This window comes from Prosopis cineraria, unplaced genomic scaffold (assembly GCF_029017545.1).
Source record: "Prosopis cineraria cultivar Desert tree isolate PC_DT_omini unplaced genomic scaffold, ASM2901754v1 PC10, whole genome shotgun sequence".
In the NCBI taxonomy this organism is placed as follows: Eukaryota; Viridiplantae; Streptophyta; class Magnoliopsida; order Fabales; family Fabaceae; genus Prosopis; species Prosopis cineraria.
Window position 1 is genome coordinate 7,252,443 of NW_026555341.1, and position 57,813 is coordinate 7,310,255.

At 35.4% G+C, this 57,813-nt stretch overlaps 8 protein-coding genes and 1 pseudogene across 8 annotated transcripts in view; 5 read left to right on the top strand and 4 right to left on the bottom strand.

Annotated features, from left to right (window-relative positions):
- Positions 1-1,337: 1,337 nt before the first annotated feature.
- Positions 1,338-4,192, top strand: LOC129322162 (probable polygalacturonase). Its single transcript, XM_054968262.1, has 6 exons — positions 1,338-1,861; positions 2,008-2,343; positions 2,437-2,557; positions 2,638-2,812; positions 2,920-2,990; positions 3,223-4,192. The coding sequence occupies exons 1-6, from the start codon at positions 1,835-1,837 to the stop codon at positions 3,930-3,932; spliced, it is 1,440 nt and encodes a 479-aa protein (XP_054824237.1). The 5' UTR covers positions 1,338-1,834; the 3' UTR covers positions 3,933-4,192.
- Positions 4,193-4,339: 147 nt separating this feature from the next.
- LOC129322163 (mitogen-activated protein kinase homolog MMK2-like) lies at positions 4,340-8,720 on the bottom strand. Its single transcript, XM_054968263.1, has 6 exons — positions 8,338-8,720; positions 7,804-7,933; positions 6,798-6,935; positions 5,893-6,225; positions 5,015-5,198; positions 4,340-4,901 (listed from the first exon to the last, which is right to left on the bottom strand). The coding sequence occupies exons 1-6, from the start codon at positions 8,508-8,510 to the stop codon at positions 4,726-4,728; spliced, it is 1,134 nt and encodes a 377-aa protein (XP_054824238.1). The 5' UTR covers positions 8,511-8,720; the 3' UTR covers positions 4,340-4,725.
- Positions 8,721-11,748: 3,028 nt separating this feature from the next.
- LOC129322039 (heat shock protein 83-like) lies at positions 11,749-12,470 on the top strand (annotated as a pseudogene).
- Positions 12,471-15,894: 3,424 nt separating this feature from the next.
- LOC129322040 (transcription factor MYB60-like) lies at positions 15,895-22,290 on the bottom strand. Its single transcript, XM_054968069.1, has 8 exons — positions 22,120-22,290; positions 21,873-22,002; positions 20,356-21,091; positions 17,763-17,864; positions 17,585-17,633; positions 17,214-17,493; positions 16,869-16,998; positions 15,895-16,126 (listed from the first exon to the last, which is right to left on the bottom strand). The coding sequence occupies exons 1-8, from the start codon at positions 22,250-22,252 to the stop codon at positions 16,052-16,054; spliced, it is 1,635 nt and encodes a 544-aa protein (XP_054824044.1). The 5' UTR covers positions 22,253-22,290; the 3' UTR covers positions 15,895-16,051.
- A 7,916-nt stretch (positions 22,291-30,206) lies between these two features.
- Positions 30,207-32,165, top strand: LOC129322021 (protein ROH1). Its single transcript, XM_054968051.1, has one exon. It carries the CDS (start codon positions 30,556-30,558, stop codon positions 31,738-31,740), a length of 1,185 nt encoding a protein of 394 aa, XP_054824026.1. The 5' UTR covers positions 30,207-30,555; the 3' UTR covers positions 31,741-32,165.
- A 1,593-nt stretch (positions 32,166-33,758) lies between these two features.
- On the top strand, positions 33,759-38,939 carry LOC129322020 (monodehydroascorbate reductase, chloroplastic/mitochondrial). Its single transcript, XM_054968049.1, has 17 exons — positions 33,759-33,994; positions 34,100-34,265; positions 34,375-34,474; positions 34,625-34,702; positions 34,937-35,008; positions 35,273-35,391; positions 35,478-35,562; positions 35,866-35,955; positions 36,178-36,279; positions 36,423-36,512; positions 36,669-36,749; positions 37,304-37,375; positions 37,455-37,549; positions 37,657-37,745; positions 37,884-37,946; positions 38,179-38,219; positions 38,485-38,939. Exons 1-17 carry the CDS (start codon positions 33,985-33,987, stop codon positions 38,599-38,601), a joined length of 1,470 nt encoding a protein of 489 aa, XP_054824024.1. The 5' UTR covers positions 33,759-33,984; the 3' UTR covers positions 38,602-38,939.
- A 1,451-nt stretch (positions 38,940-40,390) lies between these two features.
- LOC129323112 (heavy metal-associated isoprenylated plant protein 39-like) lies at positions 40,391-41,772 on the top strand. Its single transcript, XM_054969680.1, has 3 exons — positions 40,391-40,719; positions 40,964-41,039; positions 41,205-41,772. Exons 1-3 carry the CDS (start codon positions 40,714-40,716, stop codon positions 41,525-41,527), a joined length of 405 nt encoding a protein of 134 aa, XP_054825655.1. The 5' UTR covers positions 40,391-40,713; the 3' UTR covers positions 41,528-41,772.
- Positions 41,773-50,319: 8,547 nt separating this feature from the next.
- Positions 50,320-52,633, bottom strand: LOC129322672 (1-aminocyclopropane-1-carboxylate synthase). The gene is made up of 4 exons (XM_054969000.1): positions 52,344-52,633; positions 52,135-52,266; positions 51,865-52,025; positions 50,320-51,660 (listed from the first exon to the last, which is right to left on the bottom strand). Exons 1-4 carry the CDS (start codon positions 52,482-52,484, stop codon positions 50,661-50,663), a joined length of 1,434 nt encoding a protein of 477 aa, XP_054824975.1. The 5' UTR covers positions 52,485-52,633; the 3' UTR covers positions 50,320-50,660.
- A 3,246-nt stretch (positions 52,634-55,879) lies between these two features.
- Positions 55,880-57,813, bottom strand: part of LOC129322759 (2-C-methyl-D-erythritol 2,4-cyclodiphosphate synthase, chloroplastic) — a 2,081-nt gene continuing 147 nt past the window's right edge. The window contains exons 1-3 of the mRNA XM_054969129.1: positions 57,412-57,813; positions 57,050-57,180; positions 55,880-56,269 (exon numbers count right to left, since the gene is read on the bottom strand). The exon at positions 57,412-57,813 is cut by the window's right edge and continues 147 nt beyond it. Of these exons, the coding sequence (XP_054825104.1) occupies positions 56,036-56,269; positions 57,050-57,180; positions 57,412-57,754 (708 nt within the window). The 5' untranslated portion in view covers positions 57,755-57,813 and the 3' untranslated portion in view covers positions 55,880-56,035. The remainder of the gene's footprint in view (positions 56,270-57,049; positions 57,181-57,411) is intronic.

The following is a 57,813-nucleotide window of genomic DNA, read 5'->3' on the forward strand; positions in this document are numbered from 1 at the left end:
GAGTTTAAAACCATTGAGTTAATTGAGGACTTGTTAAAATTAGATATTTTCTTACTAAATTTGAATGAAGCTCTACTTGAATGATTAGATTCCCTACTGCATGTAATCTTGAGGAAATTGAAATGTTCATTAGACTCCTTGATGACCTGCAAAACATAACACTTGGCAAATAAATATGAAATAGAGTGAAGGTTCTCTCGAAGCTGATTAAATCTTATTATGAAAGAGCGTCTTGGAATCCAGTTTATTAAACCATATTCTGATATAGTTGTCTCGCACGGATAGATAAAGCTTCAAACCAAATAGCCTGAAAAAGGGGTAGCAAACAAAAAACTTGACTTAAAGGTTTTAGGATAGTCACAGCCAAAAGCACAAAGAATAGAATAAAAGAAACAACTATATATATATAAAGCACAAAACTCATTGTCTATGCTTTAGAAACAGTGTTAGGGATTCTAATGTTGTTATTTGAATGTGAAAGCTTGAGATAACAGGACTGCCTACAAGCAAAACATTGGATTATTTCCTCCGTATAATTCTATGTCGTTTAATTTTAGCTTTTTTGACCTGATACGTCGTTTAAATTGGAACCATACTTCCATGTCGCTTTTGATCAATGACTTTTAACTCCCACTCTTCCATTCCGGTAAACTGATAGTTTATTTTCCCATATAAGCACATAAGTTTTTCTTCAAAACAGAAAGGACAATCAAATTAGCCACTGAGGGAAGAAGCTTGTGAACACAGGTATAGTATTTTTGTCTATTTCTCCTAAACTCTAACATTCACGAGAAATCATTGATAAAAAATCTTTTGTTTGGTAATTAAACTTATTTACTTAATATATATATATATATTCTGTAAGCACTAGGTATGCTATAATCTTAACAAGTTCTTGATCCAATTCATCTGAATTTTTTTTACAAAAAAATAAAAAATATGTCACGTGAACTGTATTATTATATCCCCAGACAAAATCCCACCGGCTGGTTTAGTTTTACCTCCATCATCATTATTATTATAATTGAAATATGGGCCGTGTGTGTGGTGATGTCATATTTGTGTGAAAATAAAATGGTCACGGGTTCACAAGTCTGAGAAGCAATCCGAGACATTGTGGACCTTCCTTTCCTACTTCTCCATGGCTAGATTTGGACCATTCATTCATGTTAGAAACTTAGAATAGAATGCACGCTCCGTCTCATCTCTCATCTCTATTCAGTAAAATAATTGGTGCCTTGTATGGTCCACCATTGGAGGATAGTGCACCACTTCACAGAACCATTTCATAGAGGGCAATTAATTGGCTATGAACATCCAGCGAAGCACAAGCACTGAAACTGAAATTAAAATGGTGAAAATGCATCTGAAGCTCTTGCTCATCCTTTCACCACTACGGCGCCTAACCGCCCAATCATCTTCCGCTGTCCTCTCCCTACCTCACAATCTCACTCATCCATCTCACTTCTTGCTCACTAGTTACCCTGCCCCTTTCCTTCATCAGGCCTTCCCCGTTTTATTTCAATGAATACCTTATGATTTGTGCCTATCCTTGAAAAAACACATACCATACAACAGCATGGATAAGGATCCAAGTGTAGCACACAAAATAATAGTTTCCAAGTAATTAAAGTGTAATACACATTAACTCTTCATTTCACAATATCAAGGCCCCAAGAAAATTACGAGACTTAGAATCGAACTTGTTAACTTGCCTCTTATCGCTCACCTTCCTGATATGAATCACATGTCGAGCAAATATTGATTATCTAGACTCTAGACCAATATAAATACCTACACATTCTTCCACAATACCTCCACTTCCATCCCAGCAATGAATCCCAACCGTACAAAATCTCAGGTACGTCCCCTTCTTCCCTACCAATAGCCTTTTAGTGGTCTGTTGTCTCTTTTAGCTGTGTAATATATCGTGGAAGAACTGACTTTTCTCTTGTCTGAGTCTATACCATTGGACACGAGAGATAACTGAAATTTGAAAATATGCAGGTTATGGGTTTATTATCGCTATTGGTTCTTGTGGTTGCTTTGCCAAGCCTTACTGTGGTGGAGAGCCGTAGAGCTCGGGAACTGCACTATTTCCAGTACGGTGCCATGAGCTGCAGAGCTTACAGTGCATCTCTGACTGAATTTGGAGGAGTGGGCGATGGAACAACTTTGAACACTAAAGCGTTTCAAGCGGCCATAGATCATCTGAGCCAGTGTGCGTCAAATGGTGGGTCTCAGCTCTTTGTTCCTCCGGGAAAATGGTTGACTGGGAGTTTCAATCTCACTAGCCGCTTCACCTTATTCCTCCATAAGGATGCAGTGCTCCTTGCTTCTCAGGTTCAGTTTGTTGCCCCATATGCAAGTGCTCAGTTTAAAAGCATATAATCTCAAGCGCTTGAATGTGTTTTTGGGATTGAAATTTCGTATTAGGATGAAATTGACTGGCCAGTGATTGATCCCTTGCCATCCTATGGTCGAGGGAGGGATGCCCAAGGCGGAAGGTTTGGCAGTCTAATATTTGGAACCAACCTCACTGATGTGATCATAACTGGTGATTAATGAACTTATGTTCCCATGACTCCAACAGAGAATTAGCTTCTTCTGATTTATTGAGTAAGAATTTGTTTTCAGGGGACAATGGCACAATTGACGGACAGGGTGACCTGTGGTGGCAAAAATTCCACAAGAATCAGCTCAAATATACCAGGCCTTACTTGATTGAGATCATGTATTCAAGTAACATCCAGATATCCAATCTCACTCTGGTTAATTCTCCATCATGGAATGTCCATCCTGTGTACAGCAGGTACTACACCTCTTTGTCTCGGCTAGATCTGTTTTTAAACATTTCAGTCTTTTCCACTCCAAACCTGAACAGTTTCAAAGTTTTCTGATCTAAAATAATGAATGCAGCAACGTTGTCGTCCAAGGCATCACTATTCTTGCGCCCGTGACATCTCCAAATACTGATGGGATCAACCCCGGTAAGTTTGCACATCAATAGAAGTGTCAGTTGTTGGATTCTGATTGAAGAGAGCTATAAGCATAAAGTTTTTGTCTAATGACCTACTCACTGGACCAAATAGAAGAAAAATCCATTCTTTATGTGACAGATTTGTTTTTCCACTTGTTATATCACTCAATAAGAACACGTGCCGTCATGGGTCAGGATTATTTAAGGGTGCAAACTGACAAAGATTCATGCCTTTGATGCAGATTCGTGCACAAACACCCGTATAGAGGACTGTTATATAGTGTCTGGGGATGATTGTGTGGCTGTGAAGAGTGGTTGGGATGAATATGGTATAGCTTTTGGAATGCCAACGAAGCAGGTGGTGATCAGACGACTCACTTGTATTTCCCCGACAAGTGCTGTGATTGCATTAGGGAGCGAGATGTCAGGGGGGATCCAAGATGTGAGGGCTGAGGACATAGTAGCCGTTAATTCAGAGTCAGGCGTGAGGATCAAAACTGCTGTAGGAAGGGGCGGGTACGTCAAGGACATATATGTGAGAAGGATGATCATGAACACCATGAAATGGGCATTTTGGATGACCGGAAATTATGGCTCTCATGCTGATGATAAGTTTGATCCTAATGCACTGCCTATGATTCAGAATATTAACTATCGTGATGTGATAGCACTTAATGTAACCATGGCTGCAAGATTGGAGGGTATATCTGGAGACCCTTTTACTGGAATCTGCATATCCAATGTAACAATTGAACTAGCAAAGAAGGCTAAAAAAGTTCCATGGACTTGCACTGATGTTTCTGGCATTTCAAGTGAAGTGATTCCTGCACCATGCTATCTGTTACAAGACCAGGGACCAGACAACGTTGGGGCATGTACCTTCCCAGAAGACCACTTGCCCGTCGATAATTTCCAGGTTCAAACATGTACTTACGGAAGAAGGTATTTGTGAATTGTGACAGTATAAGAGGAATGATTCAGTTCAGGTACATGGTGTAATATAACTGGCACCAACGGAGCAAAATTCTGAACAAGCAACTTAGACAATGAAAAAAGTCTGTCAATGATTATATGAATTTTTATTTTGTTTCACCGTGTGTAAAATTCATTTTTTTTCCTTTTTTATTTTATAAGTGTAGAATGAAAACAAATATGGAAAAATAAGCAGCAATCTTTGTCATCAGAACGCTATATTACTATTTGATAGTCTTATCAAGGAGTGCAAGAAAAATTTCTCCATGAAACAATGATAGTTGCTCTTAGTCCAGCCATGGAGTTCTACTGGCAGTCGAACTTCGCATCAGTGAACAAATTTAGCCTTGAAGGCTTGAAACAAGGAAAATAGAAAAGTCTTCGGTGTGAGAAAAAAAATGGAGCTTCTAAACGATGAGATCGCAAAACAGCTTCCAAGATTATTGTCAGGAAACAGGAAGAAGATTCCATGATCAATCCAGAGTTTTTGCTATCCTATAATGCTCCCCGAAGGCCTTTCCTACTTAAGCAAACTCAGTATAATACAATAGCTTATATAACTTGTATAGATGCCTATCACATCCAATGGGATTTGCAGTGTTTGCCCATTTTTCCGGAGAATCTTCCCTTCATGTCCAAGTTGGTTTATGACTACATTACAAGGAAAAGAGGTTGAATGCTATTCCTAGCAATACATCTGGATGCTGAGGAGAAGCACTGTATCCAAGGTGAAAAGTTTATCTCTTTATATTTATACAGATATGTAAGAATTTCTAATGATGCGCTGGATCAGGATTGAACTTCACTGATTCCCTCCAGATGAGCTCCTTGATGTGCTCTTCAGTACATGTTGGCTGCTCAAAATCGAAACTGAATGGCCTTGGACAGACTGGCTCATCATTCATGTCATGAAGTGATGAAAGATATGGGTGACTTAGTGCTTCATCAACTGCAAATAAGTAAGAGTACCTCTTAAAAATAAAATAATTTAAGGAAATAACATTTACCAAGAAAAGAATAAAGATGTGCTTGAAAGTTGAAGCTCCAATTCTTCCGGCATACCTGTAATGCGTTTGTTGGGATCAAAGATGAGCATCTTTTCTAGAACATCCAATGCCTCGGAAGACATATTAGGGAATCTAGCCGAGAATTTTTGCTTCCTGCATTGTGGAAGTTGTCTGACATATCTTCTGGCATTTTCACTTCGAAGAAATCCAAGGCTGGCATCGTCAGGAGAACCTATTAACTTTTAAGCAAAAGGTAAACAGAATGCGTGAGGTGTTACAGGTAGCAGACATGGAATTATAAAAATCAGACGTTATACATTCCTTGCATTCTCTTAACAGTAACATCATTCAAGATGAGCGTGTAGGTAGCCTAATACTAGTTTGAATTCATCAATCATAACGAATGGGGCAGGAAGGTAAACAGCAAACAGGAAGAATCCCGGAATGGCCTGACCTTTTGTTTCAATACGGTGACGAGTGCCAGTTCTAGACAAATATATATAAAAGCTTTTCCAGCCAATGTTAGTGTAAAATACTTTTGAAAACCAGCAACTGTGATAATCGAATTTTCATAATAAGCCGTGTTAAAGTTCAGGATTCCAAAGCAAGAATAGGCAGAAAAAGGAAACATGAGAAATGCAATGGTTTCTTGTTTCTTGTAGCTTCAACAAGGAGACCTTGAGCGCATGTTGCAAGGTCGAAGAGACTGAAGGCTTACTAGGGCAGTATTTCAAAACAAATTCAGCCTCAAAGATTTATCCTTCTTTCCCAAGAAAATTCCCTTGGCAAGGAAGCTTTGCAGGTGTTGACCAGCTCCATAAGCAAGATGAGGATGTTATTGGTTAACTACCACTTGACCATGTCACGCAGAGATATGTAATTCAATCTAGTAAGTATCAAACTACAACTTCATAAGGAAGCGCTGAACTATACCTCTGTTATAAGCCTTAGTTGATGAACATAATCCTTTCCAGGAAACAAAGGTTCTCTGGTCATAATTTCACCAAAGATGCAACCAACAGACCAAACATCAATAGCAGATGTGTACTCTGAACAATTGAGGAGCAGTTCTGGGGCTCGGTACCACCGAGTGACTACATATTCTGTCATGAAATCAGTTTCAGTTGTTGTCCTTGCCAAACCGAAGTCCCCAATTTTAAGGTCACAGTTTGAATTCAGAAGTAAATTGCTGGGTTTAAGATCACGGTGCAAGACATTAGCTGAATGCACATATTTCAGGCCCCGTAACAGCTGGTATAGAAAGTACTGCAGAACTTACAAAAATCAATTCCTTGCATAACTTCAAACTCAAGAAAAAGCATAAGTCAAGATTTAATACTTCTGAAGTGGATCAATAGTGAGGCAGGGACTGCTGCTGACTTATTTGTCATAAAACTAATCCTCTACTTTTTTTCAGAAAAAAAAGGGAGATTTTACATTCAATACAACCTATTTATCTCAGCCACGTTCTGTTATTTTAAAACTTCCGAATAAAGGAATATTATCTCTCAACATGAGATTCACCAAGTCAGAATATTTCAAGTTAAAATCTATCACTTTCTAATTTAATCTAAACAAAATATTTACATAGTCCACAATATCCTAATAATACCATCACTTTCATAGATTCTCTATATGATTTATAAAGAATGCATCATACTCTATTCCAATTTTATGGAGATATACAAGCATTAACCCATTCTTAGTTGAGTGCCCTAACCAACTGCAAACATGCAAGAGTAGAATTATTTCATTAATCCTGTTGAGCAACACAAGTTAGATGCCAGTAGAAGTTAAAGACGTGCAATTAAAATTTTAAAACATCATTGGAGCCTAACCTGACAATGGTCATCAGTAAGAGTTTGGTCAGAACGAATTATCTGATGAAGATCAGTGTCCATCAATTCATAAACTATGTATACATCATTGAAGGTTTCCTTCTTGGGCGGTCTTATTATATCCTTGATGGCAATGATCTGCAAAAGATGGTAGAAATTTCAAGAACCTAATCCAAAAGGAGAGTAATGGGCAATAGTTCAAGAGAAACACAAGAATACACAGTGATCAAAATCCAAGCTTAGAGAAACTGATAAAACATATGACTCTTTCATGTTCAGGTCTGAGGAAATCTAACATGATACACTAGATGATTCAAATTTTATATGACTGTATGAAGTGATAGTTTTTCCAACAATACTGAGTCAGTTTCAGGGTCTTTTCAATAAAATATGAAATTATTCCGTCCAAAGAGCAGCCTAATTTATTTGTACTCTACATCAGGTAAACTTGAAACAGAACTTTGCTAAATTTCTCGTGGCAAAGATAGTAAAGAGAAGAGTTTGACAGTTTGTATACCATAAAGTGCAAAACCAGTAAAGAAATTTTAAGGGAAGAGCGATAAGGAAAAATAATGGGAAGAGTGAAAAGACAGAAAAAATTATTCTATTACACTCACTATTTAGGTCTCTCTCTCTCTCTCTCTCACACACACACACAAACTCTTTGAAAAAGGCACTTTATTAGACTTTACACCTTGAAAGATCCATACTCGTTAAGACAATTACAGGAAGTTAGGAACTTGGTGAGGTCATCCTTTCTTTTCTTTTTTTTTTTTTGTTTTTGTCTTTTTTTTTTTATTTTTGCCGCTCAACCTTTGAAATACTAAAATGTGGCGTCTGATTGATGATTTTTTTGAATAGATTCAGCAAGCATCGGAGAAAGAAAATATTCAATAATAAATATAAACTAATAAAACAATTGCGTCAAAATAACTACTCACATTATCAGGAACAACCATACTATCGGTTCAGCCAATGAGGATAGATAGAAGGAAAGAATACTAACATTTTCATGATCCATGTAGCGAAGGAGCTTAATTTCTCTCAATGTCCTTTTAGCATCAATTATGTTGTCAAATGCGTTACCAATCTTCTTGATGGCAACTTCCTCGTGCGTATCTGAGTTGACAGCGGCACTAAAAAGAAAGGACTTTTGTTATGCAAAGAAATGGTCAACCACGTATGGCTATAGCTCCTTAATTCTAAGTCTGATATGACCATGAAAGGCGAAAAATAAACCTTGAAAACTGACTTAAAAATCCACACTTGATTGACCTCCGTTTCATTCATTAAGTAGCCAGATTCTACCAACTATTTCTGAGATGTTCAAGCATTTTTGTTTTCATTATGTGCAAGTTTCTTATGTTTCGCAAAAATCCATATCGATATATGAGCAACAACTTCCAATACAAATATCAAAGCTATACATCTCGACTCCTATCATCGCCTGTATAATAGCTTAATAGTAATCAGAAGCCAGAAATTTAGAGCTTGTGATCAGGACGAAGCTAGAGGAACCTCTGAAGGGCCAAAAACTCACCAAACGATACCATAAGCGCCTCTACCGATTGGGCGAATGGGAGGGACGTACTTGGACGAGACCTCGAACAAATTCCCGTAGACGTTGTACTGTACGTATCTACCCCCATGAGTAAGAACTCTTTTGATTTTACTATCGGTTGAAGCAGCAGAACTTGATTCTTTGGAGGTCATGTTCGAAGCTGGAATCGAACCCAAAATGGGACTTCCACCGGGGGGCAGAATGCTTGGAGCTCGAGCGTGAGCCTGTGGATACAAGAGCCAAGAGAAATGGTGATTATCAGAGCTCGGGAGGAGCAGCGAGCATTTTCAATTGAAGTAGTTGAAACGATCTCTGCAATGTCGACAAGTTTCCCTCTCTTGCACCGTTGCTTTTTTGGGGGCTTGTGATCTCAAATGATGTGAAAATCCGTGACGTGAAGGAGACGGTTTAAATAAAGGACCCAATTACTTTAATTTATTTTTATTTAGAAAATATATGCATGAATCTTTTGAGTTTGTCGATCAAATTCAGTTTCCACCTCGGATTAATTTGATAAATAGACAATTTTTTTTATATTACATATTCAGACATAAGTCATAATATTGTAATGCATGAGAATTTATGAACAAGAGGACAATGTACTGTAGATCAGTATTCAATTGCGGCGGAAAAATGTATTCAATATTTTGGCAAAAGAATTTGACTGGTTGTTCTAATATGATTATTTAGATCTTCAAATTCGTTGACATAAAATGCGCAGACCCTTTGGGCGTGGCTGAGCCAACTAATATTGACGAAGTGGCTGTAGACGTAGTTTTAGAAAAGATGTCATGTGCATATAATTGTTAATAAATCCACAATCCAAGTCTTAAAGAGGTTTAATTATTGGCATGCGTTGGATGCCAAAATGAATGAGATAATCTGGCTGCAGCGAACAGGTAGGGATTGGGTGATATTAGATAGTATGAAAATTCAGGTTAATCCATTTAATTGAATTAATAAATAGTTAAATTAATTTTTCAATCAATTTAATAAAATATTTTATTTATGCTCAATTTAATTATTATTTAACTACGACCTTGATCATTAATCCTTAACCTAGTACATTGACTGATTTCTAGTTTCATTACTAGGTCACATATGACGAAAATATAGAAATTGAGATGTTTACAGGTTCAACTGTAAAAGGGGAAGAATGGAACGTGAGCGAGGAGATAAAAGTGAGGAAAGAACGACGCGCAACATATTGAGAGTGGCTTTGGCTTTAAGGATTGTGTCACGGGATATTTGCTCTGCCTCAAAGCCTCAAGTTTTTCTTCTCTCCAATCTCCAATCTTCTACTTCACGACCTCCACGTGACCTTCATGCCGTGCTTGCTCTCTCTCTCTCTCTCTCTTTTTGGCTTGCTCATTAACTATTTGGCTTTAAAACTCTATTTTTGGATCATATTACTCCTTCCATTTTAAATTATAGAATATTTTTAAATAAATTTCTCTATTTCAAAATAAGATACTTTGAATAGATTAATGTTTCATTAAATGCATTAATTTTAATATTACATTTTTTTTCTCTATAATTAATTTTCATTACTTCTCTTTTCAATATATTAGGTGATGAGTAGTTTGAGAAGTTTATATTTTTTTAAAAGAAAAATTTATTAAATATATTTAATAAAATTTATTATTATATAAAATTTTATTAAAAAATATCTTATAATTTAAAATGAAGGGAGTATTTTGCTTTTCATTTTTCACTAGTAAACGAATCCAACTCTATGTTTGGGCCTATTTCACCGTCCAATTACCATGTTAGAAGGCCTTTATGGCCCAACATAAATGGGCTTTTAGTCACATATTGTTGACATGAGGAGACTCACCTTGCGAGTTCGAGCCCAGGGTGCCGTGGAGATCATAAGAAAATTCTGGATTCCCGATTCAGCCAACAGAGAACCGTAATTGAAACTGAAGCTAATAAGTCGGGCGAAACTTGACAAATCAGTCCAATCCCACTTAAAAAAACTATTTTTTTAATATTAAAGCTTATTTGAATTTAAATATAAAAATAATAATATTTTTTTATAAAAATATATAAAATATTAATTAATTCTTTAAATTTTATATCATTTTATATTAAAATATCATATATTTAAATGTATTACTATAGTTATTTTTTAAAAAATTAAAAATATTTATATTTTTATATTTTTATTATTTTTAGTTAATAAAATATCTCAAAATAATATTTAAAATAAATTTTAATATTAATTTTTATATTTTAAGACTCAAATTTTTTAAAAAAAATTTTGAGTCCTATACATAATTTGTGTTTTTTAAAAAATATATTTTATATTTTTTAAAAATAAAAATAATTAATTTTAAAGTAAAAATAAAATTAGAAATAATTTTAAAAATAAAATTTGGGCACATGCACAATTCCTAACTCGACTACTAGATAAATATAATAAATAGAACAATATTTTTAAATAACTATTTAATTATTATTCATGTTAGACTTAGTTAAAAATTAAGAATAAATTAACAAAAAATAGTTCAAAAAAATAGTATTTTATTCATAATTAAATAATTTTATTTTATATAATATAATAATGACTATTTTTCTCATATTCTTAAAAATAAAAAATACAGTTTATCTAAAAATTATTAAAAATTTTGAACTAATTGAGGCAATGATTTTAAATTAGTGATCTAACTATTATTGAATTAAAATCAACTTGTTCATAATTAAAATAATATAATTTATTTAAAATATATAAATATTTATATATGACCTTAATAAAAGTAATATTGAAACAAATAAGACATTAAATTATAAATAAATGAAATATTTATGAATAAATTACACATAATATAACAAAATAATAGCAGAGTTACTTAAGTATAAATGTGATAAGTTATTATTTTTTATTTTATTCTTTTAAAGTTAAAATAATATTTTATACATAATATAATTATTTAAAGATTAAAATTGATTCAAGAAATAAATAACAAAAAAGTTTAAAAAGTTTTGAATATTTGAGCCAGCCTAAATAAGGTTGAAGGTGTTAGGGCAGAATTTAGCTAATAGGTTTTTTAAAAAAGATAAAATACTTTAAAATCGATTTAAATAAGCTTGATTTGAATTAAGTTTGATTCGAATAAGTTTGACTCACCTAAATTACTAGTCCTAGTTGAAAGCTTTAGAACCCGCCAAATTTGGTTCGGTTACTTGCTGCGTCTGGAAAGTGGAAAATCCATAAATCATGAAGAAGCCACCAGAACCTTCATCCCATTTATACCCCACTCTCTCACGAAGCATAAATTGATCCTTCTGCTAACTGCACTACTTAAGAAGACGATCTTGTTGTGTTGTTTTGATTCCCTGCTAATCAAGTGCTTCACCTCTAAATTCGATTTTGTGTATTGCATTGCGATGGCTGACGTGCATATTGGAGAGTCTGAGACCTTCGCATTCCAGGTTGAGATCAACCAACTTCTTAGCTTCATCGTTAACACTTTCTACAGTAACAAGGAGATTTTCCTCCGTGAGCTCATCAGCAAAGCTTCTGATGTAAGCCCTATTTCTTTCTTCTATATTCAATCAGATCATGATTTCTTTATCTTCTTAGTGGAAGAAAAGTGATTTTGAAATGGCTGAAGTCACTGATTTTGACATTGTTTACTTGCGCAGGCACTGGACAAAATTTGATTCGAGAGCCTCACCTATAAGAGCAAGCTTGACGCTCAGCCTGAACTTTTCATCAGGATTGTTCCGGACAAAACCAACAAGACCCTCTCCATCGTAGACAGTGGAGTCGGCATGACTAAAGCAGGTATAGATGTTATTTCGCTTCATTTATTCTTTTATTTTTTTTCCTTCCTTCCTTTCTTTCATTTTTTTTTTCTCATGGTCATCACCTTTAATAAGCTTAATCACTTATTCGTCTGCTATATTGTGCGCTAGATTTAGTGAATAATCTAGGGACTATTGCGAGATCTGGGACTAAAGAATTTATGGAGGCACCATAGGCCGGGACGGATGTGAGCATGATTGGCCAATTTGGTGTTGGTTTTTACTCTGATTATCTTGTAGCCGAGAAGGTGATCGTCACAACCAAACACAACGATGATGAACAATGTATTTGGGAGTCCTAATCTTTAACATTCCAAAAATTTAATTCAAAATTAATTAAGTTAGTTTAGGAAAAAGGAATAATTTTGAAAGAATATTTAAAAATAAATAATTTTAACTGAACATTATTGTTGGATTTAATTTAAAATAAATCTAAATTTTAAGTTATAATTTTTTAAAAAATAAAAATTATTTTTACATAAAAGAAAAGAAAAGAAGAAGAAGAAGAAAAGTAGATGGGAAATGGACTGTGTGTACGTATATATAAAACATAAAAAAAAAAAGAAAGAAAGAAAGAAAGAAAGAAACAGAGAGAGAGAGAGAGAGAACAGATTTGCTAACTCCGTGCGTGGGAGTACTTGATTTAAGGAATAGGGAGAAAACAAAATTGTACGTGGGATCCGCACCTTTAAAAAAAAAAAAAAAACAACACACCCACCCTTCTCATCTCATTTTCTCTTCCCTTCCCTCATTTCTCTTCATCCGCGATAGAGAGAGCGGAAACATAGGTGTGCGAGTCACCGATGGCTGCTAGTTTAAAAAGTAGAGCTTTATAATAGAATATTTCAGATAAAATTTTACGTGTTCTAAAATTAGGTAAATATTTTAAATATTTTTTTAATTATATTTTCTTTTGAGTTTTAGATTTAATGATTATGAAAGATTTAGGATTTGAAAGACGGATGAATATTTGATGAAAAATTTGATTATTAAGATTGTCGGTAGTATAATAAATATTTTACAGTATTATTTTATTAATAGAATTTGAAACTTTTGGGTTAAACCCTAGAACTCTTTGAGTAAATTTTTAGTTAAATCTAAAGATATAAATTAATTTATTGATGTTTAAATGATTATTTAGGATAAAAATTAGATTATTATGACCATAGAATAATGATCTTAGACTTAAGACTTAGTTGGCAATTTTTAGGTGTGTATGTTTGGAATAAAAAGGAAAAATTTTAATATTAAAAAATTATTTGGATGATGATTTTAGCCAAACTTTAATGAAATTATTGTGAAGGAAACTATTGGACCAAATAGATAGGTTCAAATATATAAAATTAAATTTTAAACCCAAAAAGTTAAGACTAATGTTTTAAAAAATGAAATAAAATAAAATAAATAAGTAAGTGTTGGAATATGAGTGAAACTTGTGTTAATAATGTTATTGACACATTAGAATATGATTAAATGTAGATTAATTTTCTTTTAGCACCATTCAAGCTTTGAAAGTGTTGTAACTTGGGAGGTAACTTTTGATATCTTAAAGTTGAGGTAACGGGGAGAAATCTGTTTTATGTATTTGTGTGTTAATTAATTGTTTGTGTTTGTGAGACAAATATATATATATATATATATATTCAAATTTTGAAATTGTTGTTTGTAATACATATGTAGCTTTATTGAGATACTATAGTTGTGACAAAGTTAATTGTGGCACATGTAAAGAAATGAATATGAAAGATTGCTTGTAATGTCGAATATTAATATTAGTTTATGCTTTCATGAGATAATATGACATGATTTGAATAATGAGACTGAGGGTTGATGATGATGTGCATGCTCTTAATTATGAATTATGGATTATACATGGTGATGAATTGTGTATGAGCATGTTGAGTTTTCATATAATGTTAATGTGATTTATGTGGTAACATGAAAATTAATACATGAGGCATGATTGAGATATGATAATTCTTGATACTTGTTGAGCATAAAAATTGAGGAACATGTTGGTAATTGTGAATTACACATAAGAGTTAGTGAAATGCATTTTCTCATAAGCATGATTATATGGCGGGAGTTCACCTTTGTGAAGGAGCTAGTAGTTGTATAAAATTCATTTGATACTTGGCTATTAACTGTTAATTCTAGGGGTTATAACCGCTACTTACCTTGTAGGGTATTGTAGCATTGTTTCTATTAAGGGATTTAACCCTACTAGTCTATCTGAAATTTTGGGTAGAGCTAGTCTTGGGTATGACACCCCATAGTGTGTGATTTGAGAAAACTATGTTCATAAGTGAGTAAGATAATCTTAATCTGGTAGCCCCTCACGATATGATTAAGGTCTTAGGTAGTCTCATCACATGGATGATCCCTTTCGATTGTTGACCCACAGATTTCATGTAAAAGAAAATAAGGAGGGATATAAGAAAGAGATTGATCATGCATTTTATCATTATAAAAACATTAATGTCAAACTAAAATTTTTTAACATTGACATTCTCAAATTTCAATACTCCTTCTATCATGTTTTAATATTAAAATTTTTAATTTGACATTAATGTACAAGGTGCTTACTTGTCATTCTCCCTATTTTTAAACCTCATACCTATCTTCATTTTTCATTTTCATCAAAACCACTTCCATTGTTCCAAATAAGGTATAAGGACTTAACAGTGACATCAAGATCTTCAGGCTACAGCTACACAAGGTCTGCTTCGTTTCTCCTTCTTATGATGCAAATCAAGTTACTTGCCTATAGTTCAGTAAAACCGAAAAGATGCTCTCGACAAATATTTCTAAATTCTAGTAGTAACACCAATGCAATTACATCGCCTTGTGAGTGGGTATGTTTGACTGCTCTCCCTCTTTTAAAAGAGCTGATGTTGCTAAAAGGAGGTTGGATTCTTCGTTATTGATGGTTTTTACCGAGCGGAAACAGATTATTTCAGTAAAGAAAAGATTGCAATGATTCGATGGCAAATTTAGAAGGCACAGTGCAAATTGCATGTATGAACAATGTTGGATGGGAGCCCAATAATGATGTTCAGAATGCTGAGTTGGCTATTATCAAATTCTGGATGGCTATCAAGTGGTTAAAGCCAGAATTGGGTATTGCTTCTGCTGTTAATCCATCTCTACCGCTTGCCAAACGATAAGGTGATTAAAACTGACTCTGATTGTGCGAATGCCATTGGCACTGTGCTTAGGGACTCTTTTGGGAAGCCAATCTGGGGGCATTGCACTTAAATTGGGGTTCAACGATAGGTTGGGACAGGGGCTTCCCTTGCTGATCACTGCTTCCACCGGATTCAAGACGTTGCTTCTAATCCCATGTCCAGAATGAAATTTTAGCTCTGGTTGATGGGTTTCTATTTGGGCAGTTGGGTCTCTCCAACTCTCTGCCAACATTATGTTTCTAATTTTGCCCTCTTCAGTTTGATGAGGATCCCTTGGGAACTTTAGGATCCTGCCCTCTGCCGTTGCTCTGAACGTTGAAGCTCCTGGAAAAGATTGAAAAATTTGCTAATTTCACACGACATATTTATAATCTACTAATTTTATATCCAATCTATTAACCTAGTGTTCAATATTCCCAGCGTTCTCCTCATGCATTTGGTTCTCCATTTCAAGTAATGCCTAGTGGACCTCAGTTCTTTCAAGAGGAATAAACTGAACCGGAGCAGATTGATACTTGAATCACAGACACGCAGACCGTTTATCAAAAACACTCAAAATCCAAAAACTTCATTGCACCGCTAAATATAAAGATGAAAAGGAATGGAGGGGTATCTAGTGTAGTGCCTTGACTAAAACGACATACATATTTGTCTTGACATTTAACTGCAAAAACGGTAAACAAAAATCACTACACTTAAGAAAGATTTGAGTTTGTTGGTGCTCCAAAGCCACCAGCACCGCGACCAAATCCAGACCTTCCTCCAGAACCCTGCAGAAAGATTCAAATGAATAAATGGCTCAGGATATTTCAAGAAAATATCATAACATAGGAACCGTCAACTAGCAGAATGTTCTACAAATGTTTACACATAATCGTGAAGGTTTACAAATTTATGAAAGGAATGCCCAAATTTTCTACTCCACATTGAAATTGATCCAGATTTACAAATTTCACTCTCGGCTAAAATTTCTTTACTCATAATTAAACAGTTATCTCTTGAAAACATTTGTAGACAGTCAAGCCATTAACTAGATATACGTAGTTCCATGGGACCCATATCCCTAAATGGTTTTATATAAATTAAGATTATCGCTACAATAACCAAGAAAATGTGCCAGATCAAACAGAGATGAGATTCACATGAAAGATATATATGAGTGAGTGTATATGGATGGGTGTAGGTGTGGGAAAAGGGATGACCAAAACTTATAGCCAGTTGCAAACGCTACACTTTGAGCATAGACTTCGATGACGGAATTATTTTAATAAGAAATCGAAACATGTATACTATAAATCTCCGCATGCTCAAGCATAAATAAGACATCAGGTATCCCTGATCACACTCATATTGAATGACTCACGGCCAATATTAAGGGGTGACCCAAATTGCCGCATATTTATGTAGCGAAATTAAGAAACATGATTTCCATAAATTATAGTGTTGTCACTGCAGTAACATTAAACATGATTTCCATAACAAATTTTAGTGTTGTAATAGCAGTAACATTACCCCAAATGAAGGCCTGTAGTCAGCAGGAGCTCCACCCTTGTCTCCAAAGTCGCCACCAGGTCCTCGGGGACCTCCACGGTATCCATCACGATCACCAAACCTACGTTCTCCTTCAAAACGAGGTGGGCCCCTGTTCAAAATCATACATATCGATAATGGTGCAAACAGATCAGCAACATTCATTTCCGATCCCAAAAGAGATGCATTATATTACAATTAAATAAAAACAAGGAAAACCGAAATTGTATGGCATTGGCATGCTTAGACAAGTGACTGAATACATCCTAAATTCCAGCCCGATTAGAGGAAAGAATCAAATTGCACTCTTAGACAAATGTAACCTACCTTGGACGATCACCAGGGGGGCCACCAAATGGTCTACCAACTGGTTTAGCTTGTTTCTTCAAAGTAGCAGGCACGATTTCGGAAGGAAGATTGAGGTAAGTTCTAAGGAACTCAATGCCATCGTTAGTGAGGTACCAGTAGTAGTGCATCCAAGCAAATGTCTCACGCACGTACTCCTTGGACTTAAAGCTCTGCATCAGTTTAATGACTTGCAGATTCGGCACGTCAATCTCGGGGTGCTTAGGCATATTGAAGTCCTTCTTTGCATAGCAAACTCCCTCTGAAGGAAACACAAACAAAAATTACATGAAAAAGTATGATTCGATATGAAAGAATTCATATAGAAAATCGACCAGGGAGAGATACAGAACCTTTGAAGAGGTATTTGCAGATCTCACGACGGTTCTTCTCAGGAATAATCTGGAAAAGGAAAAAAAGAAAAAAAAAAGTAACAACTAAGACCGAATTAACAAACAATCAAATTTCACTGTTTAGACAGACATTTTTTCTCTCGAAGAATTGGAAAGGAGAACAAGAAAGACAGCACACCATGGTTGCGAGGTGGAAGAGTAGGCGGAGGCGGCAGCAACACAAGACCCTGTGAGTACTCTTCTCGCCTGCTTTATCCCTTCGCCCAGAAATGAGTAAACCCTAATCCGACTTCCTCATGTTTTTATAACATGTTTTCCCCTCTTTTCACAAATCTTTTTGGTTGGGCTTTAGGAAGCTGGGTTTCATTATCGGCCTTTCTGGAGCAAAACAAAGTAATATGGAATTTCCAAGCTACAAAAAAGCTCTTAGGCCCAAAAACATAAAACGCCCTTAAAAAACAAGAATAAAGTTTATTGGCGTCGGGCCAAAAAAAAAAAAACAATGTTCGCTGGATGGAGAAAAAAACATAAAACAAAGTTCATATTTTTTAAGGAAAAAAAATATAATCATTAATCCTTATAATTTTATTTTTATTTTTTATTTTTTTCAGCATTTTAGAATTGAAAATATTTAATTTATAAGAACTTTAGTAACTATAGGGACATTGGCCCAAAAAAAAACTATAAGGATTGAAAATATTAAAAAAATTATAGGGATTAAAAATAGAACCCAATAAAATTATAAAAATTAATGATTGTGTTTTCCTTTTCAATATTAAGCATTATTCTAAGCTTCAATTCCTTAGGTATGTATGGAAAAATATTATTTAGGAGAGAACAATCTTTTAAATAGTGCTCAGATTTTTTAGGGGATAAATCTCATAACTGTTGGTTCTAACGATATCTTGGGCAATCAAAGGAAAAAAAAGGATTATAACAGGGCAGTCATTTAATTGGGAACTAACATAATACTCCATCACTCCATCTTTATATATAAGGTGTTTTTAACTAACTTTCATGTACCAATAAAAATTGACGTTTTTTAAAATATGTTTTGAAAATAAAAAATAATAAAAACATGTATTTATCACATTCTCTCTTATTCTTAAAAATAATAATCTTAAAATACTTAAAAGATAATTTCATTTTTTATCTCTAAAATAATATTTAAATTTTTTTATTTTTTAAAAATACGTTATAAAACAATTTTGTTAACTTTTTTTTTAAGCAGAAAAGTGTCGCAGGTTGTCAAATAAGCCTCATATTTTTTTGAAAAAAGTTGCGGGAATCAACTAGCAGAGGCAGACTAGAAAACATTTTTCCCCAACGCTGAGGGAAAAAAAAAACAACCAAGGATATTACATAGACTAAAGAACAAAGAACTAGAAAGCTTGCTTGAAGTATATAAAACGTTTTACATTGTTTTTAGTTTATGAATGCATTTTCTAGTCTCGAAAAAAAAAAAAAAAGAAAACGTTTTACCATTCATTTACGTTTAGTTTTTCAGTGTTGTTCATCTCCTTCTGCTATATCAAATGTAAAAAAACTTCTATCATTTACGTATAGGTGTGAATGTAGGCACATGACAATATCAAATGGACAGTCGTCGTTTCTGTGTTGTCAACCTTTGGGACGTCTCTTCTTTTGAACTAGTGCATGACACAAAAAAGAAAACAATGGAACTGAACAACTTCAGAAATCATTCCAAAAGATCGATTTTATCAACTTAAATATCAAAGATATAGTCATATAGAAGAGGCAATGTTCAATCAAAGTAAGGTTTATTTCAGAACTTCGTCTTACGCCAGACAGTATTTTGTTTCTTCTTTTTTGGAAGAATATCACTTGCTATGGGGATCAGGTGAAAAATAAAAAAAATCCAAAATTTCCTTTCTCTTATGCGGATTAAAGATATATTAGTAAAAATTTTAAGAGAGACTTTTTTTATTCTACCATTTCGTTAGTGTTTAAAGTGGGAAGGCACCTCATTTATTTAGTTTTATGTTTAGGCACATGAAGGCTATTCTAATATGTAAGGCTCACCATGTCTCGAATATAATTGCTTTTAATTGGAGGATATTTGTAGGTAATAAAAAGAAATATAGGGTTGGATGATAAATAACTCTTGCTTCTAATTTTGGTCCTCAAATACCTCGATAAATATAGTGTTATATCTAATTATTTTTCTTATTTGGTACCAATATGTTAATTATTTTTTTGTCTCATATTTATATATCATGATCTTAACACTTTCTGGTCATTGATTTTAAAGTCATCTACATTAACAGGATGAATTCAATTGTTGGAATATCTCCTAATCGTTCGTGCTATTGTTAGCACAGGTATGGTGATCATATGCTTAGAGGATGAGGGTATTTTTACCCATTGTTACCATTCAAAACCACCACATATCCAGAAAGTAGTAATAATTAAGATTATATATATATATATATATATATAGAAGGATGCATGTGTTTCTTCTGTCTTCAAAAACCAAACGTCGCTGCTTGTTGCAGTCGCCTTTATTGATCCCCTCTCCCATGTACAAACACCCATAAACACTACTGCTCGCATGGCATTGTCATATATGTATATATAACTTGTTACTTAAGCACTCATCAATTTTCACAATCTCTCGAATCAGAATTCCAAAGTGGAAAAGAAAACAACAAATCCAAAGAAATTTAAGAAAAAGAAAGCAATCCTTCTCTTCTGCACATTCAGATTCAGAACCCTCCTAGTTAGAGAAACAGTCCTCATCTTCATAATCATAAGGACGAAGGAAAAGAAGAAAGTGTAGCTGTCCCCAAGTTTGAAGAATTCGGTGCCATGTCTTCCCCACCAAGCTGTCCTTCCACATTTTCCCAGAAAATAAAGTTAGGACAGTGTTGCTGCGTGTCCACCCACTCGTTCAACTCATGCCTCTGCAAGCACTCTAGTGCCATCTCTCCGTCGTCCATGCTGCAAGATTGCACTTCATGAATATTCTGCATCATATTGTCCACGTTCTCTATCAATGGTGGCAGATAATTGGAAGCGATCATTCCTGAAGCTGCAGTGAAAGCTGCTGACGATGGAGGAGGAAAGGCTTGAATTTGATGGTGGCTCAGATTCCATGTTTCTGTGCTTAAACCCATGCCAGCATCTTGCTGGTGGATTAACATTTCTGGTCTTGCATTATTATTGTTGTTGTCCAGTACTGTCGTCATCGTTGTTGCAGAACTATCTAAAGAGCTAATGTCAAACATAAATAAGGGGCATGTGGAGGAAAATATAGTGTCTTGAACTGGTTGGGGCTTTGCGGTTAGATTATCTTGGTTTGCAAAGTCTAATTGGCTGGGATTATTAAAGTTATATTGTGGATGCTGATGGTGATCCACGCTGCTTTGTGCAGTGGCGGTTGAAGACACCGAAGGCTTTCTTATTTTCTTTTTGATCCACGAATTCCAATAGTTCTTTATCTCGTTGTCAGTTCTTCCAGGCAAGTGGCTTGCAATGTGAGCCCACCTGCATTGATCCCAAATTTATATCAACCATTCTCATATATATAAATAGAAAGATAAGATTTGCCTAGAAGAGTTAATGTGTCTTTACGAATATATTTACAATTTTCATTTAGTCGTAATTTGGAAGCATTTGTGTCAGCAAAACCGTGGCAAGATCCTTGTGATGCAAAAAAAAGAAAAAAATCATAATAATACTTTAGTTGCTTTAAGAAGCATCAAATAAAAGGAATTAATTATAAGAATGTTACGAAGATGAAATGCGGAGAGTTAGTATAGATGCACTAAATCAATATTATCTGCGCATTCAGTTCAAGTGGACAAGTCAATTTGAACTGACGAAATTGCCTTCTTAACTTCTCTTTAACTGTAGCTGAGAGACCATAGCAAAAAAAAAAAAAAAAAACAGCTTCCTTAAATTGCTCTATATCCCGTTAGAATAGAGGCCCTTTTGTGTTACAAACATTCGAACAAATTAAACCACATGCATGGGCAATTAATTTCAAAGTATAAAACTCTCAGCTAGTTACAAAATGATGATTAAACGATTTACTGAAACTCACACGTATGTTGAATTGTTAATCAGCGGCGGGAAATTAATTTGAGCAGGAAGAAATGCAGAGGTAGAATCTGATCCAGAAACATTCCAGGCATAGCCACATTAAGGTAAATGTATATAATTACAGGAGATAGTATTAACTAATAAGACACTAATGGAATAGGTTTTACACATACAAGAATATTAGAGAGATGAGAGGGAGAGGGAGAGGGAGAGTGATTCAAACCTGTTGCCTACGACGCCATGAAGGCTTATAATTAACTTCTCCTCTTCTGGAGTGAATCTGCCTCTTCTAATATCAGGCCTCAAATAATTAATCCATCTCAGGCGACAACTCTTGCCGCACCGTTGCAGACCTGAAAGCCACACACAGATTTAATTTAGACATTTTGTCCGTACGTGCTTGACTGTTTAACTTGGTCAATAATATTAAGAAGAGAAAGAGTAAAGGACAAATATAGCTAGATGATGACCAGCTTTCTCAGGGACTTCACTCCAGCAGCCATAGCCATGTGTGGTAATGTATCTGATGAGTTTCTCATCTTCCTCAGGAGACCAAAGCCCTCTCTTAACCTTTTGTTGATTGCAGCAAGAGTGGTGACCCATTTTCCCCTATATGTTTCTCTGTGCTCTTCTCTCTATGAGTCTCTTATTGTTCGCCTTCTCGATCACTAGCTATAACTAGCTTCCCTTATATTGCCTGGATGTGTAGGAAGTGGGAATATTAATCGTTGTTGGCCAGAGAGGTGAATGCAATAGTTAGGTCTCTCTCTGCGCCTCCTTTAAAAACTGAGGGCAAGTACAAGAAGAGCTCGAGCCGACATTTACAGCCTGATGGGGTCCATATAAGGGACCCAGATCTTCATCTAACCCTAAAATGACGTTCCATCAACTTTATTCTCATATCCTAGTGGCTCGCGTTACCGTTTTCTACGTACATGCGTGGTATTACGTAACCAAACACCTCGATTCACTGATGAGAGAAGAGGCCGAAAAGGAATATACTAGCTAGGTTAATTAATTTGATTATAGGTGTGCGAGAGAAATTAATTTGCCGGTTGTTTCATATACTTTCTCCTCTCTCTCTGCAACTATTCAGCAACGTCGTGTGTATAGCCTATGATCACAGGGCAAGTGGATATTGGCCACTTTGGCGAAAGTGATGGGCACAATTTGGGAATTATCCCAATTAAGTCAGTACTTAATTATACTGTAGCAACAGCAAAAACAACACATGTGATGTAACATAATTGTCGCCTCCGTAAATTTTGGCAGCTTCCTGTGGAGGGTTGGTGCAATCATCGATAATACACAGATTTTCTTTTACGTCGCGGAATAAAACTTGTGATTATTTAATGACTAACAGCAGAGAGAATTTGTTTGATAGGATTACGGAGTTTCCATTTCAATTTTCAAGCAAATACATCCATGATCGTCGTGCAAAGCTGTTCGGCTTCCAAACCCAGTAATGAAGAAACACTTCATTCTCTCCAATAATAGTCTTTTCTTTTTCTTTTGATTTTTATTGATTGAACTGGTCATCGATCATTTATCTTTGATTTATCAAATAACTGATCATATAAAATTCACTTGGTCATCATACAATTTTCACTTCTTCAGTAATTTAATAAATATTACGTCTTTCGTCGTATAATCTACCGATTGACATCGAAGCATAACTTTGAAAACATTGTTATCATGGATGTTGGTATACTGGGGAATCCATCAAAGGGTTTTAATTTTCTTCGTCTTTCTGGGTAGACAAGACATGTATATCGATATATATGAAGCTTCATAATCAAGATACATTCAGTGTTATTATTAGGATATACACCTAGTGACAGTGAAATATATAAATAATCTAGATTTCATTCATGTTCACTTATAATATCTTTGTTTAAACAAGACATGACATCATGATCTACAATTCTGCGTTATATGATTACTAGGAAATAACAGGCTGACGGTGGCATAACGTATTTCATCACTTAATTGTCGTTTTTAGTTCTTCGGTTCTTCATTTCATGGCTTGCAAGAGAATCCTTTAAAAAATACACGTGTGAGAAAGTCAGAAAAAAAAATTGTCTGTTGCTTTATGATTCAAGCAAGCACAACCTATCAACTATTTTGACTTAATCGTGTCTCCGGTTAATTGATAAAGAAGGAATAATAATTCCACTGGTTTAATTTTCTTGGTATAACGTGTATAAGTAGCATGATTGACGACAACTAAAGATAATAGCCCTTTATAAAGACCTGTATATATCAGCAAATAGATTTCACAAATTAAGTTTGGAGACTTATAATTATACATATCCTTCTAAAAATGCTGATCACTAATGATCTCTGGCAACATTAATGTCAACTTGCTCTCGACAACACTATATATAGCTAGGTGACTTAAAAGTGGAATTGGGGATGAATCAATTAGACTGTGATTTAGATGATTAGTGGTATGATTAGATGTATAAGTTTCTTCCCTGGACCACTTAATATCACTTCATATATCCTAAAACACTCACAACGCCTCAAAAGGTACAGGGTGGTTTTCCTATATATTTTCTTTTCAACTTTTAATTCTTTTTTATTAACTGGGAATCCCTCAAACGTAACAGTTTAAATAAAACAGCATTTGATTAAGCTCAGTATATTTGAATTATTGAGCGATCGAGAAGGGGTATTACTACTCTGAATAATAACTAGCAAAAAGTTGTTTCAATTGGTTAATATACTTAAGATAACAGATACAAGTAATATAATTAATCTCGGAGTTGGGAGGAGAGATGCAGGGTCGGCCTTGGCTTAAAGCGTCGTTCTATCGTGTATCAACATAATGATGCGAACACGGAAAAGCTCCATTAGTTATGAAGGTGAGATCATGTTGCTATTACACAATGACATTGGCTCTTAAAGCAAACCATGCAATGAATTTCTGAAATGCTCGATCTCAATATCGTCATCGAGATCGCATACAGATCAGTGAATCACAAGATGGTTTTCGGATCCTTGTCTCGGGACAATGATTGGAAAGGAAGGTATAATAACAAGTGTGGAAACTTGTGTATACACAATTATGAGTTTACTAATTCAAGAAAAAACAACGCAGCTTGTGGGTGGGTGGCTCGTGTTGATTAGTTAAAGAATATAAGTAACACTGGCTAGCTCTGTTATAAGGGCATATGTTTGAAGGGGCTTGTACATAGATATACGTTATATAGTTAGATGAGAGGGTAGTGAATGGAATTGATGGGTGCGAATGAACCACCATTATTGATGTGAAGAGGAGAAAGTGACGTTTGCTTGTATGAATCGCAAGCTAAAACTTTGAAAGTAATATACAAATGATTTATTAAAGAGACACTTTTGGGATGAATTGATTATACATAGCTTTAAGGAGGAGCAATGGAGTGGCGTTTGGCCCTACCAGTTTGATTTTATTTTTTTTTTCAACTGGTGATTATTTGCGAGAGAAATTAAAAAAACAATCTTTTAATTAAGGACTGTGCCTGGTTGGTTAAGTTATTGAGTCGTGGATGAAATGTCTCTACCATTATTGCCTCTTTTACTTGGATGTGGTCCGCATGTTTCTCCCTCAATTAATGCTTTTCTCTCTCTCTCTCTCTCTCTCTCTCTCTCTCTCTCATTTCTCATCATTAATCACGCTGTTCTATTTATATAATAATAATAATAATAATAATACATATCATATTCACTATTATGTAGTACTTAGCTGCTCATTCCCAACCATTGATCTCTAGCTAGATGGGTCCTATATGATTTCCTTTATTTTTTTCTGATCAGGTGGACGCGCGAGCGCGCACTGAATCTTCTCACTACCAGGAATTAGGCCTAGTAAGAAGCAAGTCTTTCATTGTGTGATAAGTCAGTATTTAAATTTTTGTTAAAAATAGAAAAACTCACATTTAATATCCGTAACAGTACTTTGAATAAAATTATCTCTAATAAAATAATATCCAACAGAGATTTCTAACCTAATTATAGTTTTAACTCTCAAATACTGTTTGATAAAGTTATTACCTGACAGTATATTACGAAACACTATTGAAGGAAGTCAAGGTAATGAAGTTAAATTCGAACTTCCATAATGGCATACATATGATGACGACTAGAGTTTATTAACGTCCAATTTTTGTCAGAGGCATTTCGATCCATACGTACTAATTATTTTGGGATCAGCTAAAGACCAAGGTCCTTCTCTAGCTTTTTTCAATTTGTTTGATTTTTTAATAGAAGGCTACAGGATTAATTCATGCAGACAAACAATTTAAATCATATCAGTGTATAAAAAATTCATATAATTAAAAGGTGAATTATCAAAAATTTAAACATTTAAATTATCGATAAAAGCTTGATGAGCCACTTAATTTACACATTTATCAGCTTCTTTAAAAATATGGTCAAAAGCGACTGTCTAATTTTTCATAATAAATTTTTTGATATTATTGATAGTTACAGCTAATGAATGATTACTGGAGAACTCTTTGAATATAATTTGTAAGATTTTAGTGTGGATATCTTTCTTAATTTGTAGTCATGAAGTGTCGTTATCCAAACATGCAAAATATGTAAGGAGAATCCATGGGCACCTGAAGGTGAAATATAACACTGAAGGCCCAAATTAAGAAACTCTTAATCAAAAGTGGCCCAAGAAGATTGGTCTCGCAGGCAATGTGCAGGATAATATTTGTAAACGATAAACTGAATAGATCAATTGTAGCAGCTAGATGCATTACAGTATCACACATCCTAGTCAAAATAAAAAATTAATATAAAGTCGGTGCTTTCATCTCTTCTAAGTTATGCCATGCGACCAATGAGCTCTTATCCAATAATGTGCTCGACGATATATCAGGAAAATAAAAGCAAAAACTTTAATTTCTCTGGAATTTTTCAAATGAATGTAAAAAAAAATTTAAAAAAAAAAAAAAAACTCGCTGCTTGGCTTGTAACGGGATCGGGTTACACAAGACAAAAGGACAGAGGTCTTGGAGTGAAAAAGCTCAAAATATTAACTGCATTGTGAAACTAATCTGATGTGAGGTAATCATGATGAATCCCAATAAACTTAGGGTGAGAATCATGCACAATAAATATAAATGCCAACCCGATCGTATATACTACTTAAGATTTACAGACCAACATCTGCTTCTTACGCAGGGGCTAGCATCTGCAGTATCTGGGAGAATTTCAGAGAGAACATTGGTTGGAGAGTCGATCGGAGAGGGCTTATGACAAAAATTTAAAATTTTCTTTTGAAGCTGCTTTTGAGACCGCCTCCAACCCGAAGTTATCAGAATTAAAGCCGGTATGAGCCAAAAAGAGTGTGTCCTTTAGGCTACAAGTTTTTTGACTCCTCTCTTCACTTGGTTTCTGATTAGCAGCATTAGAGCCAAAGAGATTTGGTTAAAATTAATCAAGGTGTCCAGACTAATATTTTCTCTCCCTTTCTGGAGTATTGAAGTAGGTAGATCGTTACTTAGAAAAAGCTCTTTGTACGCATGTTTGCCAGTCCGGCGGTCCTTATGGAAATCTAGATGATGCTATCTTTATTATATACGAAGATGATATACTTGAGGGGATATTGTTTTCTTTTACACCCAAAAGAGTCATAGATGATCTCAAACTTGAAGCCACGGGATGAATATATTATCACGTTGAATTGAAGAGATGCACTCAAGATGGATGTCATCTTAAATATGTTGGGTCAAATTTGATATCGACAGTTATGTCAGCCATAGAGGTTTTGCCCACTTAGTTATATATATATATATATATATATTATGGAGGCGTGATTAGTGACAAGTACGTACTACAAGTGGATAAAAGATTTTTCAAAGAAACCTGGTTATCAAAAGCAGTACCACTGCCATACTTTTAGGTATCCTTAAAAAGCTTAAATTCTGTTGGGAAGAGAGGTATTGGAAATTGTTGTCTTTCGTGAAAAAAATTTGGGTGAAAAATGCATGTCTTTTGTAATTTCATGGAGGCTCATGCACAACGAAAATTAATATATTTAAATAGTCTTTAATTTGACCCCCCCAAAAAAAAGTCATGTTACAACACTTTAATAATAACCTCTAGGACTCAGACACTAGTTCAGCCAGAGATCATGCATCATACCATAATGAAAAAACTGTAGAATATCAGGTGAAAGCTTTATTTTTCAATAGAAAAAGTACTTCAACATTAACTTATTATGAAGAAAAAACTTATTTTCCTGAGAGTTGTATGGTGTTCTGAGGGTTGTATGGTGGTGTCTTTGTCACTACGTGACTTAAGTCATCATCTCTGGCTTAAAATAATGATAAAAAATTAAAATATAAAATATCATCTGTCTAATAGAAACATACTAAATTTTAAATGTGTGAAGTTGCAAGCTCAAACTGCGAGTCTAACGATAGATCAAGTTAATGTTTGACATGTGAAAGAGTCATGTGGCATAGTTGATTTTTTTTTTTTTGGTTTCCTTTTTTGGACCAAAATCATATAATTTTGTACTTATGTATTAATCAAACATTAGAAATTATGGAGGCGACTTATGGGGAGAAATATGCGGACCACACAAACAAGCAAAAGAGGCAATAATGAGAGGGAGGGAGGGAGAAAAAAAGCGACAATTGGCAAATGGTGGTTATGACAGTTAGGATCCAAATCCCGACCAATTAGAGATGCAGAACCACAATACAATACTAATCTAATTCTAGCATTACAGCCACTGATCACTAATAATCTTGCCGGCGAATCTTTGCTTGACCTCACCGATCCTTCTACGAAATTGACCAGCTTTTGAGAGCATTAAGCGCCATGCCATTTACTAATTTACTGGTACTCAAACTCTGATGGCAAGTCCACAAGTACTGATCACTAGTATTACTATGAGTGCAGCGTATGAAAAAGGAGTGTTGTGGAAAAATCAAAAAGGGTAGATTATTGGTCCCTAAAAACCGCGTTTGGATGCAGTAGGACCCCATTTCTCGAAATTCATCTTCATCTCCTACCACACGACAATGCTCAGCAGACAGCTTGTCCCTCCCTCCTCTTCTTCCTTTCCAGATTTTTATTGGCGCCATACATGTTGCTCCTTCCTTGTCTCTGTTTCATTTATTAGTTTGGTTTTTTGGGTTTTCGACGCTACACTCCACTTTTTGTTTTAAATATTTCTCAACCAATACGTGTAATAGACTCGATCACTATTGAAAGGACCTCTTGTCGATATATATCCCCAAGAATCCAAGCGTTTTTCATTTCTGTTTGCCTTCTTCATTAAAGACAACACATTTTAATTTCAGCGCGTACACAAATGAGATGGGACTATCATTTTCATCAAAATATTTCAATTTATCTTGAAATACAGCATTTTATTCATTGATCAAGTTAAAACAACATTTCTGTCAGCAGCGCAAACCACCCGATATTTGGCGATTAGTAGCTTTTATTTACTGTATAAATTTTGGAGATTAAATATGCTAAAATCATAGATTTGAAATTTCTAGATACATAACAGATCACAGATTATTTTTCAATCAACCAGAATGTAATTAAATCGAGCATTTAAATTGCATTTTAAAATTCAGCCTCAATCAACAAGGTTCACTTTTGAAAGTTGAAATAATGTCTTCGGAACAAGACAAATGCTGCCCCATCGCAAACCAGCTGGAATTGAAGCTTGGAAGAGGAAAAAATACGAGTAAAAGTAAATCCATCCGCTCCAAATGTCAACGCGTTACTATTTGAGAAATTGATAAGTAAGCATCTTACAAAAATATTAATATTAAATTAAAAATTTTAGTATTAAAATATAATAAAATAAGTATTAAAATCTCAAAACATCAGTATTAAAAAAATTAATTTAATATTAATATTTTTACAAAATTTTTATTTATCATTCTCCCTTACTGTTTGTCTAGCTTATTATAGCAGTATTATTATATTACTTTTGTCACTTTTGGCTACAAAAAGCAAATAATTAACCGTGTGGCGGAAGGTGAAGGTCGGTGCCCAAAGTTTCAAATTTACCTTTGGACCCTCATCCATTGTCGTCTCTTCATGTTGCTTCATCATGGTTAGATTCTTTGTCTGATTGTCTCTAACAAGTGAATCATTCCGGAACACAAATTCTCACTCTCTCACACACAACAACAACAACAACAACAACAACAACAACAACAACAACAACAACACCACCACGAACTCTTTTTCCAAGCCCCCTTTAGTGCCACAATCAACGCCATCATGGCCATATGGCTAATCTAAATAAAGATATAATCGTGTTCCTTTATCTTTTACCAAGAAATACAAACTACCAAAACGACCTCAACTTCCAAATCAACGACCTTCCTGACCCTATCCCCTTGAATCTCTCTTTAATCTATTCATTTAATAGCGCGTCACGCGAGTATTTCTTTTCTTCATCTGCTTATTTGGGTGGATAAGAAAGGATAGAAAAGGGAATAGAAATAATTGGGGGGGGGGCACAACGGAAAAAAAGTAGGGGATATTTGAGGAGGTGGAGGTGCCAGCACAGAGAGCAAAAAGTCAAAAAAGAAGGAGAGGGGAGGGTGTATGGAGCATCGTGCGGGCGCGCAGGAGGGAATCAAAATGAACAAGCGGAGGTGTTTGAGCTGGTCAGAGGAACTTGGACATGTTTTTCTGTCGCTTTTGCCTCTGAGCCTCTGAGATTCTACGTCTCAGGGTGTGGGCTGAGTCAGTCACAAAACTACGCGTTCCCTTACAATGCCTCCGACGAATTTGCTTCCTCTACTTCTTTTTCACTTCCTTCTCTGATTGCTTCATTCCCTTTTTCCCCTCTCTCATCTCTCTCTCTCTCTCTGTCTCTCTCTCTCTCTCTGTGAGTTGATCCAAGAAGGGGAGGAAGAAAGCAAAACAAAATGCCTGCCACAGATTATCAAGGCTCTTTTCTGGGCCGAATAAGTATCCGTCGGAATCAGGTGATGGCTATGGAAGGCAGCCATGACCAGGAAGTAGAGGACCTCGAGCTTTTCCAGAAGCACGTTAGTGACCGATTCGCCGATCTCTTTTCGCCACCGTCCGAAGATTCCACCGCCGATGCCCTCCTCTCCATCAGCTGGCTCCGGAAGCTCCTCGACACGTTTCTCTGCTGCGAAGCCGAATTCAAGGCCGTTCTCATAATGGGCCGTGACCCTTCGCATATCTCCAAGCCTCCTCTCGACCGTCTCGTCCCCGAACTCCTCGACCGTGTTGTCAAAGCTCTCGATATCTGTAATGCGCTGTGTCTCGGTGTCGAGTCCGTGCGGAACGTTCAGAAACTCGCCGAGATAGCCGTCTCTGCTCTGGAACAGAGGCCGATTGGTGATGGCCAGGCTCGACGCGCCAAGAAGGCGCTACACTCCCTGATCACGGCGATGACGGCGGAGGATAAGGACGGCAGCGCTGCCAAGTCGACGGAGAGAGCCTGGTCTTTTGGCAGGAGGGGTGCTAGCAGCGCTCCGGTGAACAAAGAGCGTGTCTCGGGGCAATTCCGATCGCTATCGTGCAGCATGGCGAGGAATTGGTCTGCTGCCAAACAAATCCACGCCATGTTGTCCAATATGGTGGCACCGCGAGGCGCGGAGTCATCTGGTTTGGCCTCTCCTATCTATGTAATGAGCACGATATTTGTGTTTGTGATGTGGACTCTGGTGGCGGCTATCCCATGTCAAGAGAGAAACGGGCTGGGGACTCATTTTCCTGTGCCGAGGCAATTGGGTTGGGCTCAACCTATGATAGGGTTGCAGGAGAAGATCGCAGAAGAGTGGAAGAAGAAGGAGAAGAAAGGGTCTGCGGGACTATTGGAGGAGATGCAGAGGTTGGAGAAGATAGGTCAATCCTTGATTGATTTTACCGATTCGTTTCAGTTTCCCGTGGAGGCAGAACGCCTTGAGGAGGTGAATTCACAGGTGGAAGAGTTAGCAGATATTTGCAGAAAGATGGAAGAAGGTCTGGTACCTCTACAGCAGCAAATCAGAGAGGTATTTCATAGGGTTGTGAGGAGCAGATCAGAGTTTCTCGACGTCTTGGAACAGGCTGGGAAATTATCTGCGCCCACTGTGTAAAGATCAAAGGCAGCTTCTTCTTCTTCTTCTTTTACTGTTCACTCTCTGCAGCTTCTCAAGGGTTCCTAACTGAAAAGACCTCCAAGGTTTGGGGCTAGTTTCAAAGTTTTTAAGAGGCTTCCAGTTACAATTAATTGCTCTTTACCTGAGCCTTCAATGTAAGTAGTTATAGGATTTTTTTTTTAATTTGGTATTTTTATTTGGGTGGAGAAGCATTACATCGTTTCACCGACCGAGTTGCGCGACTGGTAACGTTGTCGCCTAGCCTGATATGCACTCTTGTTCTGGAATCTGTATTTTTTCTCTCCTAGCTTTGATCGCCGGGTGTCTCCTCAAGCAGCGTTGTTAAATTTGGGCTCGGGAGAAAATGTATATAGCTATATATATATATATATATATATCAAGTCAGTGACTTTGGATCTTAATGTTCTGGTACGCCTCCATGGCTCTATCTAAATTCATGCTGTGCTCTTGAAGTCAAGACTTGACGCCAGCTGATTGAACAACAAATTCGATCTATTTATTCCTCTGCTTCAGCAGAGAAACAACGTTGTCATTTGTACGCTCCCCGCCGACAAAAACGTCAAGATTTCATCTCCAACTGGGTAGAAGTGAGTACCAAATCGAGGATAGGTCTATCCTCGTCATGCTCTGAGGCATGCCCTGTGGCAATCTTCTTGCTTAACTTCAGAGACTGACAAAATTACTAGGGAAAAAAAGTATACGTAGTTTTTGGTAGTTGGTATGCTAATTCTAAAATAGCTGGAAGTTGTAAAATTATTAACATAGGAAGAAACTAAAGCCTTGTATTTACACTGGATGACTACATAGCCTCTTGAACGGACAATGGAATAGATTTTATTTTTTTTTTAAATTTCAGAAGGGATGTCTTATGCCTAGGCATTAAGTATTTGGTAAATGATAGGTGTGCTGCATGCTTGTCCAAGATGTCTGATTTCTGTGTCTTATTCTGATGTCTACGCTTAGTCAGGCTCTGCCTTCAACATAAATCCATGCTGGGCTTTGCCTTCATTTGTTTCCCAGCAATTTATCGCCTCTTTCTTGTTCTCGTTCTCGTTTTTCTCGTTCCATAATGCATAGTGCCTTGTCCGTATATTCTCAGTTCAGTCTTTCTGCGCATTTAAAGCCCAAAAATTCACAAAAGCCTACAAAGCTTAAAATTCATGTTTGACGAGGTAACATCGTATCTGGGTGACTGGGTCCAAAACCCGGTTTGATATAATAGGTTGGATTGACAACATAGATGTGAGTTTAGGAGGATTCGATTCTGAACTTGCAGAATTGTAAAGACCCATTCCATTTGAGGTGTACTGCAGAAGTATAAAGTCCCAATCCATTCCGAACGCAGAAAGGCAAGCTTGTGAACCCAGCCAACATTTCAAATTTGGTTCTATCACGTCAAGTATATTTGGAAAGAATTTGTGTTAAAAGAATATTAATTAATTGCATTGTCTCTGTGTGTTTATTAAAAATGTCTAGCAACAATAGACGTAGGAACATCAACTGATATTAACAATGCTCGGTTTTAGTTGTTGATTTTTTTAAAAAATAAAGTTTGAGAGAGGACGTGGTAAATGATGGTAGGTTTAGAGGGTTTTTTTTGTTTCAATTAAATTTTTCTATCTTCATTAATTTTTAATTTGGTTGGAAAATGGATAAGAGGGAAAGGAAGGAAAACTTTTAAGAAGTTCGATTTTTTAATTAGATAAGCAGGGTTGAAATTTTTTTTGATAGAAAGATGTAAAAAGAAAGAATAAGAAAGATCAATTAAAAATTTTCAGTCATACTTTTTTCTTTTTAAAATCAAACTCATTAAAATATTTTACATAGCTAAAGTTTAATTTAATGATAGTTGCATCTTTGGTAAAATAATAATAATAATAATAACGTCTATAAATAAAAGAAGTCCAAAACGACGTCGTAAGAAAGCTTCATAGTCATCCACCTACCAGAAAAAAGGCGATGGCTTCGTTTTTTTCTTCATTGAGAGATCACTTCGACTTGAGAATTGCGCTACAAACAGTGAACTACCCGCCTAGTTTCGCTAGCTCATCTGTCCATATAGCAATTCTAAAACTCCTTGCTCCAGACACTGCCCTTTTTTAATACTCGAATCTGGATTTGACATCACGTCCCTTGGACGCCTTCTAGGGCCAAGGATCCTTCTCTTATAAAATATTATCATCGACATTTATCGGTTATTTAATCCATTACAAAGCGTCAATGTCTTCAGGTTCCATCCAGTGTTACTTCTTCACTGTTCTGCTCCTTTCCTATTTGATTCTATTCACACTTCTCATTTTTCGTGATTTCTATTTTCTGGGTGTGTGAGCAACAGTTCATAGATTCACAATGGCGGCCATTTCCAGTTCCTTGTCCCTTAAGCACGGCCTCTCACTTTGGTGTCCTCAAGCCGGCTCTCTCAATCGACCTAATCATTCTTCTTCAATCCCGTTCAGAACATTCTCGAGATGCTACGCCGCTTTCGCTAATGAGAATCGGGAGTCTGTTCCTCACCTTTACTGTTTCTACTTCCATTTCTATTTGACTTTGAATATGTTGACCTCTTCCTTTTCTTTTTCCCCCCTTTTAATTATCTCCCAATTACTGCAGGTGTGTGATCGTTGGGGGTGGAAATGCCGCGGGATACGCTGCTCGAACTTTCGTTGAGCACGGCATGGCGGATGGACGTCTATGTATTGTGACTAAAGAGGTTACATGACCTGGCTGGTCACCCACGTTGCATTTTCCTATATTCACTGGGTCCTTTGTGCTCATTTCTATAGCTATAAGTTCCATCTCTTGTGAATTGTGATTTTGATCTCTTTCTGTTTTTTTTTTTTTTTTTGAATTCACCTAACAGGCATATGCGCCTTACGAGCGTCCGGCTTTAACAAAAGGTTATCTATTCCCGCCAGATAAGAACCCTGCGCGTCTTCCTGTACGACCTTACTCTTTTAGGCGTATATGGTGAACTTATGAATTGTTTCTTTACAGGAAATTTTCGTCAGTCATAGCAAGGCTTGAAAGTATAATATTGATTGAACTATGTTCTGAACTATTGTACTTCAAATATTACTATTATGTATAAAGCGGCTGCCTTTCATGCTTTGTTGTATCTCCTTCATAGAAGTTACAATGTGAAGTCACAATTGTGCCTTTAATCTTTTAATAGGGATTTCACACTTGTGTTGGATCCGGTGGGGAGAGGCAGACTCCAGATTGGTATGAAGAGAAAGGGATAGAGGTAGTATTTGTTTTTGCTCTTGCTATCACTTTATCTGTTGTGGATGATTTTCTCGTTTTCCATGCCAGTAAAAGTTCATTTTCTATCATGCGTGGAGCAATGAATATAGGATTACTTGAAATTGAATGGCAAAATCTTGTAATCTGATTATTTAATCTAGTGTTATGGAAAGGTTTTTATGCTAGGGAAGAAGAAGAACTATGGTCTGATGCTTTCCAGTTTTCATTTTTTTAATGGTTTATTTCAAGCTGTTTTATTGTGCAGATGTTATATCAAGATCCAGTAAAGAGCATTGATATTGAACAGCAAACGTTGACAACAAATTCAGGAAAACTGCTCAAGTATGGCTCACTTATTATTGCCACAGGATCTACAGCCTCCAGGTATCTGTCTGTTTTCTTTTGGTTTTCAAGTTTTATATGCAATAACTGGTGCAGAAAATCATCTATCTTGACTATCTTGCTTTTAGGTTCCCGGAGAAAATTGGGGGAAATCTACCTGGTGTTCACTACATCCGTGATGTTGCAGATGCTGATTCACTAGTCTCATCATTGGTAATCTTATTCATTCCAATAATGTAATTCAATGTTCCTTTGATTTGAGCGGCGAATTTGATCCTGTAGCTCCTTATAATGATTTGATTATTTGATATGCAAGCCTTCAAAATTTTATTTTTTGTAGTCAGTCCTTAGAATTTTTCTGAGGATATTAATATGCCAACCCAGAATAAGCATAACTTCAGTGTGAATTGAGAGAAGTTACGACTGCTGTTTATTTCATGCAAATGATACTTCAAAATGAGTTTATTGTTTAAAATGTAATGTCGATCAAATAAATTAATCTTAACACATTTTTAGGGGAAAGCACGCAAGGTAGTTGTAGTTGGAGGTGGTTATATAGGAATGGAGGTTGCTGCTGCTGCTACTGGTTGGCAGCTTGATACAACAGTACGTATTCTGCCTCCATCAGTATTTTTATTGCTGGGTTTTTCTGGTTGACAATTTCCATGTAAAACTTCCATCGTTTTATTTTATCATTTTCAGCTGTGCCTTAGACAATATTGGTTTTACCCTCCATACATTTCTGCTATTAATTAAAGATAGCTGGCCATTTTGTATAATAGTTTTTATCTGCTAATTCAGAACTTTTTACGTGTCCTTTGAAAATAGATTATATTTCCAGAGGATCATTTATTGCAAAGACTATTCACTCCTTCTCTCGCTCGAAGATATGAAGAACTCTACCAAAAGAATGGTGTCAAAATCTTAAAGGCAATCCCTCATTCCGTTGTCCTCTCTTTCTCTTGGTCTTCATATTGTTTTAACTCCTAACCCATCTTTAATGTTGGTGCAGCCATTAATTTCTCCAAACTCTTCCCCTAATTTTTCTTTCTTTTAAATTTCATATCCACCAGGGTGCCTCTATTAAAAACTTGGAAGCTGGTTCCAATGGGCATGTAACTGCTGTGAAACTTGGAGATGGATCTACTATAGAAGCAGATACAGTAATAAAATATTTATATATTTTCATATCTGACTGTAACTTAATTCTTGTTTAATTGCACCTCTAATAATATTCAACTTACTGCACTATATAATAGAGGTGCTATCATCATAGAAGGAGGACAAATTCAATAAACCGAATCGCTTTTGGCTTGCAGGTAATTATAGGCATTGGAGCGAAACCTGCAGTTGGTCCCTTTGAGAGGGTGGGTCTGAATAAAGATGTTGGTGGTATACAGGTGAGTCTAATGAAGGATAGAATGTTGGCAACGAAATTCATGATCAATACTCTTTTTTCAAAAAAGAAAAATACTCCCGCCAGTCTTATTTATAAATAATTTCTACCAATCTCATCAATATAACTACAACAAAAGTACAAAGAATAAAATTTAGTAAAATTACAAATATAACCCTCAAAAAGTAAGTAAACTATATAATATTAATTTTTTTGTTTCTCTCTCTCTTACTTTTTAAGGATAGTTTAGACATTTCATTTAAAATAAAATATCATTATCAATCCAACGACTTATAAAGTAGATCACTTCATCCTTCTAGAAGGTGATTGATAAAGTGGACGGGGGGAGCATCTATTATAGATGTTGTAACGATGCTTTCCTTCACTTTTTTTTTCTTTTGCAAGACTGTTTTGAAATTAGCCATTTTATTGATTTTTGAAGATCATGTACAGTTTCTTCAAGTCACCCCAATTTGCAGATGGAAGTTGAGTGTTTATAAGCTCAAGCCCCAAATCAGAGTCTGAAGGACTTCATCTAAATGTATCTGCCTATTTCAGGTGGATGGTCAATTTCGGACAAGTATTCCTGGAATCTTTGCCATTGGTGACGTAGCAGCTTTCCCATTGAAGGTCTGCCATTCTTGAGTTGAGTTAAGTTGTGATCACTCATTTTCAACATGAAATCATGTATTTATGAAAAACTGAACAGATATACAATCGTATCTCCCGAGTTGAACATGTGGATCATGCTCGTCGATCTGCACATCACTGTGTGAAAGCATTACTCAGTGCACAAACTCACACGTATGTTGGATCTTCTGTTCCTCTGACTTGACTTCTCGAACGTCAGTTTTGGTGAGCTTCCCCCCCTCCTTCGGGTAATTGAACATTCTTTTTTTGATGATTTTCAGGTATGATTATCTTCCATACTTCTACTCAAGGGTGTTTGAATATGAAGGGAGCCCCAGAAAAGTTTGGTGGCAATTTTTCGGAGACAATGGTAAAGATCAATTTCAATAATATATGATTGCCACTTTACCTTAGAAAAAAAATACACACACACACATATATGATTGCCACGTCTTTTTATGAAATTTCAATCACTTATTGCTCTTACTGTTGATTTTGCTTTGTACAGTTGGGGAAACTGTTGAAGTCGGGCATTTTGATCCTAAAATTGCTACTTTCTGGATTGAATCTGGTAATTGGGTTTTTTAGTTTCTTTCCCTCATGTATTGACACTGGACCGTACATCTGTGTGAATGTATAGGAGGGTAGTTTGTGTGCGTGAATGCATTAAGTATTTCTGTGGGAAAAGAAAACACTTTTTCCCCATGATTCGCGGTTACTGCCCACCTTGTGGGATAAAGCTGCTGCTGCTGCTTCTTGTTGATTCACTGTTACTGAGAAAGTGAAAACTTGATGCATTGCAGGAAAGCTAAAAGGAGTCCTCCTTGAAAGTGGGAGCCCTGAGGTACTTAACTGCTCTATCCTCAACGATACTAATATAGTTGAAATAAGAAAACAGGATATGCACATTAATTTGTTCGTCGCAAAGGGACAGGTTTATGGAAAGTTTTTCTGGTTTTTTTGAAGTTCAAAATTTGGACCTTGAAAAAGTAGAAGAGAGTAGTGCTTGTTGAGTAGAAAGACATTGATAATCATAGAGAAGAATTCCTGCTATCTTGGTCACATAGCTAACCATACCTGGAAAACTGATAATGTGTCGTATGATTCAGGAATTTCAGCTGCTTCCCAAACTTGCCAGAAGTCAGCCTGTGGTTGATAAAGCCGAACTTGAAAAGGCATCTTCAGTGGAAGAGGCCCTAGCCCTTGTTGGGGCATCCTTGGGTTGAAGCTGCAATGTTTGTCCAAACATCCATTCTGTATTTCATCTTCTTTTACGGCTGATGCCAGTGATTATCAGCCATCACTGGAGATCACTCCTTTAAGGGAAGAGATCTTTTGATCTTTCATGTCAAATATTTCACTTGAGGGGACTTGACGCCATATGACGTCTCCGTAAATCCTTAATAATTGAGTCTTCCTACTTGCAACGTCAATTTTGTTCTTGACATCTGCTGAGCGCTTATAGGGACGCCAAATTCCAAATCATGTATAACTTGCACAGTATCTTTGCTCAGTTGGCCTCTAATATTATCTAGCTGCTTGATTAGCTGGGAACTATTAACCATTTTGCCAGACGTTGGATTTGCGTGTGCTATTTTGCAAAATCCAAGCCATTGTAGAATTAGTGATGCTAGATAATTTATTCAATTATACTGTGAAAATTAACTAATTGAGATGAAGGTAGAGAAAATTAGAACGGAGAAGTGTATTCTATATTTGTGAAAATTAACCAATTGAGATGAAGGTAGAGAAAATTAAGAACGGAGGAGTGTGTTATATTATTCTTTTGGTGCCGCATCCATGATACAAGTGCTGTTCTAGCTGCTACTTTCTTTTAGTTTGGTTAATGAAAGTATGAAACAAAAGAATCACCAATTTAGATAGTTGCTCTCATTGCAACATATAATTCTTCACCCTGGTTTGCTTTTTGTCCCTCGATGGTTTCTTTGTGCATGCTATGGGGAATTGAAAATGCAATTTAATTAAGGGCTCGTTTTTCTTATTGGCTTGACATGAGAAGTAGCGGAAAGGGATTTGCCTTGGTTTTTAACCCCCAGAAGTTTAATTTTTACAAAGAGAAATGCCAATGAGCTAAACCACCAGAGACTCGTTAGTCGTTATCCCTGGCACATCAGTTTTTTCCCTTGGCCGAAAAAGAAATTTGTTAAACAAACACGTCACAGTACATAAAGAACAAAGCAAGATTTAAAAAAAAAAAAAAAAGGCTGAGAAGTGAAAACCGATCCGAGATTCTTGTGTATAGAATATAGATGTAGCCGACGCTGAGTTCAGAGATATATATATATATATAGTTGGCAAATTAACGATCGCCGTAGAATTCTTGTGGTTGTGGGGAAGTAGACGACTTTTCGGGCCTTTTCAAGTACCGCTCAGATAACGTGTCAATTAACCAAAAACGCCTTTGGGCGAATGCACTTTCAAACTACCATTGCATGAATAGACCATAAAATTAAAGAAGAGGTGGCAATGTAGCATAGAGATTTTCATAATCAAGGGAGATTGATATACGATTTTGCTCTGGCAAATAAATAACGGCGCTGTAACAAGTTAGCCCACTGTGCCTGTTTAGTTTTGTGTCTGTAGTGTGTACATATAAACTCGATTAAGGACGGTAAGTCCCTGTCAGCGTGAGAATTACAAGGCGAATGAATTGAAGTGGGAAAAAGTTGGGCTTTTGTTTCGAAAGCGACAACGTGGAGAGGCAGCATATCGCATAGATTCAGAACTAACTGCCAAGGCCATAAACCTTAAAAAATGGAGCGCCAACGTGGATAATCCCTTCAGTATAACTTGGGAAAAGCTCTTTAACATTAAACAACATGTTTTCCCCAACCTCAAATAATTATTCTCATTTGATATAAATCAAAATCCGAATCACTGTGCGTAACTATTTATCTCCATTTTTTATGCTTTAAAAACAAATCTGCTCTACCAGTCTGTAATCTATTTTCTCCAGCAAACACCTATATTTTGTTTTATCCTGTATGGCGGCCATTTGGAGGAGTCTCCGGAAGATGGGACACTGGAACAGTGAGGCGTTGGCCTTACGTCAATGAGTGATCGTGCGATTGGTTCCTTGTTTGTTCATCTCACGCTCTCTTTAATCAAAGGGGCAATTTGTCTGACTTCGTTTTAGACTCTCATTGAGTCCCTTCTTTCTCTGCTCCTCTAAACCTCATTCCCTCTTCCTCTTCCTCTCCTCTTTATTGTCACACACACACACACACGCTCTTCCTCTCCCTCTCTTTCCGTCAGGATTACTCTAGAATAGTATTTCAACAGTCCAATTTGTTGTCAGAATTCACGATCAAAGGGAAATGAAGGTCAGACTTTTCACTCTCTGTTTTCTCTTCCTCTTTTCTTTATTGGTATGAGTTACAGTATCTTCCCTCTCCGTTTTCCTGATTTTCTGAATTTTGATGTCTTTCTATCACCTCCACTCTGTTTGCTGTGCTTCTTTCTCGAATCTTGCTCTGCTTCTTTCTTGAATCTCATGTCTCCGTCATGATCCACCTGTTTTGTTGGGTCCTTTCCCATATAAGTTCTTATTTACGGTGCTATTTGCAGAAGGTGGTGCTGAAGTTGGATTTGCACGATGACAAAGCAAAACAGAAAGCCATGAAAATGGTTTCTAGCCTTCCAGGTACTCCTGCAAGTCTGCAACCTCAGTCTTGTTGGGTCTACCCATCCGAAATTATTACCTCTTTCGTTTTTATTAGTTTATTTACGATCAAATTTTCCCAAAGAAGAGACCTTGTCCATACTGATTAATTGCCACAGAGAAGCAGAACTAATGTGAAGTGTGCAGGGATTGACTCCATAGCCATGGACATGAAGGAGAAGAAACTGACAGTAATAGGGGACATAGACCCGGTGGACGTGGTGAGCAAGCTGAGGAAAGTGTGGTACACAGAGATATTAACAGTGGGGCCGGCCAAAGAGCCGGAGAAGAAGAAGGAAGAAGGCAAGAAAGACGAAGGCAAAGCGAAGAAGGAAGATGACAAGAAGAAAGATCCAAATGAACAGGCTGCTGAGCTTGCCAGGCTTTACAGAGCTTATAATCCCTACATGACTACATACTATCAGGTTCATAGTGCTGAAGAGAATCCCAATGCTTGTGTTATTTCTTAATCTTCATGTTCATGTTTTTATTCTCTGTTTGTTTTTTGGTCTATGCTTGTTATATATATGTGATGAATATAATAGTAAGGAGTTCTTGAGAGTTGAGATGAGTCAGGGTTAGGATTGCTTCGTTCACTCGTGTATTTGCAGTGTTTCTCTGTATCTTTGGTGGATTCACTCAAACTTTATATTGTGGCCCTGAGGATTATGTCTCTCTGAAATAACAGAGGCTATAGAGATTTTGAACGAATAAATTTTGGTCTTATCCCTTGAACGAAAGAAATCTGGATTTTTTTTTTTCACAAAAAAGAAATATATAATACATCAGGAAGAGAGATGAAAAGAAATACATAATAGCTTGAAAAAAATCTGATTTTTTTTTTTTTTGGGTGGGAGGTTTAATCTCTACAAGCACATGGATACACAGAATCGGATTGGTAACAATTTATGAGTATAATCTATGGAATAATTAGTTCCTTGTATTCTCATAATTAATTGTTTTCCTTTAAAGTATCATAAACATATAATATTGACAAAAATATGATACGTGATTTAATAATTAAATATCAAAATTCTAAGAATAAGATTGAATAGGTGACAGGGTGTTGTAGGTATTGTTAACTCTTTGACGTCTAGAAAGGTCTGGTGTATTGTAAATTATGATATAGGATGATAATTATATTTGAACTGGGACTGAATGCAAATCCAATTGAGGCCATACGTTGACCTCAGTTTTAATTTTTTGTGAGGTAGCTTTGATTCCTTTGCTAGTTTTGTAAATTATTTATGAAACTTGTGGATTAGGAGGGTTGTCTCAACAACACTATCAACCTTATTGAATTTATAGCTAATAGCATCATAACTCCGTTGATTCTATAGTAATCAAGGGAATGTCATTAAATGTTATTACTTGTTAAATGACTTAATATTTTCAATTAAAAAGTGATTGTCGTATCATATTTAAAAACAATTGTAAAATGTATAATATGGCATCCCACTAATTTGGAAACCACCTCTCTTTATTCATGGGATTGGACGCTCAGCTAGTTCAAAAACAATCTTTTTTCTTAAAAAGTAAAAAAATAAAATCCATGGCATATAATTTTGGGAAATTTTCAGTAAAAGATACAATAAAAATTTAATTTAAAATCTGGATCAATAAAATATAAAATTACATTGCAGGGTTAGGAGATTACATTGAAATTATGTTTTGATGAAAAATAACCAAAATTCCTGTTATTTATTTTAGAAAAAATTAATCATTTGATCATTATGATTTTGACTCAGTCATAACTCAGTCCTTAAAGTTTTGATTCGATTGTAACTCAATTTCTAAACTTTAATTCTTACAATTTAATTCTTATGATTTTAATTATTTAAGATATTGGTTCCTATATTTTAAAAAAATAAAATTATAAAGATTAAAATTATTTTAAAATTTAGGGCTAGTATTTTGAATTACTAAACTATTTTAATATTTATAAATATTAAAATTTTAAAATAATTTTAATATTTATAATTTTATTTTTTAAAAAATGTATGGACAAATATTTAAATGGTTAAAATTATAGGGAAGTTACAAGAGGCAAAATTTAAAAATAAGTTTTAGTTAAGTTAAAACTATAAAGATTAAGTTATAATGAGTTAAAATTTAAAGTTGAATTACAATTGAGTCAAAAATACATAAACTAAATGAGTAATTTTCTCATTATTTAAAAAAAAAAACTCAACCATCGTCCTTCACATATGTTGCATCAAAACATAAAGAGCATTTTAATAAATTTTTACCAAAACATAGTTTTAATTTAATTCCTTGATCCTGAGATGTAATTTGAGATTTTATTGATCTTCATTTTAAATTAAGTTGCTAGATCGTTTATTAAAATTCGACCGTACGTTAGACATCGTCAAAGAAAACTTAAATAGGTAAAGTAGGTAATAGTAGTGGACCAGAAAGACACGGACTCACTGCCGCAGTGTTTTGCATAGCTGAAAAAAAATATATATATTAGAAAAGTGAAATTCCAATACCGTAAAGTCTCAACCAACTACTGTATTATTATTTACCTTTACTGTATTCTTTGACCCTTTCAATTGAAACGGCCCAGTTTTTTTGACCACACCAAAATTGTTAATCTCTCAATTTCAAGTCCCAGCAGTGAAAAATAGGAAGTAAAACATCCTTTCATTTATTTTTTAATTTTAAGTTATTTTTCGCGTGTCAGGAAGTTGAAGTTGGCAAACTACTTATGCTAAAACAAATTGGTTAGTTTTGGAGCCAAAATAAGAAATCTGTTGGAGGGGTCCAACCATTTAACATTCGTTGCTTTTACTTTTAATTTAAGTGTTATATTTCCTCTAATCTTATATACAGGTCAGTTTTTTTAAAAAAAAATTCATGGTTCTTTTTATAAAGTATTTTTGCATAAAAATATAGATCATTGTTTACTTCTTCTTTTTTACTCTTTCACAATTTTTTATAAGTAGAGAGTAAAGACTTACATGAAAAATAAAGTGTATTATTAAATATGATATATTTAATAAAAATAAATTTAATTTTTCTTAGATAACATCAATAATTTAATTATATTTTCTAAACTTTAGTGAGGTAATTAACAATGATTTATATATATGACGAGAGGTAGTACTGCAGAAGCAGATTATCACAACCGAATTCTGCTTGCTTAGTGCTTAACAGATGCATGTTGCAACTTATAATACGCTTCTTCTTTTTTGCTAGTTTTTTTTTAAATAAATAAATAAACATGTCGCCATCTACTATATATTACGATGAGATGATTTCTTGAATAACATGACAGTATCTTATATATTCAATCGCCTAAAAGGTGATATTATTATGTGACTGGTGATGTCAGATATGACATCCTAAGTTTGTTTTCTTTCATTGGTTTAATACTTTAATTAGCAATTCACAGTAAAAATAAACGTATTGTACAAGGCGAGTCGGCCAAGTCCATCTTATTCTTATCATCATCAACACTCAGGCTATAGTTTGTTTAATTTCCCCAGATTTCAAAACAACTTAATATAAATATTATTCTTTATTCTGTTATTAACCGAGGGCAAATCACACAAGCCCTCAGGAGGAACCTGTATCGCCATCTTGTATATGTTTTTCATTGATTAACGGAAGCTAGCAGTTATACTGGGGAAAAAAAAACTAGAAGAAGAAGCTGGGGATATATGTTAAATGATGCTATTTTTTAATTTTAGTTTTGAATCAACGTCTAACTAATCTTGGGTTGTTTTAAATTTACGTTAAATCACCCTTTGCTTACCAACATCATTCTTATCCTGAGATTTGGTTATATAGAGGACAATGGGAAACTGTCTCGACATCAAACGACAAAAGTAATTAGTTCACTAGCAAGAAAGTTAAGTATAGGCGCAAATTAATGGTTTAGTTTTATGTTGATTGTTTTTGCTTGTCAGCAAGTATATATTTGATAATTCTTCTTATAAATTAGTGAATCTCGTTTGTAAATTTTTATTTTGAGAGTTGCAAATCACATGATGGTAAAAGACCTTTGGTCTTTATTTCAAATTTCCAAATCTTTCATCTTAGTTCTTAATTCACCAATCTTTTAGTTTTTTTAATGTCTTCTATGCATCTATATAATAGCAAAACTGCAAGCCACATTTAATGATGACATGTGTTCTTAATTTTATTATGCTTTATTTATTTTTAAAAATAAATAAAATTATCTTACCCTCAAATATCTCCCAATTATTTTAAAAATAAATAAAATTATCTTACCCTCAAATATCTCTCAATTATTTTAACTTTCCATCTACTTATTTATCATAATTTCAAATTTTTAATTTAAAAATAATAAGGAGCTTATTTACTGCAACCAGCATCTAATAACGTCATATAGCCATGATTCTATTTTAACTATTTTTTTAATTTTTAAGAATAAATAAAATTACCTAACCTCCAAATATTTATATATTAATTATTCCAACTTCTTATTAATTTATTTATTTATAATTTAAAATTTTTAATGTAAAAATAAAAGAATATGTATCGCAAGCATGACTGACAATGAAATATGTCCCCAATTCTATTTTGCTTTATTTATTTTTAAAATTTTTAAAAATAAATAAAACTATATTTTATTCAAATATCTCTCCTTTATCTCAACTTTGTATTAACTTATTCATAATTTCATAATTTTAATTTAAAAATAATGAATAAAATTTAAAATTCTAATCTGTATCCCTCTCTCACACACATAAGTAGAACCACGAGCTATTTCGCAATAATGTGTGTTACTTTTAATCAGAATATTTACTCTATCCTTCAGATATGCTCCAACTTTCCTATTTAGATTAGCATTTAAAAATTTATTTAAGTACAAAAATAATTTTATAGTTATTTTCTAAATAATATTAGATTTCTAGTTATATGATTATTTTGTAGGATAGAGTAAATATTCTGATTAGAATTTTTCTTTAGAATAGTTAATTTGATGATATGATGGATTAAAAATATAGGTTAAAACTCTTAGGGATATAATAAATATTATAGAATATTTTCTTGAGATTGAAACTCATGTTTAAGAATTTTTGAGTTAAAATTTAGATCTATATGGTTGAATTTATGTTGAATCTGAGATGTAGGGATAAAATTTTAATTATTAAATATTTATTTAAGTATGAATAGGTATTTTTGAGGTTATAGAAAGGTGATTTGAGACCTCAGAATAATTCTAAAATTTTTAATTTATTTTTTAACGAATTTTTAGAATATAGATGGATGAAATTATAATACTAGAAGTGATTTGAGGCTTAAAAATAGTTTATCAGGGTACAAAAATTTTAGAAAAGAATTTGAGAAGTTAAATGAGGCATAAATCTTAAATTAGTGTTAATATGAATTATAGATCTAAGACTTTTTAATTCTTTAAATTAGAGTTATTTATTTTAATGTAATATTAATATATAGTATTGTGAAATAATTATGTAGATTATATTGACAAAGATAGTGGTAAAAAAGGAGTTGTAAAGGGAAACTTGTTATTCAAGACACAAGGTAACCATTATTAATGTGTTGTGATGGGTGTGTTTGTGAATAGTTATGTGTTGTTTTGTTATTTGGAAAAAATTATGAATTATTAAAAATAAATACTGTTATATACATATTTGAAATTATTGTCAAGTGGATTAAAAATTTATTTTTGTTTATCAAGATGAGATATTATTGTTCGGATATATTTTTATTTGGATATTTGAATGAGGCATGATTTGTCAGGGTATTTTAATGTATGGTGTTAATGGAAATTTCTGTTCGGTTAATTATTACCACGTGGTAAGCCCTCATTGGACCCAATGAATGGCGTGTCGCTTGGTCCAACTCACCTTTGGCCAGGTGATTTGGCGTCCGAGCATGGCGAAAGGAGGATATAAGGTGCAGTCATGCAAATTAAATACTTGTTCGGTTTGTTTGGAAATATTGTGCGATTAAATGTTTTTGTGTGTCCATTTAGCAATCGTATGATTAGTTACATCCGCATGCATCATTACATATTAATTTTTGATTACTGGGACTTTTAAGTCTCATTCCCTGTGGTTAATATTTTTACAGGAGAGAGTCCGGCCGAGAAAGCACCAGAGGCGTAACTTTGATGTATGAGACACCATCTTTTATGTTGCCTCTCATTTTGTATTATGCAATGTATCTTGTGTCAACCTAGGACATTTCTTATTTTGACAACATGTAAATTCTAATTCTTTTTATTAAATGCATTTATATGACCATGAAGATTGTGTTTGTCCCTCTTGATTCATGACCTAATTTGAATATCATGCCATGAGGATCTTGTCTGTCCCTCATAGTTCTAATTGCTTTTTGAGATATTTTAAGACCTGTGGTATATTATCTTGGATGTATCATGGTAGAAATTTTTCTACCATAATAAGGGTATGATAAGGGTTCAAAAAAAATAATTTGTTGAATTAATAATTTGCGAAAAATCGGTTTGTAAATTTGAGGGTGTTACAAATGTTAATCATTAATTAATTGCATCTAAAAAATGAAAATAATTTTAATAGACTCCAAGAGATATTTTATGCAAAAAATCATTAGTTGCATTTAAAAATTCGTGAAATGCATTTTAATATTAAAATATATGATTTTTTTTTTTTGAAAATGTTTTAGATGTAAAGGAGTGGATTTTTTTTGGGGGGGTGATATGTGTGTGTGTTTGGATTAAAAAATTTACAATTGAGGTTAGAATTCAATTGAAATTAGCAAATTAAGATTAAAAAAAAAGTCAATTGATATAACATGATTTATGTTTGGATATCTTTTTTTTTCAAAAGTCAATTACATAAACTAGAATTAAAGCCAGTTGAAATATTTAATAACAAAAATAAGCATGAATTTTTTTATTTTAAATATTAAATCTTAAATAAGTATGTTTATATTTTTTTGACTAATTAATAAATAAAAAATATTAACCTTAAAATCACAACTAATAAGTAAAATATTTTAAATATTCAATCATAAAAAACTTAAAATTAATTAATATTTAATTAATATAATTTATAAATTGATCTAGGCGCCGTATTTGTGTATTTGTCATGATGATGTGGGTGAATTTGATGGGAATGTCTCACCAATAGACGTGCATGTTCTTGAGTAGTTATTCAAAGTTACTGGGTGCCACTAAGACGAAATCTCCACACACCCCACCAACCAAACTCCATCCATACGAGAGCAGCATCGAATTATTCTAATCGCCTCCTTCATCTCTCTCTCTCTCTCTCTATCTTTGTGTGTGTGTTTCTTTCTCCCTGTTCGTTCAAAAAACTGAAGCAATTTTCACTTATCAAACTCATTCGACGAAATTCATCTTCCGGTCCAAAACTCCCCGACATTTACATCCCTACACACCTTCCACTACACACTTACGTCTTCAAGAACCTATCGCTCGTCAAAGATCGACCCTACCTCATTAACGGTGACACTAGTGAGTCCTTTACCTATGCCAAGGTGGAACTCACCGCCCGCCATGTCGCCGCCAGCCTCAGCAAACTCGGCATCAGACATGGTGACGTCATCATGCTGGTTCTCCGTAACTGTCCCCAGTTCGCTCTGGCCTTCCTGGGAGCTTCCTTCGCCGGTGTAGCGGTGACCATGGCAAACCCCTTACTCACTCCGGCCGAGCTGGCAAAACAAGCCACCACATTCAAGTTGAAGATGATCATAACCCAAGCAGCTTTCGTTGAGAAAATCAAGGATTTCACAAAAACAAATGACATTTCACTGATGTGCATTGATTCTACTTTTCCTGAAAAGGAAGGTATTTCACATTTTGCTCTACTCACCCAAGTCGACGAAGTTGATATACCGGCCGTGTAGATAAAAAGCAAGAGAGAGAAAGCATCAAAAGTTAAAATGTATTTAATGCTTCCAACGGGCATTAAAGCTAAGGCTTAGAAGAGAGGAGCCAGATCAGTGGGTTTCAACATTAACACGTGTTCACATGCTAACTAAGGTTAAAAATTATGTTAATCCAAATATTTTTTTTTTAACATTTTATATCCTAATCTCAGTTTAACTTATTCTAACTAAAGTTAGAATTTAATCCAAATATGTTTATAGTCAAGGAGTGGAATTGCTAATGAAACAAATCTCTGGCTCGAGCCTTCCATCTTCCGTATCCAGCGTTGTTTTGTTTTCCTTTTACCTGAGTATCCAGCGTATTGGACTCTTGGGCTGTTACTATTTCGAAGACATACTCTTCCAGAGCAGAGTAACATAGATTACAAGGCTTGTCCAAGTCCATTAACCTCTTACAAAGTAACAGAGGATCAGTTAAAAAAAAAAAAACATATTATACATATTGGAAGCCGCACTATTCCTGACAAGTCAGCCTTCATTAGCTTGGAGGTAGGCATGTTTTACTATGATATTCCAATTAAGCTTTCATAGTCGTCTAGCGTCTCCAATACTATGTTCAAGCACCGCATTGACTCCTTAGGTCGGATCATTACTCATTAGTAATAGTAAGTAACACACTACAATGTACTTTTTGTGTTTTCTTACCCTTGCGTGAAGCATCTAGTATATTGGGCTTGCTTCATTTTAACCTAAAGGACCAAGTTAAATTAGTTTTTGATCGGACCCATTCAAGTAGGAATATAGTATTCAAATCCAAATAAACTTGACTGATTAAATTAATAAATTATTGAATTAATATCTTAATTGATTCAATGAAATGATTTGTTTATGATTGGGTTGACAATAATTTAATTATAATTTTAATCATTAACTCTTGACTCAGTACTTTAACTTGACTTTTTCAATATTTAGTACTCCAGATAAAAATTTAACAATCAATATTGTTGTATTTTCTAAACTTGAACTTGAGATTTTAAATTGTTGCAACTTCCTTACAAAGCTAAATCAAACATCTTGTGGCTAATGTGCTTGCTTTTAATTGGACATATCATATCTTGAAGCCCTTCATATGACACCGAATATATGAATTAGCTCTGTAGCATGCAGTTGGCGGAATCTAACTTCATGAAATCTTAGATACACATGATGAAGTTCCTGTGAGAATCTTGCACCAGACCACCGCGGGAGTGACAGGGGACAGAGAGAATATCAATGCCCAGAAAGAAGGCTGCATGAGATTGACATACTTCATGAAATCTTAAATATTGGCAAGCATCAAAGAAGGCATCTAAGCATAGGCCAATATAGAAGGATTGACAGGGGACAGCAAATATGAGAGTGAAATGTAGAGAGAGCATGAGATGGACAAAGAAGAGAAAAATGAAGACGTTTTATTACAATTCTTCAATCAATGTTTCACAATTTAATGGAGCAGGACTAATTAATGTATCAATTGCAATCTTTTGAACCAAGACTGCATGAACTTCTTTCACCAAGAACACATCATTCTGAAAGTGAAAAAAGAAAAAAGAAAAAGCCTTCGAGACCGAAGCAACAATTATCAAGGCATCCATCAGTGATACAGTTGCAGGAATGCCTTCTTATTGTCGTCAAACGTACAACCTTCTTGCAAGTAATGTACACTTACAAAAAAGGTAAGAAACATATCAACGAACAAAATTAAACAATCTTGATTGTGCAGAGACCGTTACTTCACATGGTGGCTTTGACCATAGGTGATTGAGGTAATGGCGAGTGAGGTGACATCATCATCATCATATCATCGATGTTCCTCGATTTAAAGCTTAATCGCAATTTCAAGCTGCTCTGCCAGCACAGTTTCTTTGCAGGTACCTTGGTCTCTGTATTTTGACGCACGAAACTGCGAATTCTTGTCAAAGCAACTTCCACCGCCAAATCATCCATATTAGCATAGCATACCCTGAACCACCCTGGTTCGCGGCAATGAAATGAAGAACCAGGCGAAACATTGATCTTAACTTCATGAATGATCGTTTTCCACAGCTCCATTTCTGCTTCGGTCTCCTGCTTCTTTAGAAGATGACGCAAATCCATCCACAGAAACAAACCAGCGTTGCTCTGCAAGCACTTTATGCCAACTTGGCCGAGTCCTCTTGTGAAAAGTCTGAATCTTTTGGCAAGCCTACTCGCACTCTCTGTAAGAAATCGATCCACAAACTCATCATCAGATAGCATCGATGCAAGAAGATTCTGGGTTTGTGTGGACACTAATCCAAAGCTGGACATTTTGCGAGCACAATTCACAACATCATCGTTATAGGAGTAGATGATGCCAACTCTAAACCCAGGAACTCCAAGATCCTTTGAAAGGCTATAAACGATGTGGATGAGGTCACGGTTACATTCCACGTCTTGTTCCTCTATAATCTCAGCGATGCTTGTGAAACCATGCTCGCCAAAAACTGTCCCAGCGTAGACTTCGTCACATACGAGGTGGATTTTCTTTTCGTTGATGAAGCTAACCACACTTTTCAATGTTTCACTGCCCATGATAGTCCCCAGTGGGTTTGAAGGATTGGTAATGAGCAAGCCCTTTACTTTGATGTTATCCTCTTTGGCTTTCTCATACGCTTCTTCTAACGCTTTTGTCGTCAACTTGAAATTGTTCGAGCTTTCGCAGACAACTGGGACAAGTTGAAGTCCTGTTCTCCATCTCAAATCCCGATCAAAACTGTAACATTAAAAAAACGATATTGTTTAAATTATTGAAGTGGAAAAGGCCAATCATTTCTCATTTAAAAACAAGGGAAGTCAAACAATGGAAATAGCTAAAGTTTCAATTTATGTGAACATCATTGTAAACCTAACCCACTTTAGAATCTGCGGTTTAATTATGAAAAATTAGAAAGAGAAGGTGCAAGGTGGCGTGTAATACCCTGGATAGTAAGGTGTGGGTACCAAAAATGCATCACCAGGATCTGCCAAACAGAAGGCGGTGACTTCGTGTGCTCCGGTTGCTCCGCCGCTCATAACTATACGATCAGGGTCGAATGTGACTCTGCTTCCTCTTGCTCTTGCCATGAATTTGGCCAAAGCCTGTGCATATATTCGTTTCTTTGTTAGTTTGCTGATAATTAAAATCACTATCAACTTGTTTGATGTTTATTTTCCTGATTAATCAAACACTGAATTGATAGGCACTCACATTTCTGAACTCTGGCAAGCCATGATAGTCCTGAAAGTTAGATATGGTCCTGAAATCTCGGGCTCCTTCTGGGGTGCAAATACTGGCCTCTGGATTACTCGTTATCCACTCTTCAATCACATCAGATGTGAGCTGCCACAGATGACAATAATATCAGCTTCTGAGCTAAACTTAAAACAAGTTTCAACTCATTAATGCGTTACACACACCTGATTTTCAGCTAGACCCATCTGAATAACCCCATTTAGATTGTTGGTGGGATGAAACGGATCGTTTTCATAGGCCTTCCATCCATCAAAGTATGGGGAGTGTTCACCGTGTCCGTTGCCGGTCGCAATCTTCGACAACATTGTATATTGTTCTTCCGAACTGCTTAGAAATGTATTTGGATTAATGAGCACAAAGTCAAGAGGGAAAGAGGAAGAATGAGAGACGGAGAGAAGGGGCTGAGTGTGAAGAAGGGACGAATTGATTACGAAGTGAGCGTGTAACTTGAACCACAACCTCGCCAATGGATCTCTTTATATGCAGATGGTTCTCCGACAAAATTTACGAAGTCTAAAGTGAAGCTTCGTGCGAACGAGGGGTGTCGCACAGACTTGGTTGTTGCGTGTTCAAGTTCCGACCAATGAGTCAATGACACTTGTCCTAGTGGAGGCAACACGTCATTTTTTGGCTTCGGTTATCACTGTCTCTGCCATTAATAATCCTGCCCCTGTATCCTCCGTTAACGTCATCACTCTGCTGTATCCCACTCGGGAATGATTCTGTAGGCTCTTCTGATTTGATTGCTAACCTTTAGGATAACAATGACAATTACATATTTGTGTTTTTCTGTTTTAATTATTTGGGCGCGGCTCGGCCTGGCTTCGATGTTTTGCTTGATGAAACATTAGTTGAGTTAAACTGATTTCAAATTAATATTGTCATGCGTTTTAGGGACAAATGAACCATTTTCATACGAATTATTTTAGTGTTTTTGTACTTCTGCTTCCTCAATAAGTAGGTGAGCTAGTGGGGGCAATGCTGTGTTGCTCAGCTGCTCGCAGGTTGTCACACGGCAATGAATCACCAAGCAAATAATTTTTTTGATTTATCTAATAATTCCGAAAAGAGAGAAATTGAGGATAAAGAGCCCAAAGATTTGAACTTGCTGAACTGGCCAATTAATTCTTTCTTTCCTTTTTCATGTGCATTAGTTGAACTTTGCAAACTGCAAACATGATTAATCATTTAAGCATGTGATTATCCTCGATATATATATAAATATATTCCAGAGGATTATTCAAAAAAGGATACCCTTTGCCGTTTCCATGAATCTAGAATTATTCAATGCAGCCGACATCTCTTCTGGCCTGATTATATCAGATCTTGTTTCACCAGTTTATTATCCACATAGATTGCACGTTTGATAACGTTTCGATTTGTTTCAGTAAGTTCATTTAATTCACGCCAATGACTATATATAATATCAAAGAACAGCACATTGTAGAGATGGAATTAATGATGAATTGAGTTGATTACGTATGATGTAACGTGTAAAAAGTGCTGCATAATTTTGTTGGGGGAATAATTGTTAATTTTCAAATGGGACAGTGAGAAATGATTTTCCTGGTAAGCCTTAATCTCGTGCTTGGTTTTAATTCCTCAAACTTTCCACGTCCATAGTCCATACCCCTAATTGGACCGGCTTTGTCTGGTAATATTCCATCGTTCATTTATTTGGTTTGAACTGAGACAAAAACTTCATTTGAAGGTTGAAAACTTGTTTTTGGTCCAAGTTCTTCCCTTTGAAATTCCACCCCCTACGTGCTGCGTAAGTGAAGATAGTCAAACATCGTCACCTTCCATTGAGCCCGCGAGAAGGAAAAATAGAATGAAAAATCAGAGTATAAAAAATCTATTCAATCTTTCCGTTAAATCATTAAATTAATATTTTAACTGATTCAATAAAATACTTTATTTATAACCGATTTATCACAATTTAATAATCATTTTAACTATTAACCTTTAAAATCAGTATCTAAATCAATTCAATAACAGATCTAATTTTTATATATTTTACGAAAAATATATTGTGACAAGTTTTCTTTTAACCTTAAAAAAAAGTTAGAGGTGAAGAATGTTGGTGCGTCTTTTCATCTTCAATTTTTTTTTTTACCCCCATATCCACTCCTGGCAAACAGGAATGGACCTTGCATGAAATACAGATTTCCAGTTGGACTTCGTCATATCCATGAAGATGGCCCTTGGGACACTGTAAAAGTGAAGGTTCTTCACACTTTCGCATATTGGAAATTGCATTAACTCGTGGGGACGAAAAGTCAATGAAATGAATTGAGGTTGACTGAACGCGGGACAATTAATGAAGTGGTCGAGTTGGACATTGAGAAAGAGTATGCCCTTTTCCATTGCCTGTTAGGTGCGTGGTAATTTTATAAAACAAGTTTCAAGTTTCAACCACGTATTCATGGTGAATAATTCTTGGAAAACCTGATCACGAGCCAGGTCCACGATTTACATAACATGTGCGATATATCTGGTCCTGGCACTGTACACAGCGTTTAGTCTTGATCAACACTTGGCAGGTTCAACTTTGATTAGCTTCTGAGCACAGGTTTGACTTCCAAGTTAAAATGGCGAAACCTGAATATGGGCTTCAGAAAAAACCGCCTCTTCCTCCTACTATTGACTGTCACATATTCACGCGGTTGTTGATTTAATTCCGATCCCAGGAATGAAGTGTCTGAATATGGCTGTGTACTGCCATGTCATCGTATGGCTAAGATCAGAACTCAGAAATTAACATATTCTTGCAGCCGTGGAAGAAGTAGTCATCATCAGCGTGTGCTTTGTTCGAGTTCAAAACAGAACAATTGGCAATAGAGGAATGCAAAAATCCTATCAATCAGCAATCCTCCCACTTTTAATCCCCACTTAGTAGGCTTTCAATTTTACTAAGATGGTATTTCATGGCTTTCTAACACATTTGAATGGTTGTTAGGTACTATCTCTTTTTATTTATAAGTTGTATTCCGTAAGTTTTCTATATTCCTAAGTTATAATCCTGTGAAACACTTAATATTCTTCTCCAATAAAACTCTTGGCATGGATATTATTGTGTGGTTATATTGGAGAGAAATATTGAAAGAAATGATAAAGAATTTGTTTTTGACGAATGGTTTTTTAAAAAGATGGAATAATTTAAGACAATAAACTGATTCTCTTTGTTTGTGTGTGTGTGTGTGTGTGTGTGTGTGTGTGTAAATTAATTAAATGTGATCTATAAATAAAAATGGAGGAAGTACTATGTTAGCATCACTCCGGCAACAAATGCGATGCGTATTTACTGAGACTGTGTTTTGTATTCCATCAAGTAAATGCTAAACTTGATGAGAAGGTCAAATGGTTATTTTTTGAGCTTAGATATCGATATCTGTACGCAATACTTTCTCAATATGATACTGAGTTGAGAAATAACACTCACCACGGATATTTCATTATTCCTCTTTTGCTAATTTCCCTGTTCTATTTTGGTTAGTTTCATTCCTTTGATCGTCTACTCTTCTCTCTATATTCATAATATCATTCCAGGTCCTCCAGATCGGATTATCCATTGTGCATGACTATTTCACAAGAAAAATGATAGACCACAACCAGTTCTTAGCGAGTTCTCAAAGTTATAATTCATTGATCATATTCATTCAGTTCAACCTTCAAGGATGTCATGAGAAAGAATCAGCTATTCAAACCAAGTATTATGCAGGCTCCATTTGATTTGTATAAGCAGCAAAACCAAAAATGGTAATAAAGCATGATTCATAGATTTCACAACAATATATATTGAGCATAGCATAACTCTTTTTTTTTTTTTTCCTTTCCCCAATACAATTTCCAGCCTCTACTTCTTCATCAGAAGGACCACTGTGTGAGCTGCTATACTTCTATTCTCACCAAGGCTGTCAACTTTCTCATGAGTCTTTGCTTTGATATTTACCACAGAAGGATCGACTCCAAGCAGCGCAGATAAGTTGGCCTTGATGGCCTCTTTGTGCGGGCTTAGTTTTGGTCTTTGAAGTATCAATGTAGAATCCAAATTTCCGATCTCGTAACCTGCTTCATGCATAAGTCTCACCTGTAGAGGAACAGGCGACACCAAGATTACACGAAGCTAAAAAAATATCCACAGTAAAACGCTTTCTCTGTCACCAAATTTCGTCAAAGATAAAGCAGACAACAAAAACAGAGACTTTCTTCTACAGCAATCATACCAAACAAAAAACAAACAAACAAACAAAACAAACGCAACTTCAAGCATATTAAATGTGAGCAAACAGTCATGGAGCGGCCTCTAATATATTACCAACCGTTCCTCTAAGTATTTGCCCAAGAAGCCATGAATCGGCAAACCCGTGATTCTGAATTCTGATCAGTATCCTGTCCACGCACAAACTCACCTCTTAAATCTACATAAGTTAACAAACAAAAACCTTCCTCTTTACTTCATTTGTCTTCAGATTCACGGTTGAAAGGACCATAATACTATTCCTTAATCTATGTCTTCCTTTCCGCGAAGATGTTATCTCACTAGCCAAGGCAGGGGGCAGGGAAAGCTAGATTGACCTAAAAGGTAAGCTGATTAGTGATAACAGTACAAAGGGGGACCAAAAATACGAAAGTTACACTTTTAGCAAACATCGAGCAGTATCTCTACACAACCAACTTATTGGGATTCACAGACTCCGCGTATTGCCTCTAAATCACCATTGAAATATCCTTCCAACTAGTGTAGCGAATAATTATTATTAATCTTTTGTTCACAAAAGACAACAAACACTTGCATGACACGGAGGGGGAAATCATTAGAGGAAGATACGTAGTGTTAGACACAGTCATTCAAAAAGCTTGTACTCACAGATTCTTTGATGAAAACAGAGGAGTCGCAACCCTTCCACTTCGGATCTGAGTCCGGAAATATCTGCCCTATATCAGGAAGACCAAGCGCCCCAAGGATGGCATCGACCACACAGTGAAGCAGCACATCCCCTACAGCAAACAAGCAACGAAGCCAATCATACGTAACAGAACCGTTTAGTTAACTCAATTCAATTTATTTTTAGAAAAACAAATTGCGGGGAATTCAACCTAGAATTTCTAATAATTTTTCATTTGAAAAATCCGTTTCCAATGGTCGTGAAGCTTCCTCGGTATCCAGATAGCAAAAGCCACAGTAATGAAACTTCAAGATAAAAAGCTAGCTAATCGGAATCTAATTACCATCGGAATGAGCTTCGCACCCTCTTTCGTGAGGGATGTTAATTCCCCCGATAATTAAGGGATAACCAGCCTCTAGACGATGGAGATCGAATCCATGACCGACCCGAAAGGGCAAGGGTTTAGAGGCAGTGACTGAGGCTGGGGATGCATCGACCCCCACGGAGGTGGTTGCAGCAGGAGAAACGGTAGGTGCAGACGAAGTTGTTGCCCTGATTTGAAATTTCCGCGGGACGGAATTGATGCGAGGAAATGAAGATGAGGTGGAATATGAAGCAAAAGATTTGCTGGCAGTTGTGCTTCTTGTGAAGAGAATAGAAAATGTAGTCGAGAAAGACGCTGCCATGGTTGTTGCCTCTGAGTTCAGCGAAGACCGAAATGAACGCCTTCAGACAGGTCAGAGAA

Coding starts and splice junctions, on each gene's coding strand:
- LOC129322162 (XM_054968262.1), top strand. CDS start 1,835: ATGAATCCCAACCGTACAAAATCTCAG. Junction 2,813..2,919: donor GTCCATCCTGTGTACAGCAG/GTACTACACCTC, acceptor TAATGAATGCAG/CAACGTTGTCGTCCAAGGCA. Junction 2,991..3,222: donor TACTGATGGGATCAACCCCG/GTAAGTTTGCAC, acceptor CCTTTGATGCAG/ATTCGTGCACAAACACCCGT.
- LOC129322163 (XM_054968263.1), bottom strand. CDS start 8,510: ATGACCTCCAAAGAATCAAGTTCTGCTGCTTCAACCGATAGTAAAATC. Junction 7,934..8,337: donor GGCGCTTATGGTATCGTTTG/GTGAGTTTTTGG, acceptor CTTTCTTTTTAG/TGCCGCTGTCAACTCAGATA. Junction 6,226..6,797: donor TTACTGATGACCATTGTCAG/GTTAGGCTCCAA, acceptor TAAGTTCTGCAG/TACTTTCTATACCAGCTGTT.
- LOC129322040 (XM_054968069.1), bottom strand. CDS start 22,252: ATGGGTCACCACTCTTGCTGCAATCAACAAAAGGTTAAGAGAGGGCTT. Junction 22,003..22,119: donor TGAAGTCCCTGAGAAAGCTG/GTCATCATCTAG, acceptor TGTGGCTTTCAG/GTCTGCAACGGTGCGGCAAG. Junction 17,634..17,762: donor TCTTCCACCTCGCAACCATG/GTGTGCTGTCTT, acceptor TTCCTTTTCCAG/ATTATTCCTGAGAAGAACCG.
- LOC129322021 (XM_054968051.1), top strand. CDS start 30,556: ATGCCTGCCACAGATTATCAAGGCTCTTTTCTGGGCCGAATAAGTATC.
- LOC129322020 (XM_054968049.1), top strand. Junction 35,563..35,865: donor ATTCACTAGTCTCATCATTG/GTAATCTTATTC, acceptor ACACATTTTTAG/GGGAAAGCACGCAAGGTAGT. Junction 35,956..36,177: donor GTTGGCAGCTTGATACAACA/GTACGTATTCTG, acceptor CTTTGAAAATAG/ATTATATTTCCAGAGGATCA.
- LOC129323112 (XM_054969680.1), top strand. Junction 41,040..41,204: donor AATGGTTTCTAGCCTTCCAG/GTACTCCTGCAA, acceptor TGAAGTGTGCAG/GGATTGACTCCATAGCCATG.
- LOC129322672 (XM_054969000.1), bottom strand. CDS start 52,484: ATGTTGTCGAAGATTGCGACCGGCAACGGACACGGTGAACACTCCCCA. Junction 52,267..52,343: donor TGGGTCTAGCTGAAAATCAG/GTGTGTGTAACG, acceptor CATCTGTGGCAG/CTCACATCTGATGTGATTGA. Junction 51,661..51,864: donor CCCACACCTTACTATCCAGG/GTATTACACGCC, acceptor TTAATGTTACAG/TTTTGATCGGGATTTGAGAT.